Source organism: Cryptomeria japonica, chromosome 11 (genome assembly GCF_030272615.1).
Source record: "Cryptomeria japonica chromosome 11, Sugi_1.0, whole genome shotgun sequence".
Taxonomy (NCBI): Eukaryota; Viridiplantae; Streptophyta; class Pinopsida; order Cupressales; family Cupressaceae; genus Cryptomeria; species Cryptomeria japonica.
Genome location: NC_081415.1, coordinates 448,939,936 through 449,012,024, shown reverse-complemented (window position 1 = coordinate 449,012,024; position 72,089 = coordinate 448,939,936). Strand labels below are relative to the sequence as shown.

At 36.8% G+C, this 72,089-nt stretch overlaps 1 protein-coding gene across 3 annotated transcripts; it reads right to left on the bottom strand.

Annotated features, from left to right (window-relative positions):
• Positions 1-15,971: 15,971 nt before the first annotated feature.
• On the bottom strand, positions 15,972-69,633 carry LOC131041404 (uncharacterized). 3 transcript variants are annotated; one of them, XM_057974474.2, is made up of 9 exons: positions 68,466-69,633; positions 41,042-41,436; positions 23,715-24,555; positions 22,860-23,602; positions 22,560-22,724; positions 22,015-22,378; positions 21,804-21,874; positions 21,522-21,644; positions 15,972-16,998 (listed from the first exon to the last, which is right to left on the bottom strand). In XM_057974474.2, the coding sequence occupies exons 1-9, from the start codon at positions 69,367-69,369 to the stop codon at positions 16,492-16,494; spliced, it is 4,113 nt and encodes a 1,370-aa protein (XP_057830457.2). In that variant the 5' UTR covers positions 69,370-69,633; the 3' UTR covers positions 15,972-16,491. The 3 variants fall into 3 exon arrangements, with proteins under 3 accessions (XP_057830457.2, XP_057830456.2, XP_057830458.2); XM_057974473.2 differs by having other exon boundaries at positions 22,560-22,745; positions 68,466-69,632; XM_057974475.2 differs by having other exon boundaries at positions 22,036-22,378; positions 22,560-22,745; positions 68,466-69,632.
• Between the last annotated feature and the right edge of the window lie 2,456 nt (positions 69,634-72,089).

Sequence of the window (72,089 nt, the reverse complement as noted above, 5' to 3'; positions counted from 1 at the left end):
TTTTCAAGAGGATATTAGAGATAAACTTCTATTTTTAAATTTTTTATCTTTCACACAATTGTGTGTAGCGCTTCATAACTATTAACTTCAAATGAGGCAATATGAATCATCTTCTACAATGGCTATAGTTGATAAGAATGAGAACACTCAACAATCGTTCCAAAAGTTCCAAAAGAAAAACAAAGGCCTCACCAAGATCAATAATAACTCTTCCAATCATAATAATATGCAAGTGGCTACCACAATACCAAGTGTGGCCCCTTTATCATCAATCTTTAGAAGAAAATTAATTCCACTTTCTACATCTTTACATAGTTTTAGCGTCATAAAATTGCAACCTTACAATTTTCAACCACATTTGGGTCTTCACATTGGTGAATCGAATCCCTAAGCTTGACTAGAGACCCGAGACATGCTCACACTTCCCGAAGCTTGCATCTCCTCGCACCCCGCACTCTTCTATGTTGCTTCATGTCTAGAATTAGGGTAGGACGGGGGTGTGGTTCCCATGCCCTTGTCCTATTTTGGGGCCCCTCTGCATTTATCCTTCATTGGTCTTTGCATTTAAAAAGCAGGAAAAGTTTCCCTATGTCGGCTTGTGACGAAAAATTAGTCAATTAACCCTAATTGGTGAATATATAAGACACATTTTCCCTTCCTATTTGCATAAGCGAAAGTAAGGTGAACAAGCATTATCGTCATTCAAGCATACGAGCATTCAAGTGTCCATTCAAGCATTCATTGAGCATCTCAAGTCTCCTTCCGAGGCTAGGTGTTGTATTCAAGTCAAGGATTGAACCATTGAAGAGGAGATGTCTTTCATCATTCAATTCCACACAAGCAACTCTATCTACATTTCAATTGCATCCTCCCTTGAGGTGAATTCTATTTTAGTATTTCATCTACATTTACTTGCAAGTACTACTTTTCATCATTTGGTTAATTCCAAAACTGGGATTTGACCCAAAGGCAAACCCCCAATCCCAACCCCTTTTCCTCTCTTTTTGGAGTGTAGGTTGCAAGTGCGTAGCTATATTTGCAGATTTGGACTTCATTTTCAGAGACAGAAAAATCATTTTTCGGTGCACGGATTTTTCGGAGGACCGTGTGCACTTTCAACACGGTCCCAACAACTTTCGCTCAAATTCACAAGGGAGCTTCGTCTTGACATTTTACTATCAATTCCAAGTGCACAGCTTCATCTCGCAATCCTATCTCGAGTTATAATCATTTCTTTGTCTCTTTTACACTCGGTCTTAAATCGCATAATTCAACCTTTTACATTCTAAAAGAGGGGTTAATTTTACTTTCCAAATCCATTGTCAATTCACTTAGCATTCAATCTCTTCCTATTGAGATTGGATCTAGAGAATTCTACCCCCTCTTTTAAATGTAATGTGCGTGAAAAGGTTAAGGAGAATCTTTTGTGAAACTTTGACAAATTCTCTTGAGGAGAGAAAAGCTTTCCTCTTGATTTCTTCATCGCCCTCTTTCACCACCATTACATTTTGGTGAACCTAACGTCTTACATGCTTGACATTACAAATCATTGCATAATTTTCATTTACAAGTTTAATTTTCCTGCAAATTTACAAAACTTAGTGGTTGATTCAAGCAAGACCCTAGTTTTCAAAAATTGGAATTGAACTTGTGTCTTGTAAAAAATTGCTATCTATTGCTTTAGATCTGAAAATTTCTTTGCTTGAAAATTTTAATTTCATCATTGTCTTGTTAAATTTGTAAATTCAAATTTACAAAATTAAGTGGTTAGTTGTCAAAACCCTAATTTTCAAAAATCAACTTGAACTTGTGCAAAAATTGAACTCACATTTAATTTTCAGATTTAGGACTGTTTTCATAGTTGTCTTCTTGTTTAAAATTCAAATTTTCAATTTCCCTCCCTTTTCCAATATTCAAAATTTTAAAATTCAGTGGTTAGGTCCTAAAACCCTAATTTTCAAAATTAATTGGATTTTGTGCAAATTTCAATCAATTTCAATCAATTTTAGTTTTCCAAACATTATTTAAGGTGGCCTTATCCATTAGGTTCGACCTTTTTCAAATTTGCAATTTAACTTCTTGTCTTTTTCAAAACCCTATTAGGGTCCTATTTTCACATTCGAACCTCAATTTTGCCATCTAAACTTTGTAAAATCAACCAATTTTTTGGGGTTAGCTCTAAAATCATCTTAACTTGCATCCCTGAAAATTTCCAAAAAAGTTGGGAGGACCGTGTGCACTTTCAACATGATCCCTGGATTTTTTCTCATAATTTCAGGAGACTGTTATGATTGTATTTAATTGCTTAAATTTAGAAAATTGGTTGATTTTCTTGAATTTCGCTATCTCTAAAATAAAAAATATTTCCCAAATTCAATATCACAACTTTCAAGGAAAATTTTAAAATTAAGTGGTTAATTATAATTTGCCCTGAGTTTAAAAATTCAAATTTTAACAGATTTAATTTTGAAATTAAGTGGTATTCAATTGGCCCTAATTTTAAATCTCAATTTCTTAAATTCTTTTGGCAATTATGTCATTTCTCCTTTCAACAAAGTTCAAATTGTGTAATCATAAATTCCTTGAATTTTGCATTATTCAATTTTGAAAATTTGTTCCCAAAATTCAAAATTCAAATTCCAAATTCAAATTAGTGCATGAGTTTTACCACTATTAGTCCTACCTCCACTATCCCCATCAGACGAAGCATTAGAAATAAGGCTTCCCAAGGTTTAATTACTGAGGAGATTGATCCTAATTTGGGTGACTTCTTCAATGAGGATAATGCTAATTCCTCCCATCCTAATAACATCCCTATCTACCCAATTGATGATTCCAATGATGAAGAAGAAGCTTTGACTAGAGTATCTATTGATCAACTTTCAAAATTGGATAATCAATTTGACAACTTTCAACAATGGATGTCCCAAGAATACCCTAATAGTGAAGCTCTTCCATTAATTGAAGGCCTAAAGCACATGATTCAAAGTGATAAGAATGGAATTGATAGGCATTGCTCATATTGTTGATTCTAATGTCATGCCTATAAAGAGTTGTGCTGAGAACTTAGGTTATTCACAACCTTCTACACAAATCAATCATTATATTCCTTTGACCACTCCAATGGCTAGTATTCCTACTTTCACTTTAAATATCATGACTACATCAACTCAAAATGTCATACATACAAACATTAGTCATGGGGGAAATCCCTCTTCTTCAATAAGCCCTTCATCCTTACCCATGCCTTCAAAAATTATTCCCCTTGCCTCTAACCCAATCAATGTGATGCAAGGGGGAAATTCATCCAATCATTCTATTTCTCCTTTTAGTGTCACATTTCCTACTCAATCATCTCCTATGCCTACTTACCATAGTGTTCCTCCACCTTATTCTCAATCAATGCCTTCTTTCAACAACATCACACCACCTTCTCAATCAAACATGTCTAACATGAATTCTTCAACCAAAGCGACCATTAATAATCTTGCTCAAATTGTGTCATCATTGCAACAACAAATCGCTTCCATGAGTCAATCCAAGTTTAGTGTGCCCGTGTTCAATGTTGCGAGTCCGCTTTCTCTTGATATTGTTAGAGTCGTCCCTCCTAAAAATGTTGAAGTCCCTCAATTGGAACTCTATAATGGAAAAGGTGATCCTTTAACACATGTCAAGACATTCCAAACTTTGTGTACTAACTTTGCTTATGATCAAAGACTACTTGCAAAATTATTTACTAGAACATTGAGAGATAAGGCTTTACAATGGTATTTCTCTTTGCCTTCCTCTTCTATTACTTCTTTTCAACAATTAGCAAATGCTTTTATTCAACAATTTCAAAACAACATAGGTCCTAAGATTACTTTGACTGATTTAATGCATTGTAAACAAGGTATTAAAGAAAAAGTGACTAATTTCATTGGTAAATATAAGCATTTGTGTTCTCAAAATTATTTTCAAGTCCCTAATAATTATATTCAAATAATTTTCATTTCTAATTTGCAAAAAGATATTAGAGACAAACTTCTCCTTTCTGAGTTTACTTCCTTCCTGCAGTTGTGCGCAACACTTCACAATCATCAACTGATTGTAAGTCAACTAGAGAAGTCCACTCCTATGGCTCTGAGTGATAAGGGTGACAGTGTTCAACAACCGTTTGTGAAGTTCAAACCAAGCAAAGGATTCATCAAATTCAATGACAACATCAACAACAACAATGTGAATGCTACAACAGGTGTGCCTCCTATTTCTAAATTTTTCAAAAGAGAAAGACAATTTACTCCTTTGCATGAATCTTTACATATCATTATGTCTCAGTTGTTACAAAGAAATGTTATTAATCTTTCAGTTGTTACAAAAAAACGTTATTAAACTTTCTTCAATAAAACCAGTTGACCCTTCTAAGGCAACCTCACCCTACTTTGATTATAATTCTTTTTGTCAATTTCATCGTCAACCAGGCCATGACACTGAGAAATGTTTTGCATTGAAAACTAAGATTCGAGATTTCATTGATAATAATATTATATCAGTGGCAGGTGTGAATGATAAGGGAAACAAATCAATAGCCCCTCCTAATCAAAATCTTAAGATTTTTACTAATCTTTTACCTTCTCATACCTCTAATGTGATTGAGACTGAACATACCTCTTTCTCTCCTTCTGATGTGACTACCATGGTTCAAAATTTGGTGAATATGGTAGAGAAACAAAGAAAACCTAAGGATTTATGTATCACATTTAACCCTAGTGAGACCATTAGAGCACCTGATGGACCTCTATACATAGTTGCTAAGATTTAGGATATGCCTTTTCGTGGTGTGCTTATTGATCCCTATTGCATGGTTAATGTCATTACTGGGGAGTATCTTTTCACTTTACGTTTGCATAAACCGATCTATGATGACACTAATGTGGTCGTTAAGTTATTTGATGGATTATCTTGTCCTACCATTAGTTATATTACACTTCCTATTGAGGTTCACACCAAATCTATGGATGTCAACTTTGTTATCATTCCTTCCTCTTAGCAATTTTGTGTGAAATTGGGCTATACTTGGCTATCTTCCATGAAGGCTATTTCTTCTCCAATCCATAAATGTTTGAAATTTCCCCACAATGGAGAAATCATAACTATTAACCATAGCTTATTTCAACAAGATAAAAGAAGTCTAGGTGTTCCTATTGATTTCTTTTGGCCTAAACGATTCTAATCTCTTCCACAAAGAAGCGATGCTCTCTTTCAATCTTATCAAAAGTGGAAGAAAGATATGATCCTATCCTTAAGCCAACCTAGAACTCCAACAATTGATATTCCCATCCTTCTTGAAGATGATGTTCTTCCCTTTACGGATAGAACTAATCTTCCACCTAAGGAAGACTCCCAACCTATTCCAATGGATGAAACTATGCCTTCTCCTAAGAAGAATAACAATATTCCTCCTAAGGTTAGACCCGTACCTCCTCCTCATGATGGACCTGGTCTCCTTCCTACACCAACATTCCTCATTTATATGGTGCAGTTCCACCTCCTTGCTCTTATCGAGAGAAAAGGCATGCCTCTCCTCTTGTCCAACCTAAAAGACCTCAGCCTAAAATTCCAACTACCAAAGATGAGAATATTCATCCTTCAACAAATATTCCTCCTCCTTCTCAGCCTTCCGCTAAGACTCGATGGAATCGTTGTGCGAGAGACCACCGATGAAAGCGTCGTGCTAGAGCTCGTGAAGTTGTTCAAAATATTCAATCTCCCAAAACTCCAACAGTTGACATGATTCCCTTTTCTCCTAAGCAAGATGTTGAACCTACATCTCCAAATCATAAGTTCCAAAAAACATGTGATGGTTTTAATCCTATTCATGTTCGCACTCCTCTTTCTATAAATCTTGATGAAGAAATAGGTGAAAATGTTATTCATGATGGCAATACAACTCCTAATGCTTTTGATAGTGACTATGAATATGTTGATGTGGACAAACTTTATCTGTAGAATTTTCAAAAGCTTTAATCCTAGCTCCTAGAAACAAACAAAGTGACTTAGCACATGAGCATAGTCCTTGTTTGGATCTTGTGATAGCTCCATCTTCTATGCTCGATGTCGCTCCTCTGGCGTGTTTCTTGCCTTCTCGAAATAGTGATCAGCAAGATCAGGAGGTGGATGATGTGATAGACTAGCTACATTAGCACCGTAGATCCTCTACCTCTCTCTTTTCTTGCTCTTTTGTGATTATTATTCTATGTGTATCCATGTTCTTTTATGTTCCCTAGTAATGTCTACTTGAGGACGATGCAAAGCATTGAGATCTCTTTTGGTCTCTTTCATGTTGACTCAAACGACATCTTCTATTCCCTTTCTTCCAAGGTGGTTTCCTTCCTTTGGAGAATGATGATTATTCTATGCACATGTATACATATGATATACATGAGTTATCATACAGCATACTGACCCTGAGGAAAGCGAAACTACCTCGTCTTTTGTGTTTTGTGTTCATTATCCTTGGGTTTATTCCTTGATTGGGGGGCTAAATCCTTGTGATAACGTGCTCTCTCTCTCTCTTTCTCTCTTGGGTGTATCCTACCTTAAAGCAATCGCTCCTGATAAGGCGTGTGTGATTGCTTTAACGTTAGGGCATACACTTCGCTCATATTTTCCTTCTTGATACTCAAAGTTACTTAGTGAACTTGGCTTTGCTTTGTAATTTTTGGTATCCCTACCTTTCAGGACTCATGGTGAGGGGAACCTTGCTACTTGTTGTCATGGTTCTCTCTCTTCATCGTCCCTTTTACTTTGTCAATCGATGTTGTAAGATCCTTAGTCTATTGGGGGCTTGGTGTATCTTGCCTCCTTGATAGGGTAAAAGTCTTTCAATCTTGTTTCCTTGTACTTTATTGGTACTATTGGCGTACACTTATACTCCCGCTAAAGTGGGGGCTAAATGTAGCCTCATAAAATCGCGACCTTGCAATTTTCAACCACATTTGGGTCTTCGCATTGGCGAATCGAATCCCTAAGCCTGATTGGAGACCCGAGACATGCTCACACTATCCACAGCTTGCATCTCCTTGCACCTCGCACTCTCCTATGTTGCTTCTTGTCCTAAATTATGGCAGGACAGGGGCGTGGCACCCCTGTCCTTGCCCTATTTTGGGCCCCCTCTGCATTTATCCTTCATTGGGCTTTGCATTTGGAGAGCAAGAAAAGTTTCCCTATGTTGGCTTGTGATGAAAAATCAGTCAATTAACCCTAATTGGTGAATATATAAGACACATTTCCCCTTCCTATTTGCATAAGCGAAAGTAAGGTGAACAATCATCATTGTCATTCAAGCATTCAAGCATTCAAGTGTCCATTCAAGCATTCATTGAGCATCTCAAGTCTCCTTTCAAGACTAGGTGTTGTATTCAAGTCAAGGATTCAACCATTGAAGAGGAGATATCTTTCATCATTGAATTCCACACAAGCAACTCTATCTACATTTCAATTGCATCCTCCCTTGAGGTGAATTCTACTCTAGTCTTTCATTTACATTTACTTGCAAGTACTACTTTTCATCCTTTGGTTAATTCCAAAACTGGGTTTTGACCCGAAGGCAAACCCCCAATCCCAACCCATTTTCCTCTCTTTTCTGTGTGTAGATTGCAGGTGTGCATCTGTATTTGCAGATTTGGACTTCATTTTTAGAGGTGGAAAAACCCTTTTCGATGCGTGGATTTTTTGGAGGATTGTGTGCTCTTTCAACACGGTCCTGACAACTTTCGCTCAAATTCGCAGGGGAGCTTCGTCTCGACATTTTACTATCAATTCCCAGTGCACGGCTTCATCCCACATTCCTATCTCAAGTTATAGTCATTTCTTTGTCTCTTTTACACTCAGTCTTAAATCACATAATTCAACATTTTACATTCTAAAAGAGGGGTTAATTTTACTTTCCAAATCCATTGTCAATTCACTTAGCATTCAATCTCTTCCTATTGAGATTGGATCTAGTGAATTCTCCCCCCTCTTTTAAATGTAATGTGCGTGAAGAGGTTAAGGAGAATCTTTTGTGAAACTTTCACTCCTTCTCTTGAGGAGAGAAAAGCTTTCCTCTTGATTTCTTCATCACCCTCTTTCACCACCATTACAATAGTATAATGCCAAGATTGACGAATGTTGATGTGTTGCAACTTCCTCCCATTAAAACTATCGATACAACTAATTCTTTACCAATTTCTTTTGATCATAAAGTCTTTTCCCAATACCATTGTTGAGTCTGCCATGATACTAAAATGTGTTACAAATTGAGGCATAGGTCCAAAACCTTATTGATTCTAATACCATATACATGGAGAGTGTTATTGATCTAATTAGAATTTATAAATCTTTACTAGTCTTTTGTCTTCTCATTCTACTAATGTCATTGAATCTAAGCCACTCCTAACGACACAGGAATAGCATCTAACAATGTTGTGAACCTTATTGAACAACACAAACTTAAACCTGAACCATGTATTACCTTTGATTCTAGGGAGACTATTGAAGCATCCAACAAACCATTGTACATTACTACGAAGATTAAAAGAAATCTCTCACGACGAGTGCTCATTGATCCAGTATGTATGGTGAATATTATTACTAAAAAAGATCTCTTTGCACAACAAATCATCAAGAAACATATGATAAATTTGGTATTATGATTAAGGTGCATGATGGTTTCACTTGTCCTACTATAGCCTCTATCACTCTTTCAGTTGAGGTTGGCACTAAGTGCTTAAATGTTACCTCCATTATTACCCCTACCTCCGATCAATTTTGTGTGAAGTTGAGACATCATTGGCTCTCTTCCATGAAAGTTATCCCTTCTACCTTACATAAGTGTTTTAAGATCCATCATAATGGGCATATTATCCCGATTGATCATGGCTCTTTTCAACCAACAACAAGATGTGGAAATTTCACCCTTGATTACTTTTGGCCTCAACAACCTAAACCTTTGAAACCTTGAAATGATGCTCTTTTCTTATCTAATCATAAATGGGAAAATAAGATGATATCAACCTTGAGTAAACCTAAAAATCCTTCACCTATGGATATTCCTCCTCCTCCTGGACCTAGACATCTTCCTACTCCTTTTATTCCTCCTATATATGTTCCAGTCCCATCCCCTACATCATATAAAGGAAAACGCCCAACATCCTGTATCTCTCAACCTAGTGGGGTTTCTTTTGTTCCTCCTCTTACGAGAGAAGAAAAGAAGCCTATGTTGATTAATCCTAAACCTTTGCAAGTTTCGAGTTGAACTAAGAGAAATTGTAGTGTGGGAGAACACCGATGAAGACCTCATGCCAAGGCTCGTGAACTTGCTTCCCAAACCAATTCTTCCCTGTAGATGCCAAATGTTGACTTGGTCTCATATGTCAAATATTCACCTAACCCTAGGGAGGAAGTTAAACTTAATCTACCACATCAAAAGTTAAAAATGTCTATGCAAAATGATGGTTCATTTATTTTACATGTTAAAGATACTATTATGATTAATTATAGATGATGATGTTTATTTTGATGTCGATTCTAATGCTAACAATTTTGATCCTAATGATTTTGATGATATGTATGAGGCCATTGAAATGAATTATGAACTATCTTCACAATTTTTAAAAGCATCAACCCTAGCTCCTAGTGACAAACAAAGTGACTCATCATTATAACATCGTCCTTGTTTGGAACTTGCAGTAGCTCTATCTATCATGCTCATTTTTGCTCCTCTTTCATCATGTCTACCATCCCTAAGTGATGTTAAGCAAGATTGGGGGGCGGACAATTTGCTTGACTTTCACTTGTACAATAGACTCTTATGTGTGCTTGCTTGTGCGTAATGTGCTTCCCCCATGATGTGTTGCTTGATATGTCTTCGTGTTATCTTAGGATATCTTTGTATGACCCTTGTTGATCTGTTGGCATAAGATAATAAAGAGTTTGAATTTGTCATGACATTCTTCTATTTATATCTCAATTCTTCTATATGTTGTATCAATGTTATATCGTACATGTTATATTATATGTAAATGTGCCTTTGTCTTGTCTGATTGGAGACAATGCAAAGTATTAAGATCTCTCTTTTTGGTCTTTACCATGTTGACCCAAAAATACTTATGTTTGTTCATCTTATGTGCTCTTATTCCATTGTAGTTTTAGTTTCACTACCTTTGGGGGATGAGTTGAATTCAATGCAATCATACTTGATATACATGATTTATCAAATGCACATAGTGACCCCAGTTATTGGATCCCTTATGTGCTTTCTCATTATATTTTGTGATCATTGCCCTTGATTTGTCCTTGCTTGGGGGCATATCATTGTGGCAATGTGATTGTATTTTGGATGAAGGTATGCTACCTTAAAGTTATTTCTCTCAATATGTCGTACACAATAGCTTTAGTGTGGTAGCATACACTCTGCTCAATGTTACACTTTGCCTACACACCATGAGACTTGGCCTATACACTTTTGATCACACGCCTTGACATGTTTGGTACAAGCTACAATACCCATTTTGCAATCAATTCAATTCACTTATTCAAATTACTTTGCAAACTAAGACTTTTTATTTGTGATCTTTTACACCAATTTTTCAATTCAAATTTTTCAACATGACTCATCGTAAGCATAAGCCTTACTAGGCCAGCATAGTCATGCTCTTTCTTCTCTTTATGTATTGCTCCTTTTATCTTGATATATTGCTCCTTTTATCTTGATATTTGATTGATAATATCCTAAGTCCTTGGGGGCTTAGTGTGTCTTCCCTTTTTGATACATTTTTTTAATGCTACTATGTACTTTATTGAGAGTATGTACATAGGCTCATACTCTCGCTAAAGTGAGGGATAGATGTAGTGTCGTAAATTGTATCCCTAAACAATTCTATCCTCGCCTAGGTCTCACTTTTGCATTCTAGCCTTTTGTGCCTTGAACTTGTTTTGATTTTAGTCACACGAACCCAAAATAAGCATCTTCAACACCTTTCTGCGGTCTTGTCCAAAATTCAATCCTGATTGGAAGGACCGAGGTTTCCCAAAAGGGGCCCAAATTTGAACCCCACAATGGTCATATTTTGGAGACGGGAAAACTTTCTCCATGTCAACTTGCTTTAAAATTCCAAACATGTTTGGTGCAGTTAGGTATAAAATCAATCCTAACCCCCTCATTTTAGCATCTCTCATATGTCTCTCAATTTGTAAATTCAATCCCTATCAAGCAAATTCAAGTGAGCAAGCAATCAAGAATCATCAAGGCAGTGAAGGAGAAGTCAAGTTCAAATTTCAAGCATTCATGATGGCTCCATGATCAAGACATTGTGAAGACATTCTACATGATATCATTAACCTTTGCATGAAGACGTCAAAGCAAGATTAATCAAGGTATCAATTTCCAGTTAAATCATTTCAATTCAGATCTAACCTTGTCCTCTAAGGGCAAGCTTTCCAATTCAATCAATTCCATTACCAGTTCAATTTCAATTAAAGGGTTAATTCCAAATATGGGATTTGACCTAGGCAAACCCTTATCAACAACACCATTTCCCTTCATTCTATGTGTAAGCAACAAATCCAAAAGCTACGAACAAAGATTTTGGCAAAGAATATCATGATGATTAGATCCAATTTTGCAGAAGCAAAAAGTGGAGGGCTGGGTCACCCCAAGAGTCTTGGTCTAACAAATTTCCAATGAATTTCCAGGAAAATATTCTAAGTGAAATTGTATTTCTGAAAATTTCCTATCTATCTACATCTGATAGCTGGAGGACCGGGTCACCCCAAGCAGGACACGACTATTTTGGCTCCAAAACAGGGTTATAAAACGTATGTTATTGACTTTTACGAAAAATCACAGTCGTTGTTTGCACAATCAACGTTGTGTAATGTTCGTGTTGCTGACATTCTATAGTACAACAATGTCGTTTTGGAGCCAGAATAGCTGCAGGCCCCCAAGCATCTCAGTCCTGTACTTTTGAGCTGAATTTTTTAACACGAGTACCTCTTTGTTCCTTCTTCTCAGATCGAGCTTTGTGTTTGTGTACTGCATCTAAAACTTATAGTTCATGTTATTTTATGTCAATTTCTATCATTTGTCCTAGATCTAGCATTTAAATTCAATAATACAAATTTTGTTGTAAGGTGTGCGCCCTTGGTCTCCTTGTGATGTGCAGTGCAACGCTCGGGTTTGTGACATGGCTTAACCGCCTCCTATAGATTCTATAAGTCTAGGGGTTGTATCGGGCATTAACAGGTCAACCTTTTGGTGCAATGGCAACTGTACTTGTAACAAGTGGTATCAAAGCTTGGTCACATGTTCAAACCCCTCTCTTGCGCTGGGGGGGATTGTTGCAAAGAGTGCACCCTTGGTCTCCTTGTGTTGTGCAGTGCAGCGCTCAGGTTTGTGACATGGCTTAACCGCCTCCTGTGGATTCTATAAGTATAGTGGTTGTATTGGGCATTAACAAGTCAATCACTGCACTTGTAATTAATTCAACCTCAATTTCCAAAAGGGAGGGTGAATCTAATATGCATTCAATTCATTTCATACTTGAAGAGGAGATTGGATCAATCAAATTCATTTCACCTTTTAATGTTAGATGTGAAAATAAGTGGAATCCTAGTTTACATAACTTAACCTCTATTTTCGACCATTACAAATAGCTCCGAACTTGACTCTACCATAGGTGTAGAAGCTTAAGTAGAAGTTAAGAATCAAACTCCACAACAAGAAGAGATTGGATAGGTTGATTCTAGATAAACTCAAGGAAACTCGAAAGGCTCATATTGAAATTATGGAAGCAGACCCCTTGACAGGTACAATCGCATCAGCTACTGAGTTGCCCATCATCGTTGAGACCCGACTAGAGAGACCTTGGAGTAGTTAGTTTCCCAAAACTTATTGTTTTTCAAGAGAGGTGGTGAGTGTGAGAATTATGGTAAAGACTACAACAAAAAAATTCACGAAAATTAAGAGGATTGCTACTAAGGGAGAATCATGAAAAGAAAGGCAATCATGAAGGATACAAGTGACTTTACTAAGTTATCTTGAGGACAACACAATACTTTAGTCTCGGGGTGAATGTTGGCAGGAAATAGGGTTGTGAGGCCACCATATATGCCATTTGGATCATATATGGAATATTACAGATTAAATATATGTGGGAATAAGTGTTAAATATGTGTGTGTATACATACATACATACATATATATGGATGAAGCATGATAAATATATTATAATACATGTGTAAGACATTAAAGTATATTATTATATGATGTTATTGGTGTAAATATGAATTTGTGCAATTTATTATAAATTGGTTTATACATATTGCATATTTAAGTTCTCCCTTTTTATTGCATCATACCAAGGTTGAATACATATGATAGGATAGTAAACCTTACCCTTGGGTCAAGATTTTTCTCTCAACATTTTTAATGCATTCCAACCACTTATATTGTTTGTCATTAAATTAGGCTGCATAAATATGCATTTGATGCCCTTATGATATTTACTAAGCTCGAAGGGTCTTTCTAATTAAATTTCCTTTAAGCTTGAGGATTCTTCTAACTAAATAATGTATATTTACTTTGAGACAATGCACTAGATTCAGAGTTAATCGCACCCATCTTGCATATGAACTCCCAAACCTTCTAGAAAGCAATAGCCCAAACTATAAACTCCTTTTCCAAATCATAGGTTAATTGCAAAATCAATTGTCAAGGATATCTTTAATTGTTGAAAGGCTACTACACAATTTGTGGCCTACTTGAGCCTATTCCCTTCTTGCTACAACACGATTATAAGATTAACAACCCCAAGAAATTCTTTATGATTAATGATAATAGTCAACTTGTCCCATAAAGCTTATGATTTTTACCACTTTCTCTTGGGTTCGCTTATCCACAATAGCTTAGATCTTTGTTGTATCCACTCAAATTCCTTGTACAAAAATAATTTGTCCTATGTAGTGGACTTCAACTAAAAAGGAACGCTTCAACAATTTACCATAAACCGTATACACTCTAAGACAGCTAAATTGTCATAAAAAATACCAATTTAAACTTATCCAAGAAATCATGGAACACATGATTTGTGACTCGTTCATGTCAAGAGGGCATGCATTCATAAGTTCACAAGGAACAAAAATAAACTCCATTCCCCAACCATGTTCAAAAGGTGATCTTCAGAATATCTTCTCTATTTTGAGAGTTGGTGATAACCTGATTGAAAGCCTAGCCTTGGAGATAATAGCTTCTCTTTTGATTTGGTTGAATAGATCATCAATCCAAAACAATGCAAAACAATTCTCAATGGTCGTCTTGTTGATCATCCAATTGTCTCCTCGTGGTTCCATCCTCCTTAATGAAGAGAACAAGTACACACCAATTCTTAATGAAGAGAACAAGCACACACCAATGTGACACTATAGGATGGTTCACCTCATGGTTCCATCCTTCTTAATGAAGAGAACAAGTACACACAAATGTGACACTATAGGATGGTTCAATAATTTCTCTCATATAGCTAATCCTTAACTCTTGTTCTTCGGTTGCACTCATTTAATACAGTGCCTTAGAAGTAGACTTCAACCCTAGAACTAGGTCAATTGATAAACCAAACTACCACTTATCTGGTAAGCTAGGCATCCTCTTCAAAAAAATCATGAAACCTAGCAAGAAGAGGATGATCCTCAATGTTAAGCATTAGATTTTCACTACCTCCAACTCATCCAACAGCGTCTCGCACTCCTTACAAACTATCTACTTAGGTTGATGAGCACCTTGGAGGATTATCAAGCGTCTTTGGTCTTTGAAGAATCCTATTGCATTGTAAAAATTGTTCTAACCACCATAGTTTGACAAACACCTTGTAGGGCTAACCAACCTTCCTTGATCATACAAGAAATTCTATTATTTTGGAGAGAATCAAAATAAGCTCTCATTGTGGCCCAAACTCATCCATTCCCATTATCCTATCATGATTCCGAGCTGGTCACAATATCATGATTCCGAGCTGGTCACAAACAAGTCCACAATAATCTTGTATTGATCCTATCTCATGTTATGCATTTCTTAGGCAACAGTCCACAATTCAAACCTAACTCAACACAATCTCAACCTACATTATATCATTGATTAAGGTAATGCTAAAACCCTTTATATGTCTTAAACCATTTACACCCCCTACACCTACCGCAAAAACATTCTCCATAATCTCTGGATTAAGGTAAAGCTAAAACCCTTTGCATATCTTAAACCATTCGCACACCTCTCACTTACCACAAAATCTACCTCCATAATATCTTTGCTTAAGGTAAGTTAACCGTTTGTATATCCTACATTTATGCTCATCACAAGAAACATGGTTAGTAAGGGTTGATGCTTGATAAAATCACTCGTTTTTTCAAAACCAATAACGGATTTTTTTCTTAGAATTGCAATTATCTAAAACAATTAATCGTAACACATTGGTTTTATCTCTGATTTTGAATTTTGCAAAAGATGAAAAAACTACCTTTTTATTAGAGGTTAAAGACCAAAGTGACCACTCAGCAGACGTACATAAAATGGCAAATCAAGTCTAGCAAGGTAGAAAGACAAATAATTGTTGAACTTCTGACATGCGGAACAACGTTCTTCTAACAGTCAGGGCTGACACAGCGGCAATTCATGTAAATGTTCCAAATCCAAATACACATCTATAGACACCTTTTACATTAGTCAAATTCCATAGCGATAATCAGATGTGGAACAAATTAATCTCTTTGACAATTTTGCAGCTTTCCAACCCAGTAACCTTAACTTTCTCCAACACAAATATTTCTATTTTAATAAAATCCATTATTTACCCATTTCAAGTAAAATAATCAATACAGCTGTAATTTAATTTAATGTACATAATCTACTAGCATCACATATGAATTTTATTTTTCCAATAATAAATAAGGGCTAGCAATTCAACAAGGTCAAAAAATCATGACTTTAAATAGTTGTATGGACAAAGATTGACCACTGCGACTGCATTACCATGTAGCAACACTAAATTCAGTAGCACCCCATACCAATAACCAAGCTTTAATTTAGCACTTTGTACCAAGAAAGTGATAAAACTAGAAAAATTGGATATGTTGAACAGTACGTGAAGTTTCCCCGCATTTCATAGATTGGGACACTTTACCTCAAAATCTTGATAGCATGGACATCAAGCTGAACTATGAAATGCTTACAGGCCCAGACACAATATCTAAATTGCCGAAGGATAGAATGAATGTGACAGTTGTTCAGTTAAACATTGCCTAAAATTATTGGAAGAAACCAGATTTTTTGTTACAATAAAATACAAAGAATTGTTCTTGCACATCACCATTTCTTCAAGATGAATAACTATATTACAAATCAAAAATGTGTTTGACATATGTACTGTACCATGAGATTCTTGCAGCAAACTACCTCAAATACTAGTTAATGTTTTTTATTTAGGCCACAAGATTTGATGGGGTTGACTCTATATCATCGGCACTTGTATCACTGCTTGCCAAACGCATCCTCACATTACGAGCAGCATGGTGATTGTCATCTTCACTGTCAATACTTTCTGCATCCTCACTTGATGGTGAAAAGGGCTCATGTTCATCTTCCTGGGAAATACGGACTGAGCCCTCTACTTTATATCTCTGTTTATCTTCTTTGTTGGATCTCTTAAACTCATCCATATCTTCTTTTCCTTTATATGCCACTGGTCTGCGCCTTCGAGCTTTACGCTTGCCCTTGGGAACTTCCTCTAAAGGAGCAGTGTCAACATCCTTCTGTCTATCAGAAACCAATGAATCGGTTCTCTCACTACCCATATCATGCGACTTGCTTGATCTGAGCATGTGTTGATCCTCTTCATGAACAAAATGTCTACCCTCAGCATCTTCCTCATTTTCTGAGTCTGCAGCTGCAGCCAAATCAATCCTGCGTCTCTTTCTACCCATGCCTGTCTGAAAAATACACAAAGCTGATTAGATGCGGAGCGAAAAACAAAACACTAGCAGTTATGAATTCTTGAGAAAATATAATCATCAAAAAAAATAATCATTCGCTTAAATGTATCGTTCAACACTGAAACTTGTTGGTGTAAATAATTATTCATCTTGGATATTATTACACCTTAAGTTTACTTAGGTACATGCATTTCATAGTAGTTTGGGTATGAGACACTTGGGTGTTTGTGCCACATTGGGATAGTGTGTGTAGGAGAATTTCCACCTTTTATGGTGTGATCTTGTTGTTACACTCCACATTCAGTGGGTGATCCACCTCATGTGGAATATTATATTGTTTCTCCTACCTACCCACACCTATTTCCTACCTACCCTTGTTCCTTATTGAGTCACATGTCATGTTTGTGTGCTCACATATCCATATAGCCTTGCCTATATAAGCAGGCTCATATTCATTGTATGTATCGATTCATGATCCAGTTGATCAGTATTTTCTCTTGATAGAATACAGTGTATTTCTATCATCTATTTTGTTCTCTCTTATTCGTGTTTTCCATTGCCTCTTGATCTTGGCAAAATCTCACATGGTATCAGAGCTGGTCCATGTATCACATGGTATCAGAGCCATTAGAGTGTCATTGATTTGCTAATTGAAAGAAATTAGATACTATTTGGGGTTTGCATTTTGGATCTTTCTATTGCAAGTTTTTATTGAAGCTTGATGGGTCAAATCTGAGGTTATCATTGGATTGAGGAGATCCAAGAAAGTCAGTTTTGCCTTTTGTTTCATCCAAATCAGACTTCGGAGGCCAAATCTAGAGGCATTTGAAGTTTGACGCTGCGGTGGAAATTTTCCAGAAATTATAATTTTGCAGGCAATTTTCAAATAGTGATATCTCACTCATCCAGACTCGTTTTTTCGAGCAATTTTTTTTGTTTTGTGGTAGAATTTTGTGATCTGTACAATGGTGCAGGTGTTTTCTGATTTTCGGATACAAGTTTTTCGAAAATTGTGAAATCCCGATTTTTACAACTTTGGAGGCTTCGTTTGGGCTCATATGGACTCCTTTTCAGGGGCCATTTTTTTTAAAGTGCATATTTTTTCATCTACTTTCATAATCTGCCATCTGTTTGCAATGATTTCAAGTAGAAATTGTACTTTCAGTATTTGGCCATTTTTGGCATATGTGGTACTTGTATTTTGCTCGGCTCTCAGTTTAGATCACTAGCAGTATTTGTTGAAGTCTCTTAGATCTCATTTTGAGAAGTTGCAAATTGAAATCAGAAGTCCACTTTGCCTTGTTTTGCAAGTGGCCCATTGTATACGCACTAAGTATAAAGTGCCAAAATCACTATTTTGGGGGGATTTCTTGATTGAGTATTTTGGGGGGGTGTCTTGTGTGATTGTGCCTCTCTCTATCTTGTGTTTTTTCATTTTGGTGCTATGGGTTCTCCTAAATTTCCACTTTTAACTCCTCATAATTATGCATCATGGAAAATTAAGGCATGGAGTAAACTAATGGAAAAAGGACTCATTCATTATGTAAATGAAACTATTATAGCACCACCTGATCCTAAGGCTGATCCTAATGCTCAAATTGAATGGCTTACTAAGAATGCTATGGCACTTGGAACTCTTAGAAAGTATGTATCAGATGGCCTCATTTTTCACATTGATAAGTGTACTACAATTAAAGAGGTTTGGGATATTTTTAAGAAATTGTATGGTCAAGTTGATGAGATTAAGGGCTACAAGCTTGATAGTGAACTCACAACTTTGGATCTCAAGGATTTTGATACAATCCAAGATTATGTCACAAAAGCAACTGAGCTAAGAGCAAAGCTAAAGGATTGTGGAATTGACAAAAAGGATGCTCAATTGGTTTATAACTTGTTGGACAAACTTCCTTCAGAGTATGCAGCCTTTGTATCTAGCTTTCACACCCATAGGTTAGCTCAAGGTTCCTCATACACTTCTCCCTCATTTGATTCATTCACGGAGATGTTGATACTTGAGCAATCTAAGTTGACCACGATGGGGATTCTCAAATCTTCAAAGTCACAAGCTTTGGTGGCTAACAAAGGGAATCAAAGTAATCAAGGAAAAGGCAAGAATCAAAAGCAACCTAAGTCTAAACCACAACAAGATGGAGCACAATTTTCCTCTCCACAACAAGGTGATTCACCATTTTCACCTAAGAGGAAATCATATAAGGAAAATCTTTTTTGTGGATATTGCAAGAAGTCAGGACATGATGAACATCATCGTTATAAGAAGGATATTGATGAGTTGAAAAATCTTCTTGAGAAGAATAGAATCAACCTACCTTCTAGAATGTCTACATCACCTTCTTCTTCCAAGGATAAAGGAAAGGATCACTCTTTTGGGACAGATAAAGGAAAGGGACAAGCTCTTTGTGCTACTTCAAGTCGTGATTTAGGGAGATGGCTTCTAGATTCAGGGGCTTCTCATCATATGGCATCTTCGTAGTCTATGTTTTCTACATTTGAGCCTTGCCACATGCCACAGATTTTGATGGGCAATCATACATACATGGATGTGATTGGGAAAGGATCTATTGCCATTGGGGATAACTCCTTCAATGATGTGTTGTGTGTACCCCACTTGACAAATAATCTTCTTTCCATCTATCAAATCACACAAGGGGCAACTAGGAAAACTGTGGAGTTCACACCTGATTCAGTTATCATTAGAGACTTGGAGAGTGGAGCTATCATTGCGACTGGGGTGGTTGATCATTCATCTCGGTTGTACTCTTTTTCAGATTTTGGTCCTATTGATGAGGTTGATTCTTCCTATGTTGATGATTCAGATTTTGAGGAGAACTTTGGGCATTTGAACTTGGGGATTCTCACATGTGACCCCATTCTTGAGCCTTGCATTTCATCTCCTCCTATTGATATCACACCACCTATTGCACCTGATGATGCAGCTAGTGCGACAGTTTTGCCTTCTTGTGATTCAATGCAGCAGGATATTTTATGTCTTCCAGTTTCAGTTGATTGGGATGCCTACTTGACAGACATTGCAGGTTTGTTTGTGGAGTCCTACATTGCAGATTTGGGAGACACCAATGATGACATTCATCTTCTCTTTGATGAAGATGATCCTTAATTGATTGTTGCGAGGGATAACTCTGACCCTCTTGTGCATTCTCTACATGATCAATCTTTAGAGGTTGACATGATTGTGGATACTTTTGTACAACACTTGGAGGAGGTCTCTTTATCTTTTGAGGAGACATATGAGTCTTTAGATATTGTTCTACTTTCATCTCCACTAGATCTTGGAGTGCCTTTTTCAACAGTGTGGCACAGTTTACCACCTTTGGAGGGGGTACCTTTTAGCATCGACATGGGGACACTTGAGTAGTTTTCAGAGATTCCTTTCATCATGAGTATTTTTGCTTCATCTTCCCTTCATGATTGGGGAGACTTTTTGGATCCACCTTTGGTTTTGTTTCTTCCTAAGGGGAGGAATGTTGTTCGACGTTCATGGAGAAGTTTTTTCATTCATCTTCGAGCTTCTATCATTGGTGCAGATTCTAGATTGAGGGGGGGCTTCCTAGTCTCTCTTCTTTTTCTCTCATATGGGGGGGACTTTTTCCTCACATGGGGTTTTGTCCTTCACATACTTCTATGAGAGTTCTTTGTATCTAGTTTTCATCTCTCTTTTGGGGAAGGGTTTTTTCCCATTGGGTTTTTCTCTCTTTCCCCGCTTTGTGAGAGATTTCCTTGCATTGTTTTGCATGCATTTGCATTTGTACATGGATACCTAACATGGCCTCGTAGCCGGAACCCATCTTGCATTGCTTAGTTGCATTGTAGACTTTAGTGCATTCCCCTATGTTGCACTTAAGGGGGGGTGTTGGTGTAAATAATTATTCATCTTGGACATTATTACACCTTACTTAAGTTTACTTAGGTACATGCATTTCATAGTAGTTTGGGTATGTGACACTTGGGTGTTTGTGCCACATTGGGATAGTGTGTGTAAGAGAATTTCCACCTTTTATGGTGTGATCTTGTTGTTACACTCCACATTCAGTGGGTGATCCACCTCATGTGGAATATTATATTGTTTCTCCTACCTACCCACACCTATTTCCTACCTACCCTTGTTTCTTATTGAGCCACATGTCATGTTTGTGTGCTCACATATCCATATAGCCTTGCCTATATAAGCATGCTCATATTCATTGTATGTATCGATTCATGATCCAGTTGATCAATATTTTCTCTTGATAGAATACAGTTTATTTCTATCAAGAGAAAATATTGATCAACTGGATCATGAATCGATACATACAATGAATATGAGCCTGCTTATATAGGCAAGGCTATATGGATATGTGAGCACAGTTTATTTCTATCATCTATTTTGTTCTCTCTTATTTGTGCTTTCCATTGCCTCTTGATCTTGGCAAAATCTCACAAAACTAAAAGAAAACTATTTAATATTATTTTAAACCCAAATCAGAAAAGAGAAACAGAGCTACCTTTGGTCCACGATCAACAAGATGAGCCCATGCAGTGCGATTCCTTAAACAATCAAGAACAGCCTGGTAATGGCTTGTGTAGGCATATCTCTCACCATTGTGTTTCCTTAGCTTTTGCCAATGCTGTCATGGCATTCACACGCATGTAAGTGAGACAAATGTTAACCAAATTTGATGATATATAATCTAGACGAAAAAGTGTGATAGGCCCTGCAAACATCAAAGATAATCAAATGCAAACCAAACTGTACGCCATTGTCTTTACTTGTGTTAGATACATACCGGCAGGACAGCCTCACAAATTTGTTCATATGACATTTCAGGAGCTTTGCTGAGAATATCATCAATTATACCTGAAAAGAGAAAACGTATAAGGAGAAAATTTGAAGAAAAGAAATAAGACTAATTTTATAACCAATGAATGGCTGACTCCAACAGAAACGGTCATTATAAATTGTCCATCAAAGAATAAATATTAGTAACAAAGAAATACCTGGCAGCGTCAATGCAATACCTTCGGTTATCATATTTTCTGCATCGTCTGACAAATCACCTGGAGATACATGGACACTAGACAAGGGCCCATCATTTGAATCAAAGACAAGGGAATGACTACTTCCATCTGTCATATTGTTTAAATTAGTTAGAGATAAATTTTTCTTTGCAGCGTTAGTGTTATCTGAAGGCACCTCCCTTCTCCCTGAGGAAGCAAAATCATCAACCCTATTGTTTTCTTCTAGTCTCCTTGTATCGGGAGAAGACAAAAGTCCATCAGCTTTTATAGATTCATCCAATCCTTGAACAGGAGTCCGAGAACCCTCTCTTGCATTGTCTTCCCTCCCCCTTCTTCTTGAAACCTGTACAAATTTCATTAACAAAAATAAAACAAATAGTGTAATTATAAATTGTGTGATGGAAATCCTCATATGTTCTTTGATAGCCTGCAAGGGGCTTTCTGGAAATTGAGAAAAACAAAGAAAAGAGCAAATTCTTATTCATAAGAACATTTGAAAGTCATAATTGAAATAGAAAGATTACCAGAGCATGATCTTTTTGTCCACTGACAGAGCTACATTGTGGTGTAACAGCAGTTGGCCGCTTCACAAAGGTTCCCGAAAGAGGTGTTGGAGATGCCAATTGCGGAGCATTGCCAGTATGTCGCACACGTGGTACTCGAGGAACTCTTGGAGAGCTATTGAGTTCCTGATGCAACAATAGGGCAAGCTGTCATCCATGAAAATCACGAGATTAGAAAATTTGAAACCAACAACAGAACTACTAACTATTCCAAGAGATTCTAATGAATTAAACAGAAAGCTATTTCACCTAGTACTTCACCTCTTCATCACTTAAGGTTGCAGAGACGCTGTTTGCAACTTGAGGGTGCGAATGTGGCAAAGCAGTATTTGCCTTTGACACAGATTGGGAAGCTTGTACATTCAACTTCTCATTCTTGTGAGTTTCCCCAAAAGTAACTTGCTTTGTTTGCATTGACAAATGATTCTGTGACTGCGTTGCAGATGCTTGCTCTGCAGAACTTGAAGAACGAGGCACATTCTGGCCAGAGGATGACTTTGAAGACGTAAAGGACTTATGACCCTTTGAATTTGATACAGCATGCTTAGAAGCTCCAGCTTGAATACTTGCCTTCCCATGTGATGCTGCTTTCACTGCAGAATTTGTTGAGCACTTTACATTCTCCTTAACAACGGGTTTGAATGACAATACATCAGGAGGAACTCGGCCTGGACTACCTGAATTTGAATATTTGCCAAAAGCATTACCAGCTTCATCTTTCTTGAAATCTGCTGGACTGCCCGACCTGAAACGCTGCTTTGATAGATGAGCTGACTTAGTAGCTGGTGAAGAAGATACTGGATTTACTGATGATTTCATAACTTGATCTGATGACTTACTATTAGCTACAGAAATAGGCCCAGACATAGGTGATCTTGAAACAGAACTTGGGTTGGATGTTTTACCAACACCGGATGCAGTATTCTTATGCAAATGGGCTGCCACAGGACCTGATTTTGAGCTTCCAGCTACAGACCTTGCACTTGGTACTTGCATTGATAAAACTGTTCCAAAATACACAATTACTGTTAAAAGCATAGAACATACAAGCAAAACTTTGAACATCTTCAATATATAGTGAACTAGACCCCCTTCAAATTATATTATATTCAGTACCTATAGCACTTGCTGAATATATTGATGATCCCATTGTGAATCTCGGACGGTGGTTCACTGGTAAACGGCTTTCCTGCTGCAAAACTGATGACTGCTGTGGAGAGACTCGTGCCTGCTCAGAAAACCCTTGAGAATATTGTTCCAATTTAGATTGTCTTTCTTCTGATGCTGAATCATCTGAATAATTAGCAGCTTCCACTACAATTTGTTTTGCAGAATCCGGTTCACTCTTTATATCGGTATTGCCCATGTTTTCTTTGCTTTGTCCTGACTTGCCAGTCAAATCCTCGGCATCTTTGCTAGCCTGAAGATCTTCTATTTGTTTCTTCCCTAAAGGAAGTTGCTTGTATGACGGCAAACCATCATCTGGTCTTGAGGACCTTCCAACCACACCTGAATATTGTGTTGCTTCCTTTATAACAGAATTTCCTGAGGCAGCTAATTGCTTAGATTGTGAACAAGAAATCGGCTCATCTGAGTTGTGTACCTGAAGTTTGCTGGACTTCCCTAACAATTTATCTCTCAAGGAATGAGCATTTGAGCACGATGATGCCTTTGCATCCAGCATACTTGATTCATCCTTTACCTCACATTGCACTTTCATTAATCTAGTGGAAGAAGCAGAAGCAGCACTACCACTTAATGACGGGCAAGTAACCGTGTGATTTGGAAGAGTATCTACTTGAAGATAATTTTCAGAAATAGACTTTGAAGATGGAAATTCTACATCAATAGCTTGTTCTGCATTAATGGCAGGATGAGTAAAATCTCGAAGATCAATATTACACTTCTCAGCATTGTACATCAAATCATCTTTTACTGCAGTTTTTACATCCTGGAACTAGAAGAAAATAATGGAGACTGTGTCAGAAAAAACATGTTCTACTTTAAGAGAGAAAAATCAAATGTCGAATGTCGAAATAAGTGACTAAAAAGTACAGCACATAAACTGGAAAGCAAGTCATTTCAAAACAAACTGGAAGACTAGAAATTAAATGCTTAGGAATTAATAATATGACAACTGTAATACATACAAGAAGGCAAAGTTCTCAAATTATGGTCTTCAAATATGTAGATAAAGCTAGACATTGAATTCCATTGATAAAATTTTAAAAGACCAAAGAACATTCACTCATAAAATTTTCCCACATGCGAAATCAACAGAAATTGACTCTGTCAATGTCAAACTGTACTCAATCCTGGACAGTGTCAATATGAAAAGGCTAAAAATACACATACAGCTCTGCAACAATCACTTCAATATGCAAGGGAAATCCAATTCCTGGAAATGCTTTAGATGGAAAAATATCAGGTTTTCAAAACTTTACTGTGAAATAAGTTATGCCGTGAGTTATTGAGTTCTTTGAATACCCTAGTATGCACTTTCAAGTTTCAACCAAAAGAAACGCCGTAAACAGAAAACTCAGTCCTGAGATCTCTGAAATTAGTTACAACCCATGGATTAGTTATTTATTTGAACAGCCAAAAGCATGCACTTTCATCCTAGCAAATGCTTCACATGATACAAAACCCATAATATGTTCATGGCTGACATTGTTGAGATTTTGTATCCCTGGAAGACAATGGCATCAATAGAAACCAACAGAGTGCACAATCAGATTATCTTTCAATTAATGCAGACTAATGACATGTTATACACAACTGTTAGCCATCGCATGCACTGTCCACACCTAAATGGTTAAATTCTCCTATAAGTACCTTGTATTGACGTTCTCTATCAATTTAGCAAGATTTGTAGCTAGAATATTCTGGGTTTAACCAGTGTTCCACAGAAACGCGCGCCCCCCCCCCCCCAAGGCCCAAGTCCCCGAAACCCGTCCCGGAAACTTTTTCCCTTTGTCCCCCTGTCCCCGAAGCCCATCCCCTGTCTCCCCGTCCCCAACGGCTGTGGAACAATGGTTTAACCTCTATATACATTTAGTTTAGGACATCGCAATGGTATCAGAGTTCTGATCTTGCCAGCCTAATTAAGAACCAAAACAAGGTAAAAGAAAAACAAAACAAAACAAAAGGCAAAATCAGACTTTTGTATTTCACGTCAAATAGTGATAGGGAATCAAGAAATCAACAAAGTGAACAGAAGTAGAAAATGACTAAAGACGGAAGGGAAGATTTATTTCAAGATATCCTGATTGTAATTCAGCGGACAACAAAATATGGCAGAACTAATGGCACAAGTGTTACATTTTCAAAGCATTACATGCAAAATCATAATCATACTAAGGCATCTTACGCAGAGGGAAGTTCAGCTTCGTAAGACTAACAAGCAGTCAATTAAATGAATCTCCTTCAAAAACCTGCTAAGCCCATGATTATACAGAAGAATGAAAACCCAGATGCTGAGATGATTACTCCAAGGTAGTTGGATACATTTTGTGGAGTATCAAGAGAAATCAGACCTACTTTACAGTTAGCCCTATGGTGGAGGACAACACCATTCAGTTCACCACATTGCATTTGCAGGGTGTTGCCTAAAATTGGTGGTACCATGGTTTGGTCACACAAGGGCATCGTCGTGTTGTAATTTTAATGGTTGCCATTAGATATTGTTGGACTGCTTTGAGCAGAAGGATGAGGATGAGTACCTCAAGGAGCTTGTCAGAATCAGAGAGCATATCTTTGTAGATTTATATCACCAAAATTCAACAATTTACGGTTATGCTACCTGATGTATCAAAGAAGAGAATCACTTTTCTCTTTATTGTGGATTTATTTTAACTCCTCAAAGCTCTAGTTAAGGGCTTTGCACCCCCATCACTGCAAGGGGCTATTAAGCCGGCTTAGCACTTGACACATTTATTCTAAGAAATGAATTTTCTTCTTAGCATAAAGCACTTACTAGTACTATAGGACAGGAAAAAGGTAACTTTCAGAAAAGAGGATTTAATTCATATACTCAGAAAGCTACACCTCAAACCATTGGAACAAAAAACGTTATGAGATGCTAGAAATGAGCTTAAACCAAAAAAAGAATTTTGGAGCCTAGTCATAGAAGCTTGGAAAAGGGCCAATTCCATTGCATTGAAATAGTTTCAAATGAAGAAAAGATTGGTTATGGGACTGATGAATCAAAACAAAACGCAATAGCAGAGTCAATTGTAGGACATTAGCCTAAGCAATTTGCAGGAGGTAAAACTGCCACTATTGAAGGGACACTTGCAGCTCTTTAAGGAGCACCATGGTATCATCCTTTCAAGGTTCATGGAGAGTTATCCAAACAGTGAACTGTGCTTATTGACAGATTCATTATTTCATGCACCAAGGCAATTCAATGGCCCCAGGTATACCTTGGTGGGAGGCACACAAAGTTCTCAGCATACATCGGTAGCATTCTCTTGAGGAATTTTCCAGAAGTTATCAATCCATGGGCTGAAGTTCAAATCAATGGAGAGACATGGTACTTAGGGGCATATCTGATGGATCTGCACCAGCGGTCACAGCTAACAGTATTGAAAGGACTTTCCATAAGGGATAAGTTTCATGGGCAACCAGTTGCTTTGTGATAGGAGGCATGCCTACTACTTTGCCTTTGGGTAAACACTACACTTATCATGCTGACATCCAAACTATTATGGATAAGCATAGTATTCTGTTCAACAATATGCCTCTAAACCTCCCACCAAATAGGGGATCCCAACAAATCATTGAGTTAGAACAAGGTTAAAAGCATGCCATGATCACCCCCTACTGCCGTCCATAGATTTATACAAAATAAATAGAGAAAGCCATCAAAGAGTTGATAGAGACAAGCCACATCAAACCCAATTCTAATCCATTTACATCATCAATGGTACTTGTAAAGAAAATGATGAGGATATGCATAGACTACAAAGCCTTGAACAAGAAAACAATCGATAACAAATATCCCATTCCAGAGATTGATGATCTTACCAATAAATTGAATGGAGCTATCTACTTTTCCAAAAATTGCCTTGAGGTCCCGCTAACATCAAATCCATGCATGATGAAGACGTGCATGATACGAACTTCAAGTGTCATTGTGAACACAATGAACTCCTTGTCATGTCATTTTGTGATATCAAATGCTCCAACTACTTTCCAATCAATTAGGAATAGATATTCAATGCCTAGTTGAAAATTTATTTTGGTATTCTTTGATGATATACTGACCTTTAATAAAGCTTGGGAAGATCACATGAGACACTTGGATATAATCCTTCAGATATTGCAATAACTTTTATTTGCAAAAAATCTAAATGTGATTTCTGATTATACAGAGATGCTATAGTTGGTCACATCATTAGTGCTCAAGGTGTTTAGGTGGATCAACTGAAGACCCACACAACTCTGACATTGACTCATTTGAGAGGCTTATTTGGCCTATACAATCACTATCAGAGATTGGTCAAGGTTTTCTCACAACTGGCAACACCCCTAGCTTACATGACTAAGAAGGAAGCCTTCTTATGGGATGACATAGCTCAAGAAGCTTTTGAGAAGCTTGAGGTAATGAGCTCGTACCCTACATTTCCCATTCCCAATTTCTCACAGCCATTTGTTGTAGAGTGTGATGTTTCAGGTGACTAGATTGGAGTTGCTCTAATGTGAAAAAATGAAAACTTCAAAAAACGTATTTTCTATTTATGACAAGGAAATGCTTGTTATCATGCATGCTTTAGCTAAGTTCAAGTAGTATTGAGTATGTGGCAGATTTGCAGTAAGAACAGATAAAAACAATCTGAAATTCTTCCTTGGCCAATATAATTTGAATGATTTTAATATGGTTGTTATTACCTTTACCTAAATGTCTACCTTCTACTCCATGTATTCTATTGTTTATGAATGGCTGCTATTATGGCAGAATATGCTAAGAACACTTTTTCTACTAGATGGAAATGTGAAGGATGATAGCTATACAGTAGGAAATGGACTTTATCCTGGATACGAACAGAATTTTCATTTTATTGGAGTCCAAGACAAAGAAGAAAATTATGTGGACTTCGCATGATGCTTGTACATGATCTATAGGCAACTGAGAGAGGTTTCCCTAAAGGACCTCAAGGAAGATGTTCCGAGGCATATTACAGAGCGCACCACTTGCAAATAGAATATGGCAAAATCATACTTTATAAAAAGTTTACTGCACCTTCTACCCATTTGCAAAGTATCTCTATGGATTTCATTGTATGCCTTCCTAAAGTAAATCAAAAGGGTAGCATTATGTTGTAGTGGATTGGTTAACTAAATATGCACATTTCTTTGATCCCTTTAGAATTCAAAGCACGAGTAGCTGACTTGTTCTTCAGCGAGGTTTTCTAACAACATGGTTTGCCTAAAACTATTGTCAACAATAGAGATAGTGGATTTCTCAATGCCTAAGGCTACTTTCATTGATGGTTGCATTATGGAGAATATTGTTATAATACCACTTACCATAGTTCCATTGATATGACACCTTAAATGGCCCTATATGGCTTTAGCACCTACCTTCATTGATGAGGTCTTCACTAACAGAAAAGTACCAGCATCTAGTCAATTGCAAGAGCATAGCCAAGACATTTTGAGGTCACTCGAAGATCATTTGCAGCAGACCCAAAACCAACAGAAGTTTAATGCAAATTGGCACCACACCAAGAGATCCTTTGAAGTTGGAGATATACGGTCTTTCTACACTTGCAGCCTTATAGACAAACTTTCATTAAGTGAAGTGGGGTTAAATAGCTCAAACCCCACTGTGCACCATATAGAGTCTTGAAGAGAGTTGATGAAACGGCCTATAAGTTGAAGTTGCCAATTGGCAGTCATATTCACACTGCTTCAATGAATCTTGCATTAAGAGACATTTGGCCAACATACTGCACCGTCAGTTGATTTGCCACCCTTGGATGATGAGCAGAAACTTATTTTGGTCTAAGGTGCCATCATTGACACATGGGACAAGATACTCAGGGATAGGACTATCATAGAGTACATGGTCCATTGGAAGAAGCTACACATTGAGGATGCTAGTTGGAAGGGACCAGAGATATTTAAATATTCAGCACTGCATCACTTGTGGGTAAGCCATTCCAAGAAGGGTGGATTTGCAAAATTCCCTTTTTAGCTGCAACATTGAGTGAGTGCTCTATCAGCAGTTAGCTAGTACTAATTTCAATTAGGAATGTTAATGTTTGAATAAGGCAGAGAAGTCTTTAGTTCCAAAGCAATTGTATTTTTGTGCCTTCCAATCGAGTAGTTGCTAGGTCTTTTAGTTAGCTTTGGAGTAAAAGGTGGACATATGGTCAGCTAATTGATTAGACTGCCATTTAAGGAGGGGGGGTACTCAATTAACTAATTGAAACTGCCAACAATTTAGGGAGTTAGTTGTCAGCTACCATTGACCGTGGATCACCAGTTTGAGGGAGTATACAATGCACTGGGGAAGAAAAGAATGAGGATCCTTTTGGAAAATTAAAACTAAAACTTGAATTGACACTGCTACAGAAGCTTTAGTGTTTGGGACAAAAAGCCTCAGGTGTATCAATTATTGATTTGTGTCTTTGGACAAAAACTTTCAGGAAACAGCAGTTTGTGGTGCACGACATTATCAAAATTATCACCATGCAAAATATAATCAGCATCAGCATCAGCAAGGTGTTAGATTTACTTGCAGCTGAGCATCACCAAGAACTTCAAGAAATCAGATCTACATACTAGGTGTACCCAGTAAGCGTAACAGTCTAATATAGTCCAGTGCTTTATGTGTGTTTGTGTGTTAGTGTAAAATCCAAAAAATATCATTTGTTGCAAGAATATTTCTGGCTAGAATTTTCTATTTGCATTTAGCTTATAGGGTATTACACAGACCACCTCTGTCTGATTAGAAAAAATGATAAATATCAATGTCATATTCACAATCTAAATCTTGGCGGTTTGTAAATAGTTAACTCTGTCCAATATTGGAGAGCAGAGTGAAATGTACAAGTGCTTGGTCAACTCGAAATAGTATTAGACTTTGGCCCATTCCATCAGAAGTATGAGGAATGTGTATTTCATCCTGATACTGGATCACGGAGTGTGATCCGAAACGTTGATGCAAAAATATTGAACACAATTGAATCCAGAAACTGCTTTCATTCTATACTATGGATTGTGGAAATCTCTTAGCATTGACTGCTACTTCATCTCAACAATATTCAAAGACCCAATCTGAAAATTTGACTCTCTTCATCCTAATGATGGATCACGGAGTGTGATCTGAAACACTGATGCAAAAAATCTTGTGCACAATTGAATCCAGAAGCTGCATTCTCTCTCTTGTTTACATCCCAATATTGCTACATCAAGTTCCTACAGGCATAACAAATGTTATTACTTGTCAGTTGTCCTAAAACCAGTTAAATTGTTAATGTCATTGAAGGTCAAATGAACATCCATCAATCGCCCAACAACTCAGAGTACATAGGCACAATATGAAATCAAAATACACACAGAATATCAGAGCAAAAACATTAACACATTGAAAATGAAAAATATGACATTCTTTGTTAATTTTCAAAATCCAATACATCAAGTTTTTGGCAGAAATATAAAAGCACACACCAATCCTTTAAGCTAATTTGAAAATTCAAATTCACAAAACAGGCTCTGTATCTATCTAGATTTCGAGACTCGCAATCTCTCCTGCAAGCTGCACTCACTGACTTGCATGCTTTCCTCACTTTGCTATCATAACTCCTGCAAACCCTAAAATTTCTTATGATCAAACTGCCCATGGCAGTGTCAGAACAGAGCATCCCTGATAATCAACCCAATACTGCATTCAACCCAAAAAGAGTAACACACCTCTCAAGGATAGTACAAGTCCATAACATGCAGCCCAATATATCCCAATAACAAAAAGAATTTACAGTGAGATAAGCACATATAATAGCAAATTTGTATCTGGTTCCTTTCCAGCATGGAGAGTTCTTTTATCATTTATATATTATCTTCGTGCTTAACCCATGTTCTAGTCAACACGCTTGAATTGCCCTTACACAAGATGGGTATGGTGTATAATGGATGCAAAAGTGCTCTAGAGATTCGTAACATTAGATAGAAAAAAGACATGCTACAACAAGGTTCAATCAAGATGACAATTGTAAACAAGCAACAAAATGAATTCATCTACACAATATGGCTCATGCTTAAACTATGTTCTAGTCAACACGCTTAAATTGCCCTTACACAAGATGGGTATGGTGTATAATAGGATGCAAAAGTGCTCTAGAGATTCTTAACATTAGATACAAAACAGACATGCTACAACAAGGTTCAATCAAGATGACAATTGTAAAGGAGCAATAAAATAAATTCATCTACAGAATATGGTCCAAACAGAATCTGTGGGGTTTTTTGGCTTTAACTGCTCAAACGATCATGGAGCAAATGTTGAGCCATTTAAAGTTTAATAGTTCTAAATTTTAATCTATAAAAACAGAGCATAAAGGCAAAAATATGATTTATGAAAACTTATATTGAACTCCAAAAACTTCAAACATCACGTCGCTGATAGCATAACACCCACCCAAGCATAAGCGCATAGTCCCCTTTAATTGTGTTATTGATCTGAATTTAGATGTTGATATATATGATACAATGGAATATCATATTAGGTCTTTCATAGTTGATTGTTTTCTGAAACTTTACAGTTTGGCAGAGCTTGCTGATCCGAAAAATCTTCAGATGAACTCAGTTGATTGAGAGATCACTCAAACTGTGCATGGATGTCTTGACTTAGCCTCAAGAAGAAGAGATAAAACAAAGGAGGGAAGTCTGTAGATGACAGTTTTGACACAAGTCACTAGCCAAAGGAAAAGTCCCACGAAAGGTAGTAACATAGTGGCAACTACTACTCATAAAATCTAATTAAAAATTGCTAATATGATGTATGAGTAGGCTCCTAAGGACAAAAGACAACAAATATAAATCAGTGCTAGTTCCATAATGTGATGCAGATGAGCATAACGCATAAGTGCAGATGAGCATAAGTGACTTGGCAATTACTTAACTTTTCACAAAAAACTAAAACTCAGGACTTGGGAATAACTCAGCAAATTTATCAAACATTAAAAAATGCATTAATATTTAAACATGTTCTTATTAATATTTAAACATATTGTTTAAGAACATGCATATTACTGAATTTCATGGGCCATCGTACTCATTTCCTTTATATATAGAACAATATTAGAATTCAATGCACTTCATAAATCAAAATACAAGTTCAAAGTTTCAATATATATGAATTTCAAGTTTTAATATCAACAAAAATTACAAATCCTTCTATATGACTAAAGCTCAGAAAAGTCTGCTGCCATTGTGTGGGCATCATGGAAGCAGATGGTGTAGCAGTAGTAGCACCAACAAGAGCCCCATGCATAGTACCAAGCTGTGTATGCAGTGAACCCACCACTGATGTTTTGCCTAAGCTTCATGTGCCTTAATACTGTTTCTAATTTAATCAGTGTCATATTAGAAATTGCCAAACTTGTCTTAGTGAACTAGAGGTCAAAATCCACCAGCTGTTTTCTCAAGGTAGCGTAAAATTTAGATAAGTGATGCCATCTTAAAACAATTACATATTCAATACATTAAATAATTTCATAAATGTCAAGTGTTTAATCAAATTTAATTCCTATGCCACTTATAGAGTTCATATCAATTAAGTTTTCCTATCCAATGAAGTATTTAGAATTGATGCTATTGAAGATAAACTAATTATTTAAGCTCGTTTATTTTACTTATCACATCTAGAGTTTCACCTTGACATGGCTAATTTTGCTGGAAGAAACTAAGAAAGATTTGAAGTTGTGGATGTCTATTCAAATTTTATTGTTTGACAAGGTCAAAAGTCTATATTGAAATAATTTTGTAGTCTAATATCTTCTTTACCTTCGACATCCAGCTCAAAACTAAACACAGATTCCATCATAGTTTATTTCCATATAGGGTTTGATAAAGTTAAATGGAGCTGAATCAAATTTTAGAAATCCCATTATTTAGCATGAGGCTAATGGCTATCAATCCAATGCTATGTTGATTTTGTGTTCAACCCATGATAAACCCCATCAAAATTCATAACCAATATCAAAGATCAAACTGGTTAAATAATTTTGTAGTCCAATCTCTTCTTTACCTCCGACATCCAGCTCAAAACTAAACACAGATTCCATCATAGTTTATTTCCATATAAGGTTTGAAAAAGTTAAATGGAGCTCAATCAAATTTAAGAAATCCCATTATTTAGCATGAGGTTAATGGCTATCAATCCAATGCTATGTTGATTTTGTGTTCAACCCATGATAAACCCCATCAAAATTCATAAACAATATCAAGGATCAAACTGGTTAAATGCATGTTTGGGTCCAAGAATTCCTTAGCCATGCTGGTTTTCAATCTTGAATACCTTTTTGTTGCAACATGTACCAGAAGTCATCCCCACCAAATTCTTAAATATCTAGAGAATTCTAACCTTGTGCCCTAGCCATTGCTTTTTTCATCTGTTCACCACTTGAAGGGTTCATCACACAAAACAAGTGGTGAAACAAATTGTACTTTTTAATGTCAAATCCTAGCCAAGAATTTTTACATAGTGATTTTTAGTGAGTCAATGATTTTGGCTAGTCTTTCAAGAAAAAATTGACAGGTTTTAACCAAAAATCGACACCAAATTTTTAAGCAATTATTGGGCTATACCATTTTCATGCACAAGTACTCACAGGGTTTTTAAACTATGGTTCAACCACATACAAACTCACCATCATTGGAACAGGATGCAACTAAAAAGCTCACTTGCAGAAAAACTAGTTCCATATATGACAAAAAAATACAATTGAAGACTTCTCTAGAAAGTTGAAACAGTTAATCTTCCATCATTCTAAGTGGAACACTTTCCACCACCTCTTGTCAATCCATTCCTTGTTTTAACATAAACACACCCCTTTGGGTTGAGCTAGAACACCAATAGAAAACATAGATCTATTTAAGGTACTTTGAGGAGATGTACTTACTTAAGTGATAAGAGAAATAGAGTTAACTTGGAAATGCATTGTAGTCATGTTATGTATGGGGCTTATTAGCAATAAAAGGTAGAAATTCATAGCCATGTTTCTTGAGATTGTGTCATTGTATAAGTTCATTAAATTTGGAGCAAGTTGGGGCATTTGAAGTGGTTGTCTTAGTGGTCCTAATGGATTTTTTACCCAATTTGGGTTTCTCTTTTTGTTCTTTGCGTTCATTAGCTTTTAGCTTCCTAAATTGCAACATTTGTCAAAGCCAGTATAGGTCAGGTATGTTCAATCTCCATTAATGGGTGTGTAATGTTTTGGGAAACCAATCATAGCATGATAGCAACATCAAAATTTATAGGCTTTTATGTTGTTCAATTATGCATATGGTACTAAAGGGCAAGATGATGTTCATGAAAGGATTTGTATTTCGATTCCTCCAATGGACCCTGAATGTGGTTTAGGGATCACTTATAAAAAATCAATCACATGCAGAAAGAAACAAAGAAATTATATTAAGCATATACCATGAAAGACAAAAAAAGGTCAATGAGATGAAAGCACAAGAAGTTAAAATAGCAAGAACTGCTAAAAAGAAACCAAGAGCTGAAAGAGTAACTAACACATAATACAAGTCCCCATGTAAAAGTGCAGTGGGCCCAAAAAGGGGTAACCCTAGCTAACTCAAGAAAGATTCAACTAAATGATCCAAACACAAATGATAATGTTAAATAAAAACCCCTCAATGAAGCCATGTTAATGAACTAATGGAGACCTAAGCTAAACACATAAGCTGGAGGACAAAGCTGCCTTAACTTGTATCCAGGTCCCAAAAAAGAAGAAAGTTTCATCATCAATAACAATAAATGAGCCCACATAGAAGCTGTTGATGTTTATATGAGAATACCCTAGAGACTGAGAGGTTCTAGCTAGAAACTCCAAGGACACAAGAAAGTCCCTTAAAAACCTCTCTTAACAGCATGACCATTGATAGTGGAAAGAGAAAACAGGTGATGTGCATATGTTCCAACTTCACTATAGCTTAAACTGGAAGAGGAAGGCATACACAATTCAGAACAAATGAAATGCATGCATCTTATATTACATCAAAACACTTAAGAGCTACCTCCAACAAGGATCAAAGATAGACAGAAAGCCTTGTCCTATGATAGCAAGAAAAGCTGGCATCTGGGCCTTTAACGAAATGGAAATAAATCTACATCCTTACAAAAACTACAAATTCCGGTTGACACGAATGCCAAATTTTCCTTTAAATAATTCTTAGGACACCTGAATAGAATAGAATCAATGGAGAATTCTTGTTATAAAAAGTATCTTTGCAGCTTTGTCTTCCAAAGTAAGCCTAGAACAAACTTACACCAAGACCATAACTCTCTTCATTTTTCTTAGACCAACCAGGTGTCCCTTAGAGGGGCCCTCTCCAAGATAAAGGATTAAGTTGCAGAATATTGAATGCAGTCATGTCCAAAAGATCTTGACAATTTAACACTTACAGTAAATATGCCATATAAATTTCTCTCTACCACATCAATCATATAAGGAGATAGAAATGCCAACTATAATTAGCATTGTTTTGACCATCAGGGTTTATAAAGCATTGGCCATCCAAAAACTATGTTTAAGCAATGTTCTTATGGACATGTCATTAGTATAAAAAGGGTTGAACACGGTGTAGAGACATCCCAAGGATGATGGAACAAGGGCGAAACACCCTCATCGCTGTCCCTTTAGGTGCCACCTGCAGGGAGGGCATCCCCTGGATGGTCCTAGAGGGGCATTTCCATCTGCAAGGGGTGTTCCCCATGCCATTTAAAACTAAATAATATTATAATAATATTCATTTAAAAAATTAATAAATAAATTACAGTCAAGCTCTGTAAATTTTCTTTTCATAGAGTTTCTAAATCTTCATTACCATTTCCTGGTAAGCAGGCAAAGCAAAACCAGAGACAAATATAAATATAACGAGTTGAAAATATTCTACTTCTTCACCTCTGCAGCCCTCACCTTTGCCTACCTTATATTACACAGCCACTCCTCTGTTATCTTTACACCATCCTAATCATTCAGTCTTAATTTCAAAAAACAACAAATATCTTTCAATAAATATCAGTTGATTTAGTTTTTTATTTTTTACAGCTTGAATTGCAACTAGATATAATGTTGGCCCCAGATCCAGTCCAATTTGAACCCAATTTGAATTCCAGGTCAATCTGGGCAGGATTTCTCGCAAGGGGCTTTTTTTTTATGGTAGGTTCATTCCAGACAAACCTGTGCAAATCCATCAAGAGTGTGTATATTTTTTCGTTATTCCATATGAATTCATCAAGAATCTGCCATTTTTTGCTAACTTTGACTGTTACTTAATGCTGTTCTTTGCATGTTCAATGTTGGCTATTAACCATTAGAATATGGACCCCCAAATCCACAAACTAAAGGAGCTTAGACCTGATTCTTTATCAAGGCCACACCTTGGTACTAACGTTCTCAGGGAATTAAAAAAGCCAGAAAATGGTAAAGGAGCCAAGGCATTTTGAACAAGGTCCTCAGTCTGTGCAAAGAGCATGCAGAGCTATATTATATGTGAGCCACCAATAAGCACGATATGCAGACTGCCAACATGAGGGTCACCACTGAAGCTCAGATGGACAGGGGTTGTAGGGGGCACACTTTGAAGTGCCCAAGCTGTACAAAAAACAGAAGCCTGTAATTCAATTAATAAAACTAGTCATATGGTAGAGTAGAGCCCACAATATGCCTGGTAAACAAATTTTAAAACTGTGCCCACTTTTTAATGTCATAAGCCTCGCACACAAGTCTGTATGGCAACCCAAAAACAATTAATGAAACCCTTAAATTTTCAAAAATAGTTTTAGGTTAATTTTGATTTAAAATTGAACTTTTAAATGTTTTTATTAAATGTTTTATAAATATAAATTTATAATTATAAATGTTAATGTTTTTTAGTTTTATTAATTATTAATTTTATTGATTAGCTCAAGATGTGATGATGAATAATAATGACATATTATAGTTTTATTATTTTTTAATATTGAACAATGTATATATTTATGATTTTTATATGTTTTTAAAAGGACAAACCCAAAATGAACAACCTCAAAAACCCACAAATGAGCCTGCTAAATCAAACCCAAACTGGAACCAGTAATTTAACATTAATGATGCACTCAAGTTTTGGATAAAAATTTGTCATCCCTGAAACCCATTCCCGTGCCCACCCTATTCTGAGACTCCATGGAAAACTTGTTTAGATGAACTTGATTTCCCACATACTTCATCTCATTTGCCATCATTCATCTAAATCACAAATTCCCCACTCTTTTGTTCAAACATTGTGCAATAGGGAATTTCTATCTCACTATAACTAACCCACCTTCCCCTCTCTCCACAAGCAATTGAAAATTTAGTTTAAAGTTTAAGCAAACAGCTTTCAGAAATCATTTCAAAAGCTCTCTTAAAGCTGATTTTATTTATTCTTAAATGACCTGGGATGTAGTCACTAATGGAACTTGTCCTCAAGCAGATGATTAGATCATAATGAATATTTATTTAGGGCTGGATCCACTATTAGCAATTGAAACTCCCTGCACAATATTTGAAAGCCTACTTTACCTCTTCCACTATCTGCCTGTACTTTTTCCAACAAGAAACCTGTTTTTCATTTTCTTTTGTGGTTAGGTATTTATCTTAAATAATTCTCCTACATATATATTGTATACTTATTTATTAATTTCTCTTGCTTATTAATCGTTCATCATATTTTTGTTCTTCCCTTTTTATACATCCATATTTATTTTGTCATATATATTCTCTTTTCTATTCAATCACATTTATTCATGCTCTAAATTCATATGGTAGACCTACTTTGTATTTTTTTTTTCATTTTTCTTTTGTTTATTTTTATCATTCTCTTCCATTTATTAATTTATAATTTCAACTTTTAATTTTCCTCCCTCTTACCTAACTCCTTATGTCACCTTCCTTTTCTCCCTCCTCTTTTTAAACTGACCTAGTCTGCTACTCACTCATTTTACTCCCCGATAGCACTCAATCATCCTGATGATTGATCACAGAGCATGATCCGTTGATGTGAAAGCTACCACACAATCTGATCCAGTAACAGCTCTTCCAAATCTCATGGATTGTGGAAACTTGATGTCTTTAAGAAACCTAATGTTAATAGTTTTGTAAGGAAAATAGAATGTGTTTGATCAAAATAACTCAAAAACCACAACACAAAAGAAGAATTAAGAATAGCTTGAGTTCAATTAAAGGAATCATATAAACTATTGTTCTCTCTGTAAGGGATTTGCAGAATCCTTTTTAAGTTTTGAGATCTTTTCTTCCTCTGTTCACCTTATTAAGGAAGTTGAAAATTGATATGTTTGTTTTTCTTTTGTTGGAGAAATATTCCTGACATTTTGGATTAGTATCAAATGCATGTACGAAATAAGTCACCAATAATGTCCTTACAAAAACTGTTTGTCCAATGATACTTTCCTGTGTACAAACCCAAAGAAAAAAAAATCTAACAATTTAATATAATCTACTCAGGCCTGTCACTTTTGTAGGCTTCCTCTGTTTCACTTTCAGAGAATCAAGAATGTTTAAAATGCATTTTTCCATGCACCTTAGGTTTGTCATTTCACAAGACCGCAAAGATGTGGATTAATATTAGAGCTTCAGAATTTTGGATATTTCAGCCTGCTAGGCTAAGAAACTTAAGTATTTCAAGATGCCAATAAGTAAAATTTCTGCTAACTCGGATCAAAATAGCTAAAGTCATCAGTTAAATATAATAGAAAAACAGCAAGATAAAAGCAACCCTGAAATTAAGGAACCATCTGCCCTAACAGCCAAATCTGTGACAATTAATCTGTACTGCCAAAAGATGATCACAAAGGACCACAATTTACAAATTCCTCACAAAAATAACCAAAACAGCTAAGCCTTTTGATCCAGACTTGAAATAAAGACTTCAAGCACTTCCTAGGACCAAAGCAAGGAAGCATTTTAGCAAAATTATGGCTTGCATGGATAACAAGCACTGTTCACTCAATCAAGAATTGTAAGAATTACAGAGACATAAGCAAAGAGATATTATGGACATGTGAAATAAAACTACCATCATGCTTTTCCTTAGAACAATATTGCTAATATCTTGAACAAAAGCAGACCACCTAGAATGCCTGATATATTGTATAGAATAGCACAAACAAAAAGAGAACACACCAGCCCACCTAAAGACACTCTAGAATTTGTTCTTTTATAAGGATTTAAAGATAGCCAAGCTTTATTTTGCCATCCAGTTCCTTCGCCTCTCCTTTTTCTTCTTCTTCACTGACCTCTATCCTGCTGCATCCGGTCGCATACATCATGTAGTTATTAGAAATCTTATATGTAAAATTACACCTTTACAGCAATAGACTTTACACAACTGATTAACAAGAAGATCAAAACAGTCCTGTGAATCACACTCGCAGTATCATCAATTAAAAAGATATATCCTGTAAATAAAAAAAGCAAATGATTTCTTAAAATTCAAAACTGTGATATATAGGGACCAGTAAAAGCTGTCCTGAAACAGAGTATAAGGCTTTTTTAAGATTCAGAACTGTGTTAGAAATGGTTTAGTATAAAATTTCCTGCCCTACCGCAGTGGTGTTTGTTCCATAAGCTATTATAAAAATCAAATCTACATTTGTTGCATTACATATAAAATTGAAGCAAGCCATAGTTCCCAAACTCGCTGCAAGTCGTGCGAGTTATCCGAGTCGCCGAGCCGAGCAGACCTCGCCGAGTTTTTATGACTCGGCCCGAGTCATGGAATATGATATATAATTTCATATATATATAATTGTAAAAGTATATTATTTCAAGATTTTGCCGAGTCATTGCCGAGTCGTTGCCGAGTTGTAGCCGAGTTGTAGCCGAGTCGAGTTGGCCTTGCCAAGTCCGAGCCGAGTCCGAGTCTGGGAACTTTGCTATAAAGTATAAAATAGATGCCAGAAAGTGGAGAAACCAAGAGGGACTAAGCAATAACTGACAGCCTTAATATACAAATCTCATAAGTAAACCTCCACCACAATAATAATGAAATCTCATAAGCAGGATTCAGCTTAACTTAAACACAAGGATCTTGTAAACAAATATAAGATGTTTGAAAATTAATAGCAATAATCCTCCAAAGAATCAAATAAAATAAATCTAATAACTTCACATTTTTTCCATTCTAAGCAAACTAGCTTTGCAAGTAATGAATCTTGAAAATACCTCTTGTTTAACTATGACTCCTCCAAATTCACTTCCTTCAGGCTGAGCATTAGTAGATTCCCTCCAGGGTGAAAGTTTTGCCACTCTTCCAGTACCAGAGCTATCTTTTTTATCTATTTTCACTTGCGATTCAGAGGACACAGTGCAGATAAAACTGTCACCTAGCATTTCTGTTGAATGAGTCCTAACAGCTGATACAGATTTGGATTTCTCAACATTCTTCTTTGCGTCATTCTTCTTGAATGTACCATTTACTTCAATATCTGGTATCTGTGTTTCTCTGCACTCTTCAGTTTTAATAACACAGTTATCAAAATTGGTACACTTATGAACAGCCTCCTCAATTTCACAATCCGGACCCTCAATTTTTTCATGAGTACCCCCAGATACATATTCTGAAAAACAATCACAAAATGAGAAGCTCTAGGTAAGATCCAATGGAATTAAATGTTTTTAAGCTATGTAAATTAAGGACTCTAGCATATGACACTACCACAAGGAAGAAAAGCACTCAATTAGATTAACAATTAACACAGTTTTTGCACAACTAATTTGCAGAAAATGAAACAGTTTTCCAAGTCCGTAAAACTGCAGCATATGAAAAATTATAAAGTTGCAAATTCATGAGCCACTAGAAAAGGAAAAATGGTGATGCACTTATTAAATGTTGTCATTTTACTTCTAGTCAAAAAAAATACAATTTGATCCAGGTAAGCTGCCAGCAAAGGTAAGAGCTTCAAGCTATTTTTAGGACAGCAAGACAAAGTTTTCCAAAAGTTCAGAACTTGGTAGTGGTGTGCCTTGAACCCACACCCGATTTTGTTTCTTTTCGACAAAATGGTGGCCCCCTTTTGATTTCTCTTATTTTCTTGTTTTTGCCTTGTCTCTTGTTTCTCTTTGTTTTCTTGCCCTTGCCCTGTGTTTTCTTTTCAAACTTTAGAGTTCTTTCATTCGGCATGCCGCATGCTCCAGCCCCAATCCCTGATGCCTTCCTCTCCGTGTTGTTTGTTTTGCTGTTGCAGGCGTCGGTGTTCCAAGTTTTGTCTTGCATTAAGTGGAAATCCCGAACCCCAATCCCCGATGGCAGCAACGTCTCGTCACCTTGGGGTTGAGCCTAACGACGTCTAGCTGAGCACTTATTGTGTACAATGGACACTAATGGCAGTTTAATAATGAAGCATAGTAAGTTTTAAGGACCAAATGCACCATTTAATTGTCATTTTAACACTTACTATTGTGTGCTCAAGCTCTTTGCAATTGTTCTTCGTAATCCTAGCTCCGAACCACTATGTTTCGTGCTTGTTTGTGTGTTCATGGTTGAGTGTTTGCTTCCCCGTGAGTGGCATGTATTCATGATGGTGTCTCCTTCCATTTCCTATGTGTGTTTGTTGTTTGCTTTCTCTCGCTTTTGTTTTCTTCTTGTTGTGATGATCACATGTATTTGTGAGGGCCTTAGCTTTTTCGTTGGTTTCGCATTTCTTGGTTTCATCCTTCTTGTTTTTTTTCTTCATTTTTCATGCTTGGGTTCAATCTTGGGGTCTTGCATTTCCTTTTACTTATTGTTTTTTGCCTTGGCATTGCATTTTCCTTTTTATGCATCTTTCTTTGTTTTAGTTTTGCTCGCTTCATTGAATCTTGTCATTCCTCGACACGTCAACTAAGGTTATTTGTGATGTCGTCATCACAACTCAATTAGGCCTCAAGTGTGCCTTTTTAGTTTGCAAACTTTTCAACAGTTAAGTCAAAGCCCCAATCGCTGAAAGGGTTAACTGAAAGATGCAAGTTTCATTGCCAATATCCTCATAGAATCCATTGACATGGTGGGGCCTGAAAATGTTGTCCAAGTCATAACGGACAATGCTAAAAATTGTAGGGCAGCTAGGTCTATAGTGGAGGCTACATATGGGCATATCTTTTGGACAACATGTGCAATCTACTCACTCAATTTAATCATGCAAAAGATCGGCACATAAATTGATTGGGTGAAACAAGTGTACGTGGAGGGCGAGGAGATTCAAATGTTTGTAACTAATCATCATATGTCACAAGCCACTTTTAGGACCTCCAATTTGGAGTTGTTGAAGGTAATTACTAATTTAAATTTTATTTTTTAATTTCTTATCTTTTAGTTTTCATAGTTGATATATGATGTGTATTTTTTTGTCATGTAAGGTTGCTGAAACACGATTTGCATCTCACACGCTCGTCTTAAGACGACTTGTGAAGGTGCGAGAGGCCTTGAGTTCTATGGTCATCAACACCTTATGTGTAAATGATGTTCAATTCTCAATTCAACATGCAAGATGTATTCTATTTTATATTTTCTTGATCTATGTAGTATCTATTTATATGATAAATCAGATTATCTTCTTTTGTATGGCAGGTGAGAGGAGCATTTATAGATTTCGATGTTCTTCTCACAAATATCGATTGATATATATATATGCAAGAGGGGAGGATCAAGCAATGCCTTGACCGGTCATGTCTCATAGACATGACCGATCAAGACATTACTTGATTGCACCCTTTGAATTATAATTACCAATCGGTGTTTACTTTAATCAACAGCCCAATACTAATCAGGGTCTACGTAACTTATTATCCGATGCCAATCGGTGTCTACGTGACATGTTAACCGATGCCAATAGGTGTCTAAGTGACTTGGTGATCGCTTAACTAATAGTTAGATACCAAGCGGTGTATGCTTTGCCACCCGATAACAATCGGTTAAACTTGATAATCATCATTTGTTTACTGTTGATAAATCAACCGATATAAATCGGGATACATGGTTAGCCCGATAATAATCGGTGATCACAATTATAATGCAAACCGATATTAATCGTTATACTATGCTATGATATGATTATCGATAGTTTGAGCATTGATCAAACTAAGTAGATTGGACATATACAAGTGAAGAAGGATCATCAAATGAGAGAACAATAGCTTGAAGTTTTCCTAATAGTTTATCAATAGGATAAATGATTGAATGAGAGACTTCATTTATCTCTCATTCAATCATTTATCTTACCGAAGCTATCATGCATTAACACTCCCTCTTAGCTAGGTAAGATAAATGAAAACAATATATCAAGCATCACAATTCAAATGATGGTCAGTATTCTTTACACAATCTGACTTTCTAGAAAATCATATCACCTAATCACATGATATGAAGTATCACCTAAACACGTAATACAAATGTCCATCACGTCAATCTTGTGATGACAGGATATCACCTAAGCATGTGATATCAGTATTGCCTAAACACGCAATACTTAAGGATAATCATATAAAAAAAGATTAAATTCACATCTTATCCAAGTTGTGGTATGTGCACTAACATCTTATACAAATGTTTTACCACAACACAATCATGGCACATCCATGACACACCAAAGATCCAACATGATAACTGGTTTGGACATCATAAGATTGTCACCTTATAATGTCTACATACAAGTGTTCATTATCTTGAGAGATTGTCACCTCTTAGATATGAACCCAGGGGATAAAATCCAAAATGTCCTATCATAACAAAGAAGTTTACACATTAAACATCTTATTGATGTGCAAATACAAATTACAAAGCAAATTACCTTTCTATCATACCTAAACCTTTTCTGAAGTGATCAACCTTCACTCTGGAAAGAGGTTTGGTCAGAAAATCTGCAGTTTGATCTCCTGTACAAACATATTCTAATTTGATCACATTCCTGTCTACCATATCTTGCACATAGTGGTATGGAATCTCAATATGCTTGGATCTGTCATGGAACACTGGATTTACTTAAAGTTTTATGCAGCACTGATTGTCACAATGTATAACAGTGGGTTTCATAGGTTGTCCAAACAACCCCACAAGCAACTTCCTAAGCCATACTGCCTCTCGGGCAGCCATAGAAGTTGCAATGTATTCTGCCTCAGTGGAGCTTTGAGCTACAGAAGACTGTTTCCTGCTGATCCAAGATATCATAGTTGAACCTAGACTGAAGCAACACCCTGAAGTGCTTTTTTTGTCAGTCACACTTCCAGCCCAATCTCAATCTATAAATCCATGTAGGTCTATATCAACTTTCTCATATTTGAGACCAAGGTTTAGGGTACCTTGTAGGTATCTCATGATGTGTTTCACTGCAACCAGGTGTATCTCCTTAGGTTCACACATAAACTGACTTAAAGCATTAACTGCATAACAGATATCTGGCCTTGTATTTACCAGGTACATCAGGGACCCAATCATCTATCTGTATTGAGTAGGGTCAGTGGGTTGTGACTCTGTTGTTGCTTCTTTAAGTTTATGTAAATTGGTTTTCATAGGAGAGGTCACGAGCCTACAGTTTAGCATTCCGAATCTCTTCAAAATATCCAAGGTATACTTTCCTTGGTTTAGTATAATGTTGTCAGAATTCTGCCATACTTCCAATCCTAGGAAGTAATGAAGGAGTCCCAAGTCCTTCATATCAAATTCTTTGGATAGATCTTTCTTGCATTGATCTATAAGGTGATCATTTCCTATGATTAATAAGTCATCAACATATAAAATCAATATTAGCATATCACCTTTATTTCTTTTGTAGTATTGATTAGGATCTGCATCATTTTTAGAGAAACCAAGTCCTGAGAGATAGGTGTCAATTCTTTCATACCAGGCCCTGGGAGCCTGTTTAAGCCCATAGAGAGCTTTCTTGAGTCTACACACATGAGACTCTGCATCATGAATTTCAAACCCTTCAGGTTGCTCTAGGTAGACTTCTTCTGAGATCTCACCATTTATAAATGTTGTCTTAACATCCATCTGGTGTACCTTCCACCCTTTTGCTGCTGCAATGGCTAATACAGCTCTTACTGGTGTATACCTGGCAACAGGTGCAAAAGTTTCTTCATAATCTATTCCTTCCCTTTGTGAGAACCCTCTAGCTACAAATCTGGCCTTGTGTTCTTCAATACTGCCGTCTGCAACATGTTTGATCTTGAAAAGCCATTTAGATGAAACAACAGATTTCTTAGTTGGCCTAGGAATAATCTCCCAAACATCATTTTTCATAATGGACTGATACTCTTCAGACATGGCATCCTTCCATACTTGATGTTCAAGTGCATCTAATACATTGTTTGGTCCGGCTTTAGAGAGATCATTCATAACGGCAACATAGCTAGTGAATTTATTAGGCCTTTTGCATTCCCTGAAGGAGCAACAAACTTTTGAGCTTCTGCTACAATCTTGGTGGCCCATAGTGGTCTTTTCTTGAGGTTTTCTCTAGGTGGATTTTGGGTTTCACTTATAGTTTCCTCAGGATTCTCCCTCTGAAGCTCAGGAGTAGGATCTTCAACTATGCTAGGGGTAGGGATATAGACTTCAGGCTCTAGAAGCTTTGGGCTTTTTTTGAAGGCTAAGTCCTCTTCAAAGATCACATCCCTACTTAGTTCAATATTCTTCTAACCAGGTATATAGATCCTGTAGGCTTTGGAGGTTTCACTATATCCTACAAGGATTCCCCTTTTTCTAGAAGGCTCTAATTTTAATCTTTTCTCCCTAGGTACATGAATATAGACAGGGCATCCAAATATCCTAAGGTGGCTGATATCTGGTTTTGATTTAGTAAAGACTTCCTCAGGGGTCTTATCTTCAAGATGGTAGTGAGGACATCTGTTTTGAATATATACAACAGTGCTAGTTGTTTCTGCCCAAAGATTGACATTTAGATTCTGATCAAGAATCATAGCTTTGGCAGCTTCAACGATTGTCCTGTTTTTCCTCTCAACTACCCCATTTTGTTGAGGATTATAAGGTATTGTTAACTCCCTCTTAATCCCTGAATTTTTACAAAACTCTTTAAATAATTCTAATGTGTATTCCCCCCCCCCATTATCAGTTCTTAGAGTTTTAATTTTATTTCTTGAGTAGTTCTCTGTTAGTGATTTGAATTCTTTAAACCTATTAAGAATCTCAACTGATTCTTTACATTTCAGAAAGTAAATCCAAGTTTTCCTAGAGTAGTCATCAACAAATATTACATAATACAAAAATTGAAAAATAAATTGAATGAATGATTCAATAATCTGATAATCTATTCAACAATATGCAAGCGTATATAAAGAGATTACAAGGACGACGTTCTAAATTAAGAACAAGTCGTTTAAAGTGAACTACCAAAAAGCTAAACGCTAAATAAAGCTTCAAAGCTAATTAACTAAAAAGAAAAAGCTAAATGCTAAATATAAAGCTTAAAAGCTAAATGACCATTAAACAGGGAACTAAATATAGGTGACTAAAATATAATTAAATATTCTAATACCCTCCCTTAATGGTCATTCTATCTACTAACTACCCTACAGAAGACACTGTAGGTCTTTTGATCACAAATGAAAAGAACACTCTGCTGTGGTGGAGACCCTCCCTAGATCTGAAAAGTGTTAATGACAAAGAATACCAAAACCCATCCAACTTGACGTTGGGTAACCAAACTAAAACCTGAAACCATGATTTTGAGGAAAAATCGGCAAACCCTCCAACACTGAAGATGCAAATCATCATTTTTGTGGAAAAAAATGGTAAAAACCCTTGAAACGATTTTTGTGGAAAAAATCAAACAAAACCCTAAAACTTCGCATGGCAAGACCCAAAACACCACGTGGTAAGAAACCAAACATCACGCGGTAAAACATCAGACATCATGCGGGAAAACACCAGACAACATCACATGGTAAAATACCAGACATCACGTGGTAAAACCCTGATTTTTGAGAAAAAAATCAAACAAAACCCTCCCATGATTTTTTATGGCGAAAAATAAGAAAACCCACGCAAGCTTTGCAGATGACAGATAATAATTTTTAAGGAAAAAATTCTAAACCTTGCGAACAATTTTTGAGAAAAAAAATTTGGGAAAACCCTGGGACCTGTAGGACGAGGTCTGGCCTAAATCAATCTGATCAAGGCAATGATATTCAGATATCGTGAACATGCACTGTTTCCAGGTGTTGTGGTAGCTGTTGAACTTCTAACTGTGTTCCAACATGATGTTGGTCAAAGATGCCATCACAAAAATGGAGGTTGAACGAGGTCAACCTAGTGAAAGCATGAGACAAAAGAATCTGATTCAAAAATCAAAATAGAAGCAGCTGCACAAAAAATCTGAAACCCTGGAGGAGAATTCTGGCACGAATTCTAAGGTGCAAATATCAAGGTTTGGAAGAAATCCAAAAATTAAAAAAAAATTGCAAACTTAAAATAGCATAAATGGTGCCCAAAAAAAACAGCAAAAATCCCAACGTCCACAGAAATAGCAGAAATTGTGAACTTTATTTAAATTCCAAGGCAAATTTGCTGGCACAAAATTTGAGGTGCAGAAAAGGAGGCACCCAAAAAAATCTGAGACCAACCCAAAAAAGCTCTCGAAAAACCCACCAAGAATCTGAAATCAAAATGCAGAACTGACAACTCAAAAATCGAGGCACGAAAAATGATGCACCTAGAAAAATCTGACAACGACTCAATTGAGGTCTGGAAAAAACCCACCAAGAATCTGCAAGCAAAATAAAATTTCAACTTGAACTAAAGGGTCAAAACCCTAGTCGAAAATTGCAAAAACCCTAGGAAAAAAAACTCCAAGTTGCAGGCCCGAAAATCTCCAGAACTCTAAAAAAAATATGAACTGCTGCCCAACACAGAAATTCGCCCACAAACCAGAAACCCTCAAAAAGCCTTCTAAAAAGCAAAATCGTTAAAAAAAATCTGGAAAATATTCTAGAAAGAAGGGCATGAATTTTTATTAAAAAGTTCGCCAAACTTTAAAGAATCCCATTGACCCGCTCTGATACCATGAAAAATAAATTGAATGAATGATTCAATAATCGGATAATCTATTCAACAATATACAAGCGTATATAAAGAGATTACAAGGACGACGTTCTAAATTAAGAACAAGTCGTTTAAAGTGAACTACTAAAAAGCTAAACGCTAAATAAAGCTTAAAAGCTAATTAACTAAAAAGAAAAAGCTAAATGCTAAATAAAGCTTAAAAGCTAATTAACTAAAAAGCAAAACGACCATTAAACAAGGAACTAAATATAGGTGACTAAAATATAATTAAATATTCTAATAAAAATCCCCCCAAAGAAGGTACGGACATGGGTCCACATACATCAAAATGAACTAACTCAAAATTTTTACTTGTTTTCCTAGTACTATTTTGAAAAACACCCTTAGTATTTTTACCTAGGGCACATCCTTTGCATGCCCCTGAATGATATTGCTTTAACTTAGGTAGGCCTGTGACAAGGTCTCCCATTGATGATAAAGCTCTAAAATTCAAGTGGCCTAGTCTTCTATGCCATACTTCATTAGCATCTGTAGTTTCATGGATTAGGACTAAATTGGGCTCTGTGCATAGCTCATACAAGTAGCCTTGTCTTTGACCAATAGTTTTAGCTTTCTTGATGGATGAATTCTTTGGCCAAGCCAATACTCTATTGTCCATGAAGGTCACTCTGTATCCATTGTCCTCCAGTGCTAATATTGAGACTAGATTTCTCTTGATGCCTGGAACATATAGTAGTCCTTTAAGTTGTAATGATACACTTGATTTTAGTTTGATGGTGCAGGTTCCAACTCCTCTGACTGGATGTGTGGAGTCATCTTCGATAGTTACTTCCTCATCATTCTTCTGTTTCATGGAGTCTAGCACTTCTCTGAATCCTGTAATGTGTCTGGATGAGCCACAATCGATCACCCAGAGTTAACTTCGTTTGATGCTTGGTTTGTGAGTGCTGAATAGAGTACATACTTCTCGGGGTCTTCTTCCCTTTTAGATTTTCCTGTTTTGGCAAATGTGGCTTGTTGCTTAGCTCTTTCTGGACATTTGGCAACATAGTGCCCAAATTTGTCACATCTGTAACATTGAATCTGAGAAAGGTCCTTCATGAAGGTGTTCCTACCGTGACGACCTTTTATCTTTTTGAATTGTTTTTGCTTGCTTTTCTTGTTTGAGTTTGTATTTAGAACTTGGAGATCTTCATCTATATTCTTTTGCTTGATCCCTTTCTTATTTTGCCTTGATTCCTCTTGGAGACAGTCAGCCTTTAGCCTATCGAATTTTGGAAATTCATCCCTTGCACTGATGCCTTGGACGAATGTTTCCCATATGCTAGGCAACCCATCTAGAGCAATGAGTGTTAATTCTTTGCTTTGGATCTCATATCCAAGAGTTGCCAGTTCATCCCTTAGGGCTGATATCCGCATGAAGTAGGCATTGATTGATTCTCCTTTGATCATGGCTATGTGATTTATTTCTCTTTTTAAAGCCAAGGTTCTACTGGCATTAGATATCTCAAATGCATCTTCAAGTGCTTTGAACATGTTGTAGGCTGTTTCATGTTTCCTTATGATGGGCATAATATTATTTCTCACCCCATCAACCATGATTTTGATGGCCTTTTCATTTCCCTCTCTCCAAGTTGTTTTGTCAGGTTCAGTCTCAGGTTCTGCAGTTTCAGTTTTTACAAATGATTTGACTTTATTTTCTTTTAGAATCATTTGATAGTGCTAGCCATTAGAAGAATTGTGATGTTGAATATATGCTTGTTTTGAATTTTCCACAAAATTGAACAGCCTCAGGTTCGATTTAACTATAGCTCTGATACCATGTAAATGATGTTCAATTCTCAATTCAATATGCAAGATGTATTCTATTTTATATTTTCTTGATCTATGTAGTATCTATTTAAATGATAAATCTGATTATCTTCTTTTGTATGGCAGGTGAGAGGAGCATTTATAGATTTCGATGTTCTTCTCACAAATATCGATTGATATATATATATGCAAGAGGGGAGGATCAAGCAATGCCTTGACCGGTCATGTCTCATAGACATGACCGATCAAGACATTACTTGATCGCACCCTTTGAATTATAATTACCAATCGGCGTTTACTTTAATCAACAACCCGATACTAATCGGCGTCTACGTAACTTATTATCTGATGCCAATCGGTGTCTACATGACATGTTAACCGATGCCAATCGGTGTCTACGTGACTTGGTGATCGCTTAACTAATAGTTAGATACCAAGCGGTGTATGCTTTGCCACCCGATAACAATCGGTTAAACTCAATAATCATCATTTGTTTACTGTTGATAAATCAACCGATATAAATCGGGATACATGGTTAGCCCGATGATAATCGGTGATCACAGTTATAATGCAAACCGATATTAATCGGTATACTATGCTATGATATGATTATTGATAGTTTGAGCATTGATTGAACTAAGTAGATTGGACATATACAAGTGAAGAAAGATCATCAAATGAAAGAACAATAGCTTGAAGTTTTCCTAATAGTTTATCGATAGGATAAATGATTGAATGAGAGACTTCATTTATCTCTCATTCAATCATTTATCTTACTGAAGCTATCATGTATTAACATTATGGAGTGTATGGAAGTAGTCCAACATAGAAAGAGCTCAAAGAGTAAGAGCATTGATCCCTGATGAGAAATGGTGGGATAATGTGGAATATGTTTTGAATTTCACTAAGCCTATTATGAGCATGATTAGGTATGTTGATACCGAACGCCCACGTTTGGGTGAAATTTATGATGCCATGGATTGCATGGTGGAGAAAATGAGTGAAGGAATACCGAAAAAGAAAAATAACCCAACAGAAACATTCTTCAAAGTTGTGCAACAAATTGTTGTTGACCGTTGGAACAAGATTACCACCCCCTTACATCTCTTAGCATTTGCCTTGACACCAAAATTTTATAGCGTAGAGATGCTTGCAACACCAAGGAGGGTGCGACCATATAGAGATGCAGGGGTTGCTACTGGCTATAGGGTTGTCATTAAAAAGATATATCAAGATGAGACAAGAAATATTGTCTTGAGGAAGTTTGGCCAATTTGTATCTACTAAATATCATGATGTTGTAGCTCTTCAAGCCAAATATGGGATGGATGCTGATGAGTGGTGGTATGTACATGGTCAACACTCCATTTTCTTACAGCTTCTTGCAATTAAGTTTCTCTCCCAAGTATGTATCTTTTTACTTTTTATTTTTATAGTTTTCCAATTCCATTCGATGCTATCATATTTTAATATTTTTATTTTCAAATTTATAAATTTCTAATTATGTTTTAACTTTTAACAAGTTGCAAGTTCTTCTTCAGCTGAGCAGAATTGGAGTACATACTCCTTCATCCACTCAGTCAAATGTAATCATTTGGGTGCAAAGAAAGCAGAGGATTTGATCCACATACACTCCAACCTTCATCTATTGTCACATAAGAAACCTGAATATAATGCGAGTGCAACAAGGAATTGGGATCTAGCCCCTGAGTGTGCTGATTTAGATGCTACAGTTGCACAGCTTGCCCAAGTGTCTATAGATGAGGCAGCTATGGAACTTGAGGGAGACATAGCTAGTGGGAGTGGCATTCCAATGTATTGTGGTTCAAATGATGCTGAATTTGAACCAAATGATGACCTTGGGCTTGGGCTTGATGCTTCAGATGAAGATGAATGGAGATTAAATCCCATAGTCCATATGGCTTGTAATTTTAATTTTCATTCTAACATGACATTTTGAGACTTGAAAATTGAATATTATCATTTTTGCAAATTATGAATATGATACTACATTTACGATATATGAATATTTATAATTTTATTGGCAATTATGGATTTATCATTTATCATTTATGTATGGGAAAGTTACATTGTATGGATTGTATCATTGTAATAATGGTAGTGATATATAGTGATATATAGTGATATACGCTTCCCACCCACCTGATCTCCTACCTCCCACCCACCCCAAGAGTTGTTTAAAAACATATATATGTACAGACATACCCATACCCATACCCAAGGAAAAAAAAAATTGTCAATTCTACAATTCTGTACCGGATTATGTATTCGTACCCGTACTACTTGTACCCGAATCGATAACTTAGCAAAGAACTCATACCCCAAACCCATAAGTATATTCAAACTACTTTATATTTAGTTACTAACATTCAATCTGATTCCATTTGATGGTTACATATACTCCCCTTTCCAAATCTGTTGATAACATACTTATGGTCTGCTGTTTATACTTAGAATTCTGCATTTTAGGATGGCATCCCATATCCTCCTTTCTGCCCTTTTTCTGCTCTAAAATGGAATCCCCTTCCACTCTCCTTCTCAAATGAAACCTTCTCCCCCCTATAACTTCCAATGTGAGGGACAGTCATACCCCTTCATCATGCCTTCCCTTTGCAAGTGTCACAACCTTTCACAATTACCACCCCTTCTAAATGTCACAACCTTTCATCATTTCTGTCCTTAAAAGTCACTTCCTTATTTTCTGCCCATTCCTTTCTTCTTCCATTAATCCTTCCTTAATCCCTATGCTCCATTCTTTCTTCCTTTTCTCCATATCCCCCCTCTATATTAATTGCTTACTCTTTTTATACCCTCACATCTCATTGAGGAAATGCATCTCTTTGGAAAGAGATATCCCTTTGGAAAGAGATATCCCTTTGAAAGGGTCATGTCTCCTCATTGTTGTCTTATTTAACTCAGATCTACACTTCTAATTGTAGATTAAAATTTTTGTTTCAAATGAAGTTCTCTTCTCCTTTTTATACCTCATGTTTGAGCAGGTCACAACTTTTCATTTCATGCCTTTTGAACATTCATTAAACTTAACTAAGTAGAGCAAAAACTAGGGCATTACATTTTCCTTTATCGCTAACATTGTTCAAGCATCACATTTAGTGTTTCCTCTTGAGGAATAATCCATTCATTTAGAAAGTGATAAGTGACATCCCCAAACCCTAATCCCAAAAATGTTGAATAATTGATTGAATATATGGACTTAAGGCTGTTACAATATGATTTGTATAGATCATGAGCAAATCTTGGACCCGATAAGGAAGTTAATTGATTCTTTAAGGTTGATGATCATTATAAGTTGGTTTCTAATAGATGTCATGTTGTATTTGCAGATACAATGCAAGGGGAGCAAGGCAAGATGAAGTACCAGTACAAGGGATACCATCCCTCTTCAAAGATATACTTTCCCCACAATGACATCGCAGATACAAACCTTGGGCATGTGAACTTAGATGAGTTCTTACAGAGAGTACATAATGAGGAAGACGTAACAACGATGGCCTCATCACTAGCAAGGCCTAGGCTAGTAGAAGCAATTGCTTTCCCAATATCAGTTCAATCTCCTGATCAATCCTAGCTTGTACATAACACTACAATCCAAGGTGCACGAAAATTACTGGATCCTTTGGAAAGGTAGTCTTTGACATTGATCCAAAAACGATTGAGAAAGTCTTTGGCATCCCCATGCATTTCAAAGCATGCAGACATCAGCCTAGAGGAAGGCTAGAATTACTGAGGAAAAGAACAAAACTGACCTCAATTTCATCAACAACGACTTCCTCCTCAACCCCAAAAAGGTGGTCATGAAAATGGCCAAAGTACAACATAGGAGTCAGTTCAAGGTAAATGCTCAGGATCAAAGAATCCTATTTAATGGAGTATATAGGTATCCACATGCCGAGAATTTCCATCCTTGGATGTTTTTCTATATCTTGACCATCACCAATGATAAAAAGAAGCTTGATTGGGGCACCATCAAAGCGATAACCTATATGACCAATTAATGGATGTATTCAAGAAATCCAAGTTCTATAGGACCTCATACTATACTTAGTCTATTTGTTAGCATATCAGGCTACCTTCCTGGACTCAAAAGTGTTGGTTCTCTGCATTTATGGAATGATAGGATACATAGTCTATTTGTTGGCATATCATGCTACCTTCTTGGACTTAAAAGTGTTGGTTCTCTGCAGTTAAGGAATGACAGGATACATCACCACTACCCCTAACTGAGCTTAAGTGAAAGCCAAAAGAAAGGTATCATTTGGTAAATGATGCTTTCACTTCTATTATCAAGCAATTGGAGAACAAATATGCCAAGAGACTGTCCATGGAGACCACAACAAAATTCAGGAATGGGAGGAATTGGTACATATGGTACAAAACTTTCTCCTACATCAAGGTGGCAAGATATCATAAGCCACCATGTAAGATCCCCAGGTATCCCCATGATAGATTGGTACCATTGGAATTATGCAAACACTTGGTCAAGGTGCATAAGATGGTAGTTGGAAAGCACAAAGCAAGCTTCTCATTTCCCATCAAGGTCGGTGTCTACTCTTGTGGAAACATGCAAATTGCCACAATAGCAAAGATAGAGATGGCACCTTTGTCCATGGACTTATATGGAGATATTAGAACAAATTTGAACCCATTGATAAAATGAAAATCAGCTTAGTCATAGGAGCATATTACAAACATGAGCCAGCCCTAGAGGACCACTGGGCCAATTGTATTGATGAGTATGAGGTCAAACTCATGGATTGTAGCAGTCTAAAAACAGACCTCATGAGAGCTTGCAATATTGGTAAAGTCCCTAAGGAGATAAAAGATGATGGGAAAAGGGTACATCCAAACTACAACTCTCAAAAAATTTTCAATATTCCCATCAACATGATACACTGCTTAATCATGGAGGACCTAACCATGGATGTAAGAGCAGCTCAAATGCTAACATGCTCATAGCAATTGTTGTCATCCCGTTTCAAAATATTGGACCTACCACGGCCAAAGGCTCAAGAGCCACCAAAGAACAAAGTTGGAGAATCCCCTAGAATTGCACAAAAGGGAGACGGAGAGAGAGAGAGAGAGAGAGAGAGATAATTATAGAGTTCAAAACAAGAAGAATAAGAAGAGGTCCCTCTCTAAAGGAGGAAAAAAACTCATCCTTAGGCTATTCCATCTTCTCCTCAGCACAATTCCCCATCTTCCTCTCCTCCCCATGGATCACCTCTTCCATCTCCATCCCCATCTCCACAAAGACATTTCCTCCCTCTCCACCTCATTATTCTTCCCCACAAGACTCCAATATACCTTCACCACTCATCAAGAGTACGAAGAAGTGTCAAATGATTGAGAGCTGCCACATGAGACAAATCTAGAGGGCAAGGGAAAGAAAAAGGAGAAGGATGGTGAGATGTTACACCAATGGGAGGATGTAAATCCAAAGTACGGAGACAAAGATTCCTTCTTTGCATCAGTCTCCTTAGCAACAACAACAATAGGAGGTACAATGAAAAGAAATCAAAACTTCTCCTCCTTTGAAGACATTAGCATTTGATACCTTGAGCCTTCCAATATGGCTTAACCATATTGTACAAAAAAGGAAAAGGACTTATGTTTTATCAAAGGAAGAGGATTTCTCAATTTTGACAAAAGCTTTCAAGACTCCTGACAGCAAGAAAAAAAGAGCAAGAAGGCTCTTCATTATCACTATGACCTAAAATGTCCCCCTTTGTTCATTTTCTCCCATTACCTCTCTACAATATTAGTTGGCATCGCCAAAATGTTGGGATATAGCTGAATGTTCTCCCTTGTTTTCCTCATTGTGTTTTTTCATTAATCACTTTGAGATATGATTTGAACATTCCTCTTTATTTGGGGGTATTACCTAAATGTTTTGTTCCTCCTAGTTTCATCTTATCCTCCCTTCAAATCCTTGCCAATCTTTCCTTTCTCGACTTAACCACTTACTTTGATTGATTGACTATTCATCCTACATATTGCCAATCAATTAGGGGGAACGTATATCCTATAACAATAGTTGAGCCTGTAGCAACTTGAGCCTATCCTAACCTTTTGTCTTGTCAAGCAATTACCACATAGCCATTGACAACATCATCACTCTTTAACTTTTTGCCTTTTATGCTTTTGGACTGGCCTTGTAGTGTTTGGGGTGACAACCACATAGGCAATATTTGTGGTTCTATTATCAAGGGTGGTTACTAAATAAACATTTGACCTTTTTATTGTCGTCATCAATATCGTTATCATTGGCCTGACTTGATACTATCTTGGGTGACTACTTTACAGCCCTAAACATCATGAGCAATTAATTACTAGTATCCAAATCTTCAAGTTTCCAATTTCCAATTTACCTTTGCCAAGGTGCATCTTTGCCAATTCAGCCACCCTCCTTTCTCCTCCTTCCTCCAAACCCCTTGGATCCCTTCCCTACAAAACAAAAATGCTTGTCTTGCTTTTAACTCGTGGCATTTATCTCACAAAATGTGTTTTCTTGTGCCTGTTTATTTCCATTGTGCACCCTTGTTTGACTCCATGTATGTTTTCATGCTTAGGATATTGTGAAGTTTCCATTTCCTATGTATGTGTCCTTCAGTGTTGCTTTGTATGCATATAGTGACCACTCTCTTTGAATGCAATGCAAAACTAGGTACATGCGCATTCACAATATCTGTTCTTTGGTATAGCATTAACTATATTTCATAATGATTTATATATTTACTGTACTCTTTATTTTAGCATGTTGTATCCCCTTTAGTCTGTCGTCAAACTATTAAAGTGGAGGTAAAATATAATGACAGAAATTGCATACCCTTTTATTATATTTTCATTATTTATATGTTAATAAACGTGTTTAAGACCTAAGCTAATGTCCAATTCGAAAACACTTATACTGTTTAGTGGGTCATCAGCTTTGTCCAATTCAAAAACACTTATACTCTTTAGTGGGTCATCAGCCTACTATAGAGGCAAAATATAATAACAGAATTATATACTGTGGCTTCTTTATCATATTTTCAATAGTTATACGTCAACAAATGCGTTTTGGACACAAGTTGCTTGTTTATTTCCGTTGTGCACCCTTGTATGTCTATGAATGTTTCCATTGTATAGTAACGTTTTCATTTCCTATGTAAATGTGTTGTTTAGCATTGCTCTATATGCATATACTAGCTACTCTCTTTAGATAATTGCAAGACCACGTACATGCACATAAATGAAAATCAAACAAACAAATCAAAAGACCAGTATCTCTCCTTTAGTTTTATATCCACTATTTTATTGAGCATGCTTCTTCCTATTTTGCATGTCATCAACCCACTAAAGTGAGAGCAAAAATGCAATTACAAAAATTACACTCTATAACTTTTTTTATCATGTCTTCATTTACTTATATGATGAGCTTTTTAGCTCAATTCAGAACTTCTTCGTTTATTTAATTAATTAAGTATAATAAAATGCAGGTAAGCACTAACAATTTACACTCATCTTCCAACTTATCTCCTGTGCAAGATAAGGTTTGCTTTCATTCTGGAAAATTAGATATTTTAGCTGAATAGTAGATGATAGATGTAAGATAGAAGTGTAATAACTCAGAACAGTGTAAAAATTTTGTGCAGCTGTTAGCTTGACAGCTGTGGAGGTTTCCTTGTAAGCTTTCAAAGGAATGCAAAGCAGATTTCAAGGTGTAAATTGTTTGCTCACTGGTGTTAATTTCTGCACTTTAAAATTCAATGATTTTTGTGATAACTCAATATTTTTAAAGCATTAGGTAATTTGTCATTGTGAATGGAATCTCAACGTTATGTCAACAAATGTGTTATGCACCTCAACTGATGTCTAGACTGTCCCCGAAAATCTGTGATCTAGACGGAAAAACCATGATCTGGTCCTACGTTGATTTTTTTAATAAAGCGCAGTTTGATAAAAATATATTGCATTGGTCATTTGTTTTGCAAGTTATTCTTTTCAAGTACCAAAGTCTCTCTCTCTCTCATACACACGCACGCACACACAGACAATCATCATTACATGACTTTTATGTTAAAATTTAACAAAATATTAGGACACACAAAATCATATTCTAGCCCAATCCAAGAGTCATTAATGAAAACAGGCAGTCCCAAGACTATGATCTCCTAAAATCTGTGCAACCTCTTTAAATTTGAAGCAAGATAACAATTTTCAATTTTGAGTTCTCGATAGCATAATTTCCATTATATTAATTTATTACTACATGTCCAGGGTATTATTTATCAAATTTTTTGCATGTAATCATTTCAAGTGCCAATAATTTTTCTTGCATTTTGTTTCCCAAAACCTGCCAATCAAAACCATTGCACACTCACAATCCCATGAAGGAGCGTCATTAAAATCTAGATATCTTCCAATGAGCACACTCAAGAGCTAAGACTCGAGATGCTTATTTGATGGGCATTAGAAATAAGATATTGAAGAATCAGCTGAAAAACTTACAAATTCAAAATCAAATCTTGGATTTAAAAAGTAAATGTTTAAGGCCTGCATCCTGAAATCTGTATTCACTATACAAAGTGTATGATTAATATCAATTTTTGCAATGGTGGAATGAAGCACAAAAACAACTGAGAAAACACAAAATAAGCTGCAAAGGGAGAAAGCATAATGATAAGACAGTACTTGGAAAGCAAAGTTGAACAAAATGAAAATTGAGATCAGCAGAGGGGAAAGAGAAGATGCCATCATACATTTCTTTGCAGACCTAGCCACAGGGTCTGCAATTCCTCTGGAGTTTATCTGGAGTTTAAAGCACGACTGGCGGATTCATATGTGAATGGCTATTAAAAACATGAACAACAGAAGCATCAGAAAACAAACTAAGAAAATTGAAATCAGAACATAGAGGAACCATGAGTTAGCCAAGTACAAGACAGATCGAATGGGATATAACCCTGGGACGAATAAGGAAAAAGATGAAAATAAGGAAGAAAAAAGAAGAAAATGATTGGTTGACCTCAAGAATTCAAGATCTCAAAGGAAATTCCTATCCCGGTCATTCAAAAACTGTAGTGGCATGGTGTGATGGTTAAGTTGTTGTGGTGGTGTTGTTCTTGCCATCAAGGTGCAAACCCCACTAGGGTGGTATTGTTGAATGTTTAAATGGGGATGAGGTCCCCCATTTGTGACCTCACCAGTTCATAGCTCCGGGGCAAAAGCATTTACCCCTTCTTAAAAAAAAAATTTAAAAATCCTGTTCATTGAAATGATCCAATACAAACAAAAATTGCATTTCCCAGCCAAAAAAATCTAATTGGAAAATTTAATGGATGATGGCCAGCCACACATGAACCATGTTTATGGATATCAAGAGAATATTGAAAAAGATAGAGATCAAATCTCTTCCACAAGGATTCATCATGGCAATATTTTCAGAATCAAAGGTAGGAGATGCTGCCTACAATGGGGAGTTTACCTGCATGGCAGAAGCAATTAAATCCATTGCCATCAGCAATAGAATTGCTCACTTATAAGGAACATGGAAGCAGAAGCTTGACTCTAAATGTTTTCCAATTGGACATCACTGCTGAAAGGAATTAGAGCATTTGGAGAGAAATTGTAAGAACAAAACAGTAAGGGCTAATCCTCCTATAATTAAATTATATGCACAAGCTTTGTCTTCTCAAAAGCCAAACCCTTGGACATTAAGGGCTGGCATAAATCAAAAGCAAAAAGGACCCAAGAAATAACAAAAGATTTCGAACCATGTTCCACAGAGTTTCCTAACAAGGAGACAAGAGAATAGGTTTTGGGGACGTGGGGACAAAGGGGCATAAGTTTGGGGATGACTGGGGGATAGTGGAGTGATGGGTGTCCAGGCCATGAGGGATGGCAGCACAAATACATATAAAAACATGTACAAAGATAAGTTTAAGAATTACAAAATGAAATTTTGGGATACTAAGTTTAAACTATTAAAAATTAAAAACATTGCATTGAACGTTAACAATGGTAGGTAGATGTTTGGGGCTTGAGTCCCCAGCAAAGTAAAGGGTAAGCACCCCTGACAAGGGTCTGGGGTCTCTGCCCCTCAAACGTACTCAGGTCTGGAGTAGTGGTGGTGAGATGACACTACACCAACAAGACTTAATGTGTGCTTGGTGACAAGGGCTCCAACCCTAAACCCTGCCCTATATTGCAACAGAGAACACACTAGGGGTGCTTCCCCCACCTGTTTCAAGTGGTGCTACCCCTCAACTTCATTGGGTGTTCTACCCCCAAACACCCGCAAGGGGCTCTGCCCCCAAACCCCTATGAGGGGTGCTACCCCTCAACCTTGTTGGGGGCCCAACCCCTAAACTTCAACCTGCCATCGTTAGTGTTCAATGCAATCCTTGCAGTGCTTTTAATGTGCAAAAGTTTAAACTTTACTTAGCATGCCAAAGTTTCATTTGTAATTCTTGTACTTATTCCTTATACATTTTTTATATGTATTTGTGCTCCCTTGTCAACCCCAAACTTGGGCCCTTGTTCACATGTCCTTGAAAGCAGACTAGTCCGATACTCCTTAGTCACTCCCTGGTCATATGTTCCCCCAATATCCAAAATGGATACATATCCAGTATGGCCCGGATACACGTCGGTTACTGTACCCACGCACACCCAAAAAACCTTGATTTCCAGCCATGCCAAATACTATGTGTTTTGATAATTTGACATAAATCTTCCTAAATTTGATTCTAAATAACTTCATTCATGCATTTTTTTAAAAAAATTGGTATAAACAAAAACCCACACCAAATGAGAAAGACAAATGAAATGTTTTTCTATTTCAGCGACCCTTTTTTTGCGTTATCTTCCAAAGCAACTCTACTATTTTTGCATATTGTGAATTGCTAAATCAACTTATAATTATTTCCATAGCAATTATGTGTCTATATTGCTTTTGAAGTAATGAAAATCTCCTCTAATAACTTAGAATTTGTGTTAAATATGTGTATGTGTTTTTTATGAATGTCGTATCCAGCCATATCCATATTGGGGTCTTAAAAAATGGCCGTATTCGTATTTGTATTTGTATCTATATCCGTGTCCATGCAACTTTGCCTGAAACCCATCCCCCACATCAAGAAACTCCGTGGAAAATAGGATAAGTTATCAAGCACGAGAAAATAATGAAGCAAAGGTTTGGAAGTAATGTCAGAGGAAAAGCCAGTTGATTGCTTTCAATTTGTAAATGACAATCTAATGACTGGAATGTCAACTAAAGAAGAAGCAAGAAAAATTTTAAAATTCTGAGATCTTATGAGGTTGTAACAAGGCAGAAAAACTCAGCAAAAAAAAAAGTAGAGGCACAATTACTAAATCTAGCTGGATCTGGAATTTTTGGAGATGTGTCCAATTCAGTCCAGACATTTCAACTATTAAATAAATCTTGCCATATTTTTGACTTCCCAAACTAGCTGAATTCTTTGAACTTGGTAACTGTGATTAAAGGTGTACTATTTTAGTGACCATAGAGAAACATAGAAAGAAATATCAAAAGTTCTCAACTTTGACAGAGATGAACTGCCAACAGAAAAAGGATGGATGGAAGGGGGTGATAGAAAAATTCAGAGCAAATTACCAACTTTGTGTTGAGTTTATAGCTTAAATACAAACTTCCACAAAGATTCAGTAGGAATATTTGAAAAGAGTTAAAGTGATTCAAGATATTCTATTTTGTGTTTCACTTTTAGTTTTAAGGATTAAAGCTAAAGTCTTTTATTTAGCTAATTAAATCTAATAAAATGTAGATGAACACTAGTGATTCGGACTTATCTTCCATCTCAGCCTTGTAAGTTATGGAACCTTTTTGTAAGTAAAGCTGGTTTTTGGAAGATTAAATTTTTAGATGAATTAGTATAAAGATAGGAGCAAGATAATTGATATTCAAAATGTCTTTTGAAGGAACAAAAGACTAAGTTTTTTGACAGACTAAAAAAACTAAATGCAACATCCTAGAACAACATAATACATATTATTGATTTCCATGCACCTATGTGCAATAGTGGAGGTTTCCTTCTAAGTTTTTCAAAGATCTGAAAAATTGATTTGAAGGTTTAACTATCTGTGCATTTGTTTTTAGGCTTCCGCATTTTAAATTTCAACAGTTGTGTGAAGAAAAATTTTATTTATTAAACATTAGGACTTCAATCACCTTGCTTCAAACTTTACAAGGTATCATATCTAGAAGGGCAGGAGGAAAATTGCACAGCCTGAGGCAAGGAATTTCAGGGGTTTTTTTTCCTTTAGAAAATCACAGGTCTTTTCTTTGAAATATTGCAGGCTGGTTTTTTTTCTACAAAATCGCAATTTTTTGTAAGAAAATCACAGGTTATTCAAGATGAAAATCACAGCTAGGATTGGAACCAGAAATCACAGAAAAGAATCAGAGACTTTTTCACACATAAATCACAGAGGTTTTTCACCTGGAATTGTGCATGTTTCTGTTAATTTAGTGATCAGATTTAGATATAACTTAGAAATAACACAAAGCAATCACACAAAAGAGACAAGACACCAAGAATACCCTGGGAAAACCTCCCTCTTGGAGGAAAAACCCAGCATCAAGTCCAGATCAAAACCCTTTAATCATGAGCAAATTACAAGTACAATGGAGATCAGATCACTTATCTGATTACGTCACCAACCTAGGGCAGAGCTTTGCCCAATCTAAACCACTGATGTGCAGGCCCTCATTCGCTGATCCCACAAGTAGGGTTCCGGCACCACAGAAGAGGATGATCGCTGCTCTAAATTAGTGAGTTAGACAACTCAATATCGCCCAGCATAGTCGCCCATAATTTGCACAAGTCTGCTCCACAAGGGTGATCAGATTCGGGTCTGGAATGGAGCTCAGAATGATCAATAGTTCGCCCAGATATAAAGTAGATTCACAGCTCAGATTCCACAATAATTCGCCCAGCCACAAGAACAGATTCATATTAATTAGGATGACAAATTCGCTAGTAGAAGACCACGGATAGCAGAGCAAATATTCGCTGATGCTGGAATGCTTGTCTTTGAATGTGTAGATTGAGTCTTGTTATATACAAGATTCAATCATCTTCTTTCCCAAGTCAGCTGACCTATTTGGCCGACTTGATTTCATATTTTATTCCTTTACATTGGCGCCCAAATTTGGGATTATAATTGAACTACAAGTTACATTATTTTCTCTAATTGGGCCCAGCCCAATACTTTACAAGTAATTGCTCATGATATTGTTGTTATTACAATATACATTAAATTTTAATTGCCACTTAGGCAACATTAAAATTTAATCAACATTATCCGATCTAGCTATCACATTTCAACAGTTTCAACCTTGACATCACATCATTTTTGCATGATATAATCACAGGTCTGATATTTTAGACTCACTCAGGTTTCAAGTTAAGTCAACCGCATGAAAAAGTGAAAATTGTGGCTAAAGTAATGGCAACAACTGGGGTTTTCAAAAAATGTGTCAAGGTTTTTATGAGCTGTTTAAAATCCTACGACCAAGGTTTGTTGATTAACAGCCAGGGTTTATTAGCCACAGCTAGGGCACACAGCAAACCAAAACCAGCAAGGGAATGAAGGAAACTGCTAGGGTTTAAACTTTTAAACTGTCGGCTAAGAGTGTGAACTAGGGTTTCAAAACATTTGTGACTAGAACAACTATGGCTAGGGTTCCTAACAAATATTTTAAAATTTTTGAAATAGGAATGGAGTCAAACATCAAGGGTAAAGGAAAGAATGAGGAAGGATCCTCACAACTAGGGACAAAGGAATTGAGTAAAATCAACTGTTTTATTTGTTATAGATTTGGTCATTATGCATTACAGTGTCTAGACAAGAAGAAGAACCAACGAAAGCAACAAAGAAGAAAGTAGCAGCTCCTACCGAAACTCAAATGAAAAAGTTTGCTTCTAAGTTTAAGGAGTTCACAATGGTCTATTGTCTTTCTACCAGCACAATTCCTAGGAATGCTTGGCATGTTGACAGTGGAGCTTCTCAACATATGACATCAGCCTTTTGTTGCTGTGCTTCAAGATTCAACTGCATAGACTTTTATTTGCATCAATGTTTTGGTTCACACTCCATCATTAAGATGAGAGAGCTGCATAAAGAAAAAAGATGATGGATCATGGAGTGTGATCTGAAACGTTGATGCAAATAAAAGTCTACGCAGTTGATTCCAGAAGCACAGCATCAATCATTATGGACTGTGGAAATCTAATGTCTCAGATCAACCATTTTACCAAGCATATGCTTATGAATGTAAAATCAACACAGAGAAATCAAAATATCAGTTTATTATTCTTGTTCTGCAATAATGGTGTAATCTATATGCATTTGCTCTACCAAATTCAATAATATATATATATATATATATATATATATAAACAACACAATTTAGTATTCATTACACTTATAATTTTAATTAATTAATTGAGCATGGATAAAAACAATATTGGCATATGAGTTGAAGCAAGTTGATCTAGGGTGAAGACAAGTGATAATTAGTCCTACATCTATCGTAATGCTAGTGGGACTCGATTGTAATGCTAATTGATCCAAGGTGAAGACAAGTGATAATTAAACCTATATCTATCGTAATGCTAGTGGGACTCAATTGTTCATCATGCACTTTAAAAAAGTTAACAAGAATCTAAAAGTTAGGGCAGTTAACCCTACTTGAATTCTCTACAAATTATGTATACAAGTTCGTTTTAATTAAACATGAACAAGTGTACATAGGAGTAATATGTCTGATGTATGATTAACCATAATGCATCTTCACCTTGAAGCAGAATAGTCTCATTTCAGATAGTGGTAATTAAAAAAATATGCCCTATTTCGGGCATGCATGACACTAAGTCTGTCTACGATTAAAATAAAATCAGTTAAGAGTTTACTCCATAAAATAAGGTGGCTGTTTTGGAACCAGTCTCCTACCTGTCTGTACCAGTCAATTAACACGAGGAAGTTGTTGTTCAGTTAGTTGCCTACATTTGAGGAAATCAATGCTAGTTGGTTGTCACTGTTTGTGGACTGTCTTCTGATGATTGGGGCTCACTGGTAGCTGAGCTTATTGAACAGCACACCTAAGGCAAACAAGGGAATCTTTCATAAATTATAAACCAAAACAGAACTTCAGCTTCAGGAAGGTGATGCTGGTACAGCAGCTTGCTTAGTGCTTGAGGATGAAACCCTTCAGGCATGAACCTAGTCCCTCTTGTGGGCACACAACCTCAGGAGTCATACTTGTTGAAAAGCAATAACAGACAGCAGTGATGCATGGTGAAGAACAATAGCAGAATCATGCAAGAATCCAGTAAGAGCAGGGCAGTCAGTCTGTATGCTGCCATGTGAGGTACATTTCAGAGTTCAGATCTATATTCTGGGCAATTCCAGTGAGTTGTATAGAACAGTTGTTCTCTTTTGAATGTCTGTGTTTCATAAGATAAAATAAAAATCTCTGTTGTTATAGCCTCTCTAGTTTGATTTCTGAATGTATTTAGTTTAGGACATCAAAATAAAACAAGATGAATGAACGAAAACGAGGGGAAAGAAGGCCAGGAAAGCAATAATGTCTTCAATTCACTGAAATGATTGAGCCCAGCAAACGTATTCTGTTTGAGTTCAGAATTAGAGACATAAGAACTCGCTAATAAATAAAAGGCAGTTTGGTATACCCAGATTTTTCATTTCAGCTTTGTGAAGAACATCAACATATGTTGATAAGAGCAAGAAGCGAGTACAAATAGCTATAGTTGTGATTCAAATCTGGGTGATCTGAAGAAGAAAGAAAGCAGCATTCTCTAATTGAAGAGAACAAATCATAATTCTTTCTCATCAACAGCATCCACATAGCCAGTATGAAGACATCTGTTTAAGGACCTAGAGTATATTGCAAACAGAGATCATAGATAGAAAATCAATTAAACCCATAAAATCAAGGAGAAATTTGTGCTTCAATTTTCTTTCTATTTGAATATAACTTGTCATCTTTGTTATTTAAACATTGTTTATGTCTCAGGTTCCTTAATCCCAAACACCTTTAGCAAAAGGAAGCATGATTTGGATAAAGAAACTTCTTTTATCAAAAGTGACTTAGTTAATCTAAGAAGCAAAAGGAAGCATGATTTGGATAAAGAAACTTCTTATATCAAAAGTGACTTAGTTAATCTAAGAAAGCCTTCAGCTTTCATTGTGAGCTTTCGAAATTTCACATTCACATTGCTTGTGAAAAACAAAACAGAATCCAATTGCTAGAAAAGCATGGTGACTAATGAAAATTGTAGTGATAACAGAGGAGTTAATTGCAGAAGCAAACAATTATCTATTACTATATACTCCATAGTACCCCCTAGTCCAGAACTTATTTAGGGGGAGAGAAAAAAAAGAGAGAAATGTGGCTAATGGGGCATAACACACTACTGACTTTGACAGAGTCTATGGTATCCACAAGGATTCCATTCTAGATTAATGGTCTCTCCCTCACCTTCAGGTTTTAACGTTGCAAAGATAATGCTAGTGAAAAGCAAAATCAGAAACTTCAGTTAAAACTGAAAACAGAAACAAGATGATTACAAATTTATACCGATGCTAAACTGGCTGCAGTAGCCCCTTACTTCTTTAGCCATGCACAACCCTTATCAAGTTATCTCCTATGGATTGGACTTTATCAAGACAAAACAAATAATATATAATTATGACCCATGAACTGAGAGAAAAGCCAAAATGTGATTTGTGCTATCCAGTGCAGCCACTCAAAGCGTGGTTCAAGAAGCTCAATGAAAAATTTAAAAATTGACATACAAATTCATATTAGTTTGCGAGATTCTAAGGTCATAGTCTAGGAATAAGACGGCACATTTGTTATGAGTGTTACCCGGATTCACAGATTACTGGTTATGCTCTACACGTTGTGCAAAGTGCTAGAACCTGTTACCTGTGTCGGTGGCAGTAAGATAGTATTTCCACCAACACCCTAGTTTATCCGAGTTCAAAGTTTATCTACAATATACATTAAATATGTAAACTTGTAGATATTGACATGGGTGGTTCACTGGTGAGTTCAGTGGAAACCTATCTAACTGCACACTGTTTATTCATATTGTCTGCACCCCAGAATAGCAAGCAAATATAAGTATAAAAGTTAAGTGAAAATCCTCAAGAGCCTTGGCGAAATGAATACCCATCCGACCTGACATAGACGCCTAAAATGCATACCTGATGTGCAGCACAGATTCTCCAGTAAGTTTTAAGAAGCCTGAAAAAAGAATTTGAAGGGTGATTCGGCTTAATGTGCATGAATGCCCTAGCTGAAGGGGAAGAAAAGTCTGGTGGTAAAGCAAAGCAGGTGGGCCAATGGTCCATGGGAATTCTGATGATTGAGCAAAGTACTGCACCAATGGTCCATCGATTGCTGGATTCCAGATATTCTTTACTTTACACAGCTTAGAAAACTAATAAAGGTGAGATCCAACATTCCAATGACCCTCAAATCAAAACTAGTTTTCAACTGAGCTTCGGAAACAGGTGAGCATTTGGCATGCGATGGTCCATCACCGAGTGATGTGATACATCTACAAATTATGACCACAGAGGGACAGATGTACATTCGGTTTTAAGTTTTATTTAGATCATAGTTATTTACTTATAATTAAATCAAACAGGTTACAATCCAGTAGTCGCTAACAGAGAACAGGGACAATACCATGGCAGGGTGGTTCATGCGTTTCAACCTTGGATCGCAATTTGATATCATCATCCAAGAATTTTTGCGCTGCAAGGTTCCGCATAGCCTTCGGATTGTTAGGCAGAGACCTGAAGAGAACCCTAGATCCATGCCCCGCCTCCTGTGACGAAGATTTCCTTTTCAATTTCTCATCTTTATCCTTCTCCCCGCTGGACTTCACCCTCTTCTTTCCGCCATGCTCTCTGTCGTCCTTCCTCCGCTTCCCCTGGCGATGATGATGTCCATGATGATGCTGATGCTTCTCGCCCTTCATTCCCTGCTCGTGCTTGTGATGAGACTTGTCCCTGGAACCGGGCTCCTCAACGATCCCCGCCTTCAATCCCACCACAACCTCCAAGCCGGGGCGATCGACCTGCGCGTCAACATTCTCCTTCTCCTCATCCCAGCAAGGAAACTCCCTGTACTGAAAATTCAAGCTCTTGGGCACGTACCCCGTGCATTTCCAGAGCTGTGGGGAAAAAATCCCGAGGCCCTTAAAGGAGGAATCGCCGGTCGGCAGGCCCTGCACATGAACCCTGTCGTCCATGGGCAGGTCCGGGCGAAGTGGGGGCGCTATGGCAGAGCAGGAATCCATCCGCATCGTCTTTGTGGGCAGCTCGGCCAGCAACTGCGCGACCTCAGTCTCCTCGGTCTCCTGGTTGCGGCGCTTCTTGATGAGCTTGCACTTGTCACAGGCGAAGGAGGTTTCGCCCTTCACAAAACTGGAGCATTTCGTGTGAACCCAGACGCCACACTCGTCGCAGTTCACCATTTCTTCTCCGTCATCGTAATTGACCCCGCACGAGCAGTCCACCGTCCACGAGCCATCAACCCAGTCGTCCGGCTCCGTGCTCGATGGCCTGTGCGAACGCTGTCCCTTCATGCCTCTTACTACACAACCTCCTCTGCATATGCCTGCCTTCTCACATTCTCTCCTAATTTGACCAAGCTCCAATCAAACCATTTTTTCAGTTTCCATTTCTTCCTGAGCCGAGTGGAGATTTTGCTGAGTAGAGCAGTAGAATTTCAATGTGTTCGGTTGGATTAGGTCGCAGGGACTCTTTCACGACCGCCCGCGAATATTGGTAAGAACTCGCACTGTAAAAGCCGTGTCCTGTGTTTTGCACAATAATAATAGGCTTATTTAGGATTGGCTCATGATTATAATATACTGTAAAGTTTCAATGCTCTCAATGAGAAATAAAGGATATCTTCAATTTTGTCTTATAAAGTTCTTTAGAAGATAAGTTGAAATTAGTTGGGGTTGAGTTCAAATTTTGAACAATACCAAAAAAAAAAAATTGTTTTATAAAGTCAATTTAACAATATTACATCGTTTAAAACACAATGGAAACGGTGATGGCTTTGTTTGCGGGACGGTCGGCGAAACTTTCGTTTGCGTCTTTGTCTGCGAGGCCTTCTGTTGGTGTCGCTTCTCTTGCAGTCGGTTCATCTCCCTCTGCGGTTGCGGTGGTGAAGCTTGTAGATGGGGTTAGGGTTACTTCGCCAACGAACGTTGCTAGTGCAGTCAACTTTTCGTTGTTGCCTCCACCACTAGGGCTGGTGATAAGGATTCCAAGGCTCGATTTCAACAAGGAATGAATAAATGGATTGTTGATAGAGGGTTTATTCCTGTTGCCAATGTCGTCTCCATTCAGCTGACTACGGAGACGACAGAGGAAATAGATTACAATGTCTTTGTTCTTTCCTCTCATGGAGTTATCTATTGTTTTAGGGGATTTTGGCCTAGCCTCCCTCAGCTGCATTCATGGATCTATGAACAGTGGGAGCCTTTCATCACTGGTAAAGTTCATATCTTTCCTATGGCTAAAGGGTTCTTCATCGCAAAGTTTGACAATGCTTAGGACAAAAATGTTATTTTATGTTATCATTATTTTAGTTGGGAGGGCAAGTTTATGTTGATGATTAAACCTTAGCATTCGGATTTTGATCCCTCTTCTGAAACATTTTATAAGATACCGATTTGGGTTAGGTTACCTAATCTTCCCCTTCATCTTTGGGTTGATTCTCTTTTGGAGGAAGTGGGTGAAGCCCTTGGTGATTTTTTGATGATGGATGTTGAATCTTTTGATATCTTTCATTCCACCTTTGCTCGTATTTTGGTTGAAATGGATAATTCAAAAGCATTGCCTACAAAGATTGTTCTCAATTCTTCTAAAGGTTGTTGGACTCAATATTTGGACTATGAAGGGATCCCTTTTAGGTGTAGACGATGTTTTAAAACTGGTCATGTGGCTGCACAATGTGGTTTAGAGAAAAAATCTTTGTCAGCTTCTTGGTGGAAAGGGGCTTTTGATCAGCACTATACAGTTGAGAAAAAATCTGATCAACCTAAGAGTTTTTCTTAGGTGGTTGAGTTGGATTCACCGGGTGAGTTGGATTCATAGAGTGATGCTGCTTCTCCTCTGGATTGTGTGAACAATGATTCGACATCCTTGTTGGATACCTCAGGGGGGGGTTGTTGTTGTTGTGCAGGCGAATTATGGTGATTCCCCAAATGTGATTGGGTCTTCGGTTGGTGGTGATTCCTCTAATGTTGAGGGGAATGTTGGTGTTCTCTCCAACTGGGTGAATACTATTTCTATTGGTTCTCATTCTAAGAATGATGGTGGACCTTCGTTGGATTGGCAGTCCAAGGCAGCTCGGGTGGAGGAGGGTTGGACTACTGTTAAGGGAAAGAAAGCTAAGCCTTCAAAACCCTCTTCTAATATGACTCTCTGCTCCCACAATAATAGTACCAAATGCAAATCTTGATGTGGGATCTTTGGTTTTGTTTTGTTTGTTTTGTGGCCCGTTTGGGTCTTTGTTGTCTCTTTGGTTGTGGTTTGTAATGTCTTTCTTTTGCAACCTGTTTTGTTGTGGTTATTTGTTAAACTTTGATTCTATCTCTCTTAGAATCTTTTTGTAAAGGGTTTTGAGGCCCCTTCAAAACCTGTTTTTGCTTTAATCCAAAACAATATTACATCGTTTTAAAATTATCATATAAACTCCAACTCAATTATTCAATATATAGCATAAGGCAATCTAGGATCTATTAATAGTTCCTAATACCATGAGTTAAAATAAGGAACATAATTTAGGTACTTCAATTGAACTCTCAAACTCCAACGATCCTTATTCATGAATACACCTCCTACATATATGCTAAGGTAATCTAGAAAATGATTTCCAATACTACGAGTTAAAACAAGGTATATAATTTAGGTGCCCCAATTGAATTCTCAAACTCCAACAATCCCTACTCATGAATACACCTCCTAAGAATAGAATGTAACTCCTTGAGTCAAGGAATCCACCCAATAAACATGGGTGCTCCATATTTTATCTCTTCAAATATCTTCCCAGATGTAATCCCACTCTTACGTGCTCTTGCATGTGCCACAAATTGTCTTACATCTTACAATACCATGGATGCTAGAAGATGACATAGATGTTCTCTTACACACATCATAATACATATGTCAAATGGTGTAGTGTGTTAGCTAAGGAATCTCAAAATTCCTCTCTAATGTGGCACCCTACTACATGAGGTCCCAAACATTACACCTACACATATTATTTTTTTGCAATGGTACATGGATT

Excerpts from the sequence above, each read along its gene's own strand:
- LOC131041404 (XM_057974473.2), bottom strand. The coding sequence starts at position 69,369 with ATGAAGGGACAGCGTTCGCACAGGCCATCGAGCACGGAGCCGGACGAC. Across the intron at positions 24,556-41,041 it reads GAGTCATAGTTAAACAAGAG|TTCCAGGATGTAAAAACTGC; the intron begins GTATTTTCAAGA and ends ATTTTCTTCTAG. Across the intron at positions 21,645-21,803 it reads TTTGTGAGGCTGTCCTGCCG|CATTGGCAAAAGCTAAGGAA; the intron begins GTATGTATCTAA and ends ATGCCATGACAG.